Source organism: Tiliqua scincoides, chromosome 2 (genome assembly GCF_035046505.1).
Source record: "Tiliqua scincoides isolate rTilSci1 chromosome 2, rTilSci1.hap2, whole genome shotgun sequence".
Taxonomy (NCBI): domain Eukaryota; kingdom Metazoa; phylum Chordata; class Lepidosauria; order Squamata; family Scincidae; genus Tiliqua; species Tiliqua scincoides.
This window is the reverse complement of record NC_089822.1, coordinates 55,347,219-55,419,307: the sequence shown is the minus strand read 5'-3', so window position 1 is coordinate 55,419,307 and position 72,089 is coordinate 55,347,219. Positions and strand designations below refer to the sequence as shown.

The following is a 72,089-nucleotide window of genomic DNA, read 5'->3' as shown; positions in this document are numbered from 1 at the left end:
AGGCCAGAATGTGTGGGAGAAGGTGGTCACTCAAATAGCATGGACCCAAACTGCGGAGGACTTTAAAGGTCAATACCAGCATATCTGTTAATATGATTTTAATTAACAGATAACTATATGAATGGGTTTTAACAACAACAAAAAATTGAATAAGTCAACAAAAATATGTTTTGCATACCAAACAGCCCAATCCAATGGATGGAATATGCTGGCAAATATCACAATTCACCACTGCATCCTGCAAGCCACTGGAGCAGAGCACAAAGACCAGGAGGCCACATGCAGACAATAGAGGCCTGCAGAACTTCTGCCTCCCCAGGTACGTTTAGGCTCATATTGGGGCAGGGAGCAGTCTGGGATAGAGATGGGGCAGGGGTGAATCTCAGCAACAGAAGCAGCCTCTACCAAATCCAGAACCCTGGCCTGGGCCTGACACACCCACTGGACCTACCAGATATACGCAAGCAAAAGAGCTAGTGAGATCCAAGCAAGCCCACTGGGGACCAGGATTATGCCATTCCTTCCCTCTCCACTGCTGCCTGGTTTTCAGCCGACTCACTGGTTACAGCAGAGGCTAATTTGGCTCCACTGCACCCTGCAGGCTGGCCAAGGATAGAACTGGACCATTAGTCAAGTCGCCTGCACTTCACTTACGATGAAAAAGTCTCCTCTCCCAGCATCACTTTTTGTTCCTTACAGTATTAGAGGCCTCAGAAGAAAATGTGTGGCAAGCAGCTGTATGTGACCTTCTTTAAATGTGTTCTTGGGTGGGGAGCAGTGTTTTCTATTTAATATACTTCAGCGACGTAAAGACGCCTACAGCAAGAAACTCGGTGGCACACTTAATATTTTGACCTCTCAAGATCTTGCCTTTTGGAAAATAAGAATGACCTCTTTAGATCTTGAAACTAAAACTTGGATGAAACAGAGAATACCAGTTTTGATCTTTGTCCATCAAGCCTCAACATTTTAACCTTATCTCCATAGCTGAAATCTCCAAAAGAAAGTGTCTAGAGAGAGCTCCCAGGTGGTAGGTTGCGTTGGCATTTGAGTGCCCTTTCACATCATCTTTCACGGTACATCTTGTTTCTGAATCTGGTTACCAAGCAGACCTTTAGTGTGGCTTCCTACATCTGTTCCATCAATTCCTCCTGGCAGAACTACAAGCTCGGCTTTATTATTTTCTCAGTATCATCCACCTTGGAAAGAAGAGGCATCTTTTTTTGGCAGGAGAAAGCTTTTGGCTGATGCTCTCTAGAATCCTGTGCTTCTTATCTCTGTCATTTCAAATTCTGATTTGAGTTTAATACATTATTGGAAACAAAGCTACTGCTTCAAGCACTGTTTAGCCTTTTTAGCAGGTCAGTAGTGTATTCATCCCCCCGCCCCCGATTTCATGTTCAGGGTTATACCAGATTGTTTGAGACTGCAGCATTCAAGGCTATGCTATGTTTGTATGAAATGCTCATTCTACAAAACAGTCCCGCTGCAGAGGTTCAAGAACAGCAAAAGAGCAAGAATTGTTTAAATCTGAAGTGCACTCCAACCAGGTTGCTCACAAACGAGGTAAAATTATGCAACTCCTATCAAAGAAATGTATACATATGTAAACATATCGAGACCAATAAAACCCTGGAAGCAATGGAAAGTATTTGCAAGTCCATTATACCCCAGTTTGTACTGAGCACCAAAACCTTGATGAACGTTTGTATCTGTGCAGAGGTGTCCCAAAGCTGCGTGTCACTCGGTGGAACACTTACCTGCATGAGCTCCATGTTCTGGAAGTTCAGGGATGATGTAATCACCCCCGGCCTTCTAGGCCAGTGTTTCTCATACTGTGGGTTGGGATCCACTAGGTGGGTTGCGAGCCAATTTTAGGTGGATCCCCATTTATTTCAATATTTTATTTTTAATATATTAGACTTGATGCTACCATGGGATGTGACTGCATTTGGTCAGAACCATACAGATCTTATGATCCATACTCCTAACAGGCTACTATGTATATGCTTTTAACAATGATAGTCAATGGAACTTACTTCTGGGTAAGTGTGGGGAGGACTGAAGCCTAGGATTGTTAAAAATTTTCCTTCTTGATGATGTCACATCCAGTCATGATGTCCATCCAGTCACATCCAGTCATGATGTCACATCCAGTCACATCTCATTCTAAACTTTGGGTCCCAGAACTAAAAGTTTGAGAACCACTGCTTTAGATAGAACAAAGGGTGAAAGAGGATGGGATGTATTGTGCTAAATGTATGACTAATGTGTACTATTTAGAAGTCAGTTTACACAGGCTCTCCATGGACAGACTAGTGTATCACAAGTGTTGTTCCTAATTAGTGCTGGGATATAAATCTTTCAAAATAAATAGATAATGCAATAAAGGTATTGCCATACTGTGGAGTTTGGATAGTAGCACATAAATGTAGCAAGTATAATATAATAGTCAATATACAAAAGAACTAGTCATTTTCTTACAAAACCCATTTAATTCAGAAGAAAGATGAAGTGGAATAAATCAAATGAAATGACTTGCATTCAGAGAGCTGAGTGCAGTAGGGCCTAACATGGAATGGGGCTTTCCTGGACCTCCTCCAACCTCCATCCCCCATCCCACTGAAATGCCAATTATGGGAGGTAGGAGACCCCCCCCCCAGAAATTGCACCCTCCCCCACATGAATGGAAGTGCCATTCCACTCCCACAGATGCTCAGTGTGATCCAATCCAGTATATTAAAATTGTGCAGGATTTCAGTGGTACTTATGGTGATGACTTTCTCTTCATTCTTGCTGTAGAATTTGCCTTTTAGATGACATTTTTTAAAATGATAACTGCAGGATTGTGTGCATACACATAATAAGTAAGATCACTGTTGGAGCTTAGTACTAAAGGGCATGAGAAAAAATACAGGGAATTCTGAAGACCTTACATCCTTAAATCAAGGAGTGATGTCTGCTGAATGTCTGCTAAAAAATAAACATTTTTTTTCTGGATTAGTTTTGGGCAGTAATAGGAAAATGCTAATATCACAAACATGACTTCACAAAGTATGCAGGACAACCTTTGTTTTACCATTCAAGCAAAATTGATCAAATAAAGAAAGAAGGCAATGGAGAGGAAAAAGTTACACAAACTACACTTAAGGCAGCCTAAAGGTCAAAATTGTAATATTAAATAAATCTTACATGGTTTTATAAACCTTAATTTATTGTCTATGTGCAACTGACATTTTAGCTCTTGGTTTAATACCAAACATTTCAAAGTAGTCTTGTAGGAGAATAGTTGATAACCCCCTTACGCGGTATAATTGGAATTCTGTATGTTAGAACATTTGGTTTCGGAAAGATTTTTGTAAATGTTAATAGCTGTCTTTTAAAATGGTGCAACTGTGAAATGCTATGAAAAGCAAAGGTTTAAATGTCAGTGTGTCTATAATTTCTATACTGTAAAGACTAAATAAATTTTGTATAAAAGGAGAGAGGGCCTAAGATCCTGCTTCAGATTTGAAGATGTGCAATCCATTGTATAATATTACTGCTTTAAAAAGAAAAAAAAAATTAACCTACAAGTGGTATGAAATGGTTTGGAGTGGTTTGAACGATACTTTCCACCATATGCATCCATGCCAAACAGTGTGCTATTCTGCTTCCATGTCATCATATGGGAGAGCCATTTTTGAACCATGGCTAATTGTATGGTTGCAGTATGACTTTGAAGTATTGTACCCTAGGGTTGTTTAGGCAGTCCCCTCCTCCTTATCAGTCATAAGGAGCTGGGCCAGATAGGTGTACATACACTCCTCCAGTATTGTCCAAACTATCCAACTCTAATAAGGGTGGACTGGGTAAATACAGTTTGCCATCACAATATATTCCTGATAGGTCTCCAAGGTCTTCTTCATTGTTCTACCTGTCCTGCTGACACTCAAGATAACATAATATTTGCTTCCATTCACTAAGGTCCATCCGTGACAGTGCTTTCCATGCTCCCAGTTCAGTGCCTTGTCACACAACTGCAATTGCGAAGGGGAGGCAGTTCCAGTTTTCAAAGCTACTACACTGAGCTGGAGGCTGGATTTTGTGATATTTTCCCCAAAAGTGGGCATGTTTAGTCAAGCCAACTCCATGTTTTCCCCTGTCTGCTTTGTGGACTCTGGGCTTGATGGATCAGCACAGAGTGAGCACAACTGCTATAAGGCTTAAAGGAATTTGATCCATAAAATAAGATATCCAAAACTTAAGAAGAATCCCAACTATCCCAATAAAGCCTAATAATTAGATGGTAAGGATAAATTTTTTTCTGCTCATTCAAGCTCAGGATTGCAATAGATTTTTCATGGAGAAATGAAATTGTGGATTCAAGATCAGTCAGGTTTCATAGCAACAGTTTTGGGCATGATTGCCAATAAACACACACATTAAAATAATATGTGAAATGAACATTTCAAACTACTTACGATATCGCTGGAACAAGTCCAAATGGATCCGAGTCAGGGAAATGAGACCAGGAAGGGGGTTTGGATTTGGCGGCCGATGCTGCCACCAAACCAAGCCCTTTCTGGTCCCAATTCATGCTGTTCCTCACCCCATTGAAACATGCCGAAATACCCCACGGGATACAACATTGGTGTTGCTGCATCACAGTGTAGGGAGTTATGGTGGATTGGGCTAGAGATTCTTTAATACAGAAGGTCCAATAAGCTATTGCAAAGAGTGCCCCCTGCAAACCCTGGCAATCCATTCTTTTCTTGGAACATTATGCCCCAGAAACCTCCTTTTCCTAGCCACTGAGGGAACAAAACAGATCTCCATAACCCTAAAAAGAACCCACTAGGCATCCTGGTCCTTCCATTATTGGAGAAATTGACCAAAGCTTGTGTGACATTGTTGACCGATTTTGACAAGAGGCAAGGATTTTTACATGTGGCAAAAATGGCTTTGTTCCACTATCAATTTTACTACTGTACCCCAAATTAGGTATGTGAACATACTCCCACCACTTGACTAGTACCTCGGTTTTTGATATTTCATTCAGCAGAGATAAGCAAAACTAAAATGGCTCTCTGTATTCAGGTAGGACCTAAGAAGACCCCTGTTGAATCAGGCCAAAGGCCCATGTAAACCAGCATCCTCTTTCTTTACCATGCATTCCCCAAATAAATACAGCTGACAACAGGTATAGAATTAAAATTGGGCCACTTTATTGAATACAACACATTGCAACAGGGCAGTAAAAGGGGTAAGCAAAATCCATCCCAAGTGCAGGGTTCTACGTGGGGGAAACAGTCCTAGCCGTCTTCATCCCCCAATCTCATACGGCACCCACCCGACTCCAGGCATAACTCAATTGTTATTAAGCCTGCCTTTCAACGTCGCCCAAAGAGGGTGAGTCAGCTGATTTACTCAGGTAGCTGACTCAAGTGAATGAAACTTGAAATGGCCAGGTAGCTGCTGGACCCTGCTCAGTAGCAGTTCAGGCCAGGCTGAGAGAGCCGTAAAGGCATACACTCAAGACCTTTTGTGGGCCTCTGGAGCTAGTCACTAAAAATGTTCCTCTTAAAAGCGAGCGTTGGTATTGCTATTATGAATTTCCAGAACAAGCCGGGTTGAAACCTTTAAGACTATAGCCAGGTACAAGGAGCAACACGGCTTGGACCAGATTCCTAACTTGGGGCGGCCCGAAAGTCCGATGATTAATAACATGTACCATTGCCTAGTTGCTGCACCTGTGTGCACATGTAACACATAACAACTGTCACCCCATGGGAGGGGCAATGCAGGAGCATTGTCAACCCGCAAACTGGGGAATTATGGGAAACCGAGATTCCCGGTATTTCCTGAGGGAGGAAATTACTCCTAAGCGCTCATTAACCCACCCGATCCAAATCTGTAGGGGCAGGAGGGGATGATACCGGCGATGCCTGGACAACTAAGAAAGGCTCTCGAAGCCCTGAGGCTGCCAATATCCCACCCTTTACTGGGAGCAGGCCTCATAGACCAAAACGGAGCCTACTTCCAAGAATACCTGCACAGGATTGGGCTCTTAAGTTCATTCTCCCCAGCAGCTGAGGAAATGGGGGATGAAGGGGGGGGGAGACCAGTACAAAGAGTTTCCCTGCCTTTTTAGGGCACATCTGGACAGTGACCCTGGCATATATGATGAAACCGTTGAGCCAGTTAGTCCAATTCTTGTCAGCTTTTCTTTGCCTAATGGTTTCAACATCTCACGCGGGATCGCCCACTTTGGGGGTAGGCTCTGGCTCAATGCGTAAAAGGCTAAACGTGTCTATGAAGTCACCTCACCATATCTTCTCCTTAACTGCCAAGGCAAGGTGCGAACCCAAGGGGATGGCTATAGTGCCATATGAAATCTTAGGCTTTTACAAGGCCCAGAGAATCAACCCCCCAATCCCCATCCTGTTGCTCAAAATCAGGCTCATGCACAGCTGGGTACTTATATAAGCAAATAAGGCGGAGGGACCCCCCTGCTTTGGATCTAGCCTTGGTGTATGGATATGCCCAGCCTAATGCCCAAGGGTACTGTGGATAGCTAGGACCATGCCGGAAAGTAGGGGGCCCCAAGGGGACCAGGGTTGCTCTGGGACAGCCCAGCCAGAAGGCCAGCTTTGGCCCTCCTGCTCATCCCAAACCGGTTCCAGGTTGTGGTCAAAGTCAAAACACTGGCTCATCTTGCTCGCCGCTGCCTCTATAGGCCTGCGGTCTTGGTTTCTTAATTGGGCTGCCTGTCTCAAACTCAGGGGAGCTGTTCCCTTGTGGGTCACCCTCCTTGGTAGTGACCAGCGCACCAGCTGAGGCGGCGACCTGCTTAGGGGAGAGAGAGGCACCCATCAATGCGCCTTTAGTTTTTGTGGCGGACCTGCGAGGACCAGGGGCCAGGAGACTCGAGCCCCCATCGCCCCGACCAGCTTTCCTGAGTGCTTTTTCTTTTTGTCTGGCTTCATAACGGGCCATAAAGGCACGGAACTCCGCCATCTGGTCCTCCTTGTCTGATGAAGAAGGGGGCGGCCGCACCGGGGTAGGTCTTATGGTGGCCTTACCACCTGACTTCTGTGTCTTTCTCCCCATGTCTTCACCCCCCAAGGTAGTATATGAGACTGGGGCCCACCACCCCCGTGTTCTCATTTTTAACCAGTAGGTACATTAGCCCCCAGAAGAGGGCACGATAGCCTTGACGAAAGGCTGTCACCGGTGTTCTGGATTGCCCTGCTGTCGCCGAAGATGCCCAGGAAATATCTTCCCAAAACAGTGGGGATGAGGCAGCCAGCAGGAGCTGAAGTCCTTCAATAAAAAACCTGCAAACGGCCTGATCAGGCTTTGCCTGCCAATGGGGGGCGGGCAACCAAGCCCAGTGTGCAGTGGGGGGAGGTGAACTATATCCCCCACAATTAAGCCCCCCACAGCAGCTCTTGACAGAAATCAATAATGAGGCTGCAGATCAAATACTGGGGGGGCAGAGCGCGATGCAGGGAAAAATGGTGCTGGGCTCTTTCAGCCTCTAGCACCACGCGGCCACCCAAAATGGCCATTATGCACGGCCGGCCGGCGAGGCCGGAAAGAGGCCTCTGCCGCCACCCCACAAGGGCTGTGGTCACCATCCCGTGTCACAGGGAGGCCGCTCCCCAGCGCCTAGCCGCCCGGCATGGACAGAAGGAGGCACCTGCAGCCACCGCCCGTAAGGCATACGAAGCCCACAGCCCCAGCCGCAGCCCTGAGAACACGGCATGCTGGGCCTGCAGCCCCAGCTGCGAGAGGCTCCCGCCACCCACTACCCCCTACAGGGCAGCCTCAGCCCAAGTACGGGGCCTGGGGCAGAGACGCGAGCTTGCAAGCACAGCTCTCGGTGCTCCAAGCCCCGTCCTAGGGCAGCCTCTCCCCGCTCCTGGTTAAGCATCCGCTCAGGTCACTTGCCAGGAACGGACTGAGCTCCCTCCGCGCATACATGCTGGAGGGGATCTCCCGTTCTACCCCCCTTTCAGCCAGCCAGCCAATCAGCTGGCAGCAACTCACTGTTGCCAGGAGGCATGCTAGCAGCCTTTCAGTAACCAACCAGATGCCTCTTAGAAGCCTGCAAGCAGGTCATGTTGCATACTCTTTTCTTGCCATTGCTTCCCTGTAACTGGCATATTGTTCTGAACCTGAAGGCAGCATTTGGACATAATGACTAGGAGCCTTGTCTATCTGATAAACATCAATAGAACATGTGTGAAAATTTTGTCCGGTTTTATAAGCAAGAGAACACAAAATCTGTTCATGATGGCAGTGGCACAGCTAAGGGATCTGGCACCTGGTGGCACAAAATTTTTAACACCCCCCCCCCGGGTGTTAACATCCACTGGGGGCCAGTTACCCAGAGTATCAGCAAGTGGTCTGAGGCATGGGAAGGCTGTATGCTTCCTGAGCCTCGGAAGGCCTCCTGGAAGCCTTAGAAAGGCACTTTGGGTTTTTGAGAAACTGGAAGTGCCTCCCTAGGCCTCAAGGAAACCTTCTGAGACCTTCTGAGGCATGGGGAGGCCTCCCATATGCCTTAGGACCCACTGCTGGGGGTTCCATATTGTCAAAAAAAAAAAAGCACTCTCTCAAGGTATGATACCTGGAGCAATGTGCCCCCTGTCCTCCTTAGCTATGCCACTGTTTGATGGATATGGGTCTTCAGGAGCAGATATTTGGGGTTCACAAGTCTGCAGAAGACAGAAAAAATGGGCATAAATAATACCTTCCACCTCCCTTGTTTAAGCTTTAGCTTAGGTTAGGGGTGTCAAAGAAGGCATTTTATCCACCCCCTGTTATAATTGGGCTCTCTCATATCTTGAAATTATGAACAAGATTTGCACATTTTCTCTTCTGCAGCCAATGAGTTTCTATGTGAGACCAAAGTGCTTATTTCTGGCCATCAGCTGCTTATGATGTCACTTCCTGTGTGATGACATCACTTCTGGTTGTGAGCAGGTTCCATGAGTGCTATCCAGCCCATGATAAGAAATGAGTTTGACACCTGTTGTTTTCTGACAAAATCCTTTGTATTTCCTGTGCAATCCATGCCATATGACATGCTTTGGTACCCATCTATCCCTTCCCAGTTGTGCTTTCATGATATCTGTCTATGTCATCTGCATCCTGACATGGCCTCCATTGGAATATAATGTCGAAGGGCAGGTGCCATATTGATAGTATGGAAGCTGCACTGCAGCAGCTGAAAAAAGTTGTCAGATCGACTTGGCAGATAAATATTAGCAAAGCATTTTATGCCTTACTAGAAAAGCACATTGATATGTTTTATACACTGGTGTATGTTTTGGCGGCAATGTTTCTTGATTCTCATTTTTTCCCCCCTTCTTCTTTCGTTCCTTTTATTTTTTTGTCAGCGCAGATCAAGTGACCTTGAAATCAGCACTGGCATTTTGCTGGCAGAAAAAGAAGCTCTCTCTTTTCTCATTTGCAAAAATGAATAACAATTTGATCATTCTTAAACTTCTGAAAGGTTAATTATGCTCTCTCCATGAGCGCAGAATAAAAGCCGCTTTATCTCTGCCCAAATGAACCCCACAGGGCTTCTGTTCCTCCTAACTCTGCCTGGAAACCAAAGCATGTGAGCTGTCAATTAACTCCTATCAGCTCATAGATCTGTGTGAGCTGCACTTGATTTTCTCATCCAAAAACTGACGGCTCTCAATTGCCAGAGCTGTCTGTCGTCTTTAAAATTTTCTCAGCAGGAAAAAGTGTTATCTAACTGTGGGCTTCGGGGTTGAAAATGAAGAAGAAGAAAAAAAGAAAAGGCAAAAAGAAGTCCCAGGGTAGGGAGTTCATCATGACCGTGAAGATTTGGGTTCACTGTTTGAACTTCAGCTGGAGGCATCAGAAATACCACAAACAACAGAGAGCTAAATGCAATGCAAGACAGGTGACAAATGGAGACTCCTGAAGAGTTACTCCGGAATAGTGGTCAGTCCCTGCGATGTAAAACAAGTTGCACAGTCAGAAAGCAGAAATGTCAGCAATCAGATGTATGGGGCTGTTGTTTCTCTACTTCTTTATCACAGAGTCAGAAGCTATCATTAAAGAAAAAGGAGAGGAAATGACATAGAAACATGTAATATTTCATTTTTTAGACAAGCATGAAGAGCAGGAATAGAAAGCTGTAATCATAAAATAATAAAACAGAGTCGTAAAAATAAACGAAAAAAATTCATTACAGTGTGATGAATGGCCACATGTACTTTTGTGTCGCTTGTTTTTTGACAATGTAGAGAGTGGTCTTGAAAATATTTGGCTCCTGGTGGTGGAAACAGAGGCACCACTAGGAGTACACTGTGGCCATTGGGAAGCCAGTAAAAACCCCTCCCCCCAAAATGCAGATTTTTTTTTGAGAAATTCTGTCCAATGGACAGAGTCAGGAGCTGTATACCTTGGCAAGAAGACATAAAGGTCATTTGTTCACCATTGACCATCTGAGATGGATACTGGGATGAATCTCTGATAAACAAGAAAATTTCTCACACAGGTATTTCTGCATATGGTAGGGATGTGTACGAGTTCAAGACCCTTGTTAGTTCATTGCAATGGTAAGTAGATTGGGAATATACTCACTTGACATAGTGTTGTGTGTTTCCATTTCTGCTTTTTGCATAATGTGGATACAAAATGTTCTCTGAGAAGTGATTTAGCAGATTCAGAGCCCAATCCTGAGCTTGGCACACTGGCTTACTGCCATAAAGCACGTTTGTGAGGGTTAGCGCCGGCCAAATGCTGAAGCTGGCCCAGTGCGAGCCCCTGTGGGCCAACGCCGGTGGGAGGCTGGTGTTCCGCTGTCTAGCACTTGTCAGGACCGCTGGGTGGCATAGAGGTGAGTGGGGCCATAGGGGACACAGGGAGAAGGCATTCTGGGGCGGGGGGAGGTCAGCAGAAGATGGGAAGGAAGTGTGGCGGAGGAGAGAGGGGGTGGTCAACTCCACCAGACCCTGAGCCCCGCATCGGGCCGCACACAGGACTCTTTTGATTCTGTGGTGGCTCCTAAGGAGCGACTAGTGGCTGCCCAGAGCATGCTGGATATTGTGGCAGACATTTTTAGCACCACAGCTGCCCCACACTCTGGGCAGCTCAGGATTGGACCATCAGTAAGAGACAGGAAAGGGGCACCCCTAGTTTCAGTCCCCGTGTGATGAGTCATCAGGAGCGCCTAAATCTGTGTGGCGCTCTACACCACACAGATTAGTGTGGCGCTCTACCCCACACTAATTAGAACCAATTAGTTCTACACACAAAGTGACTATTGTTATAAGTAATGGGCCACCCCAACCTACTGGACTGCTTCTCTGGTGGAAGTAGTGTTCTGCCAGTGCTATCTTCTGTGAAGTTTGCTCAGGCAACTTGTGCTGTCGGGAAGGCTGGAGCCTTCCTGTGTATGTTGTTCCAGTACTGGCCATCCGCCACAGCAGGTAAGCCAGTGCAGGAGATGAGAGGGGTAGGGGAAGGAGGTGGGGAAGTGTCAAAGCTGAGAGGCAAGGGAGACGAACAGGGCAGGGAGTGTGAAGGAGCAGTCGATCGAGCAACGATGGTGTTCGGCAGATCCTATCCTTTTCTGCAGGCTCCCTGTCCCCTTGGCCAGTGCGTCTGGGGCTAGCGCTATCACAAAGAACTTTATGGCACTTATGTGGCAGAGTGTGGCGGTGGAATGCACGTTCCCCCAGTGCACACCCTCACTAGGACTGGCCCGCTGGAAATAAAGTTTAATTTAGCGTTCTTTAATATGCAACTGTCACGCCCCAGTCTGCTGGAGGTGAGTGAACCTCTGGAGGGCTTGGCATGTATGGGGTGGGGTTCCTTTGTGGGTCCCCTCCTGGGGCTGGTCAAGCCGAGTTGGGCCTCAGATTGCCACTGGGGGAGGGGGTTCACATCACCCTGTTGTTCCTCAGTGTTGGGGTAGAACTTCCAGCTCTCAGGTGATGCCTCTCTTCTGCTAGCACCCCCTCTCCCCTGTCATCACAGGCCCTCTCCCTTTGGAGGAAGGCTGACTGCCCCACCCTGCTCCACCCCGTCCTCCCTGACAGGCTCAAGGGGGGGTGGGGCCCTCAGCCCATCCTCCTATTCCCTTGGAACTCTAGAGGCCTTGTGCCTGCTGTCAGGGCCTTCTGGGGGCCCCAGCCCTGTCTGGAAGCCTGCTGAGGCATCCCCTGGGACAACCTGCTGCACCCTATACCCCCTTGGGCCCATCTGTAGTGGCAAGTCGGGGGTTGGGGACAGGTGGCTGGGCCCAACCCCGACAGCAACATAATAATATATATACAATGCTTATCAAATATCAATCATTGTTTCCCCCCCCCCAAGGCCCATGAGAGGGGGTAATGAGGGTAATTTGTACCTGGGCCCAGGGTCAAGGAGGAGGGGCCCAGAATTTTCCTTGCATCTTGCATTTCTCAATCTCACCTGGACTCACTGCCCACGTGGGGTGCTGGGGACATTACCATGGGCATGCAGCAGCTGTTGCTGCCCCAAGCCATTTGCACCAGGCTGAGGAATACATACATGACACTCCTTAACACAGTGTCAAATCTGGGAGGAAACTGGCCTGCTACAGCAGCTCTTTGGCTTGTGGATGGATCTGCTTACCATGAAGGAGTGTATAGGACCTTGGGGACAAAACTGTGGGACAACAGCTGCTGCAGAAGCAAGTTTTGGTACACACTTTCCATTCTAGGGTAAGCCTCAATACGATGATGCTAATTTTTTGCAATGGTTTTCTGTACTTAAAAGATTTTAGAAAGACTTAACAGTGTGTTTGGTTTTCTGTATTACTGTAGCTTTCTGATAATGCCACTTGGGAAGGTAGAACTGGGCTCCACATTGGGAAGCCTGGTAGACCTGGACTCCAAAGACTATTCTGGCTGTTGTCATCCGTTCCCACCCCATTCTGCCCAACCCTCTTCCACCTTCCTCCACTGTTTCACCCCTCCCCCTTTGGGATGGGGTCAAAAATACATTTTGAACCCACTGATAACATTCCTCTTAGAGGCCCTGCTACTCTCTTGTTAATTACAGTGCTGTACTACTGAAAAATCATAACCATTTTAGTTAAAACTTTTTAAGCTTGATGAGAAAAAAGGACATTTTCTTAAGGCTAGAGTATATTTAGGACCAAACTTGTCATGTTATACGTTTAAATTATCTAATGTTTCCATTCCAGTGGAAGCCCAAGCCTGATGCATTTCTGCCTACACATGCCCCCCCCCCCCCATGGAGAACATTTGACTACAGGAAAAAAATGATTTCCATATGGAAAAATTCTCCTTATGTTCTTGCGCCTAATCACAAAGAGAAATTCTTTCCATGAGCAACATTTGTCACTGCAACAAACATTTGGCATCAGTAGGGCAGAAGGCATGGCTTTCCTGTGCATTCTTACTACCCCCTCACATGGTCTTTGTAACATCTACAGGGTTAGTACATTACTTGCTTATAACTAACTGAATAGTTAGCCTAAGAGTCAGTACATATTTGGGTGGCTCTGGTCATCAGGTTCCAATTTGCAAAACTGTAAAGACCTCCTTGGCCTTGCAAATGTAGATTCCTGTTCTCAAAATGCAAACTAACTATCTCTTGGAGTTCATCATTCCTGGCAGAACATTTAAGACACCTAAGGGTCACTTTGGTTGAAAAAAAGAGCAACATTGGAATAAGTTGAGGTAATTTTTTCACCTTCCGATGCAGATTTGTCAGTTTCCCTGGGGTCAAAGTTCTATCCCAAGTATATTTTGTTCCAGGAAACAAATAGTGCATGGTATCTGCCTAAGTTCTGGACTATTCACCAAGAGGTTGGTGACAATATCCTAAAACTGAACAGTTGCAGCACCACTGAACTGCATAATGTTTTGCCCCCCAAAAATGGAGTTAAAAATAAAAACGAATCAGAACGCTAGGATTAAGTTACTTTTGTCCTAATAGGTTTAAATCCAATACACTAGATTTACCTGGGTTGTGAGGTGAACAATGTATTCTGACAAATATTAGATATACCAGTCAACAGGGCATTATGTAGATGTAATTGACACAAACAAGGATGCTTCTTGCCTTGCCCATCTGACAAGCCCTTGCACAAATAGAGCACTAGTGTCGACATCAATCACTGGCTTTCTTCTCAGCAATGATTGTTTTTCTTTTGGTGTGATCAAACTTCAGAACCAGCCATGCCGCAATAACTTCTTTTATTCCTTCTGTACTCAGGTGAAAAGAAATACAAGGAAAAAATAACAGAGGTATTGAGTAATACAGCACACAAAAATTTGCCCTCCTTTGCCAGTGGCCCATCGATCATCAGCACTGTTGGCAATGACATTTCATCAGTGAGGTGATTTCGAACTTCATCAGGAAAACAAAACTGGAGAAAATGTAATCAAAGCAGCAGTATTAGCACAAGAGAATATTCAGGCTTTCGGAGCAAATGAGGAGAATGAGTTGGCAGAGGACGGCAGATAATTCATGTGACATCCATCTGCATACCACATCACATCATGATGTAAAGCAGCATTCTTGGATTCTGCCCAGCAGTCAGTAGGCCAGCAAGCAAAAAGACAGAATGTACACTGAGATTAGCATCAATGGAAAATTAGCAAATAGAATCCAGTAATAGTGTGTGTGTGTGTGTGTGTGTGTGTGTGTATATATATATATATATATATATATATATATATATATATATATATATATATATATATATAGTTCACACTTTGGATGGGATTCATTTTACATTTGATTCTGATAATCCCCTCTGGGTTAAAGTCTTCTAGGTCTTGCACAATTCATTTATTACCCTTGTATCCCACTCTTCCTAGAGGGAACTCAGGGTGTCATACTTGGAATTATCCCATTCACAACAACTCTGGAACATAAATTAACCTGGGACATGGAAATCGGTTTGTGATCTCCTTAGTAGCTTTGAAACAGAATAAAGACTTTTTAGTCTGCCAGGCTTTTAATGACTGATTTTACTGTTGATTTGTTCTGTGGTTTTAATCTCTTTTGCTTGCTGTTATAATTGTTGGTTTAAATTGATTTGCTTTTATGGCTATTTTACATTGATTGTTATATGCCTCATGAGGTTTTTAACCCAAAAGACAAGACAAAAATATTTAAAATGAAAAAGGTTGTGGCAGAGTTCTGCAGGTATAGGTGAGTCCAGAGTGCCTTGATTTGAGTCACGAGTTTCCACCCCTGCAACTCAATTTGAAAACAAGTCCTAATGGGCAGACTTTCCAAGTCACCCGGAGCGTTTTGGCAACTCGAAAAGACTCGAATCACAAGCCTTTCCCTTTTCCATGGCTCCATGGAAAAAAATGGAGCTGCTGCCAAGCTGTGTGGGTGTGTATCAAAATTCTCTTTAACCGCTCCCCTGATGTCCCATCCCATCTGTAAACAAGGAGGGGTGGAACAGACTGCATGAGAGCAGGGACAGAAGTGGCAAGAGGGAGGACGGTCACATGCAGCAGCTGGGAGGCTTATTAGTATGACCCAATACTTGCAGCTCTACTCAGAAGTAGTCCAATTTGCGCCAGTTGTTCAATGAGGTTTCTTCCTCCCATGTAACAACAGAGCCCAAAGGAGCCATGCGGTTGGTAAGCATGATTACTACAAACTGCCTCCCCTTGCTTTCCCTGTCTCCTTTTTTCCCCTTCCTGGTTATGCAGCCAATTCTAAGGCAAGAACCCCCCTGGGCTCCTCCTTCTGCTCTCCCTCATCCAAAGAGAAAAATCAGACCACCCATCCTTTGTCCAATGACCATAGGTTCCTTCAGAGATGGAAAAGAGAGTCTGCTCCCACCTCCCCTCCCTGCTTGATGCAAAACCAAAACATTAATTCTTCCCTACCTCCTGGCTGGAATTTCCCTGCTGCACGCCCGGTCTGAATGATGGCCCTATGAGGTCTTTTGCACCAAAAAAAAATTAAGCAAGCACACCCAGACACAGTCAGACTCGAGTCTGCATGTGTGGAGACCGAGTGCTGAGTCACTACCTCAGACTCAAGTCAGTGCCCGAGTCATCAACGCAGGTGACTAAAGTCTGCACAAGTCAGAAAAAACATGTGTTTTTGCAACTTGAACTTGCATCACCTGACTCCAGTTCCCATCCCTAGAGTTCTGTAGTGACTGTCATGTGGTAGTAGTAATAGAAAAAGAGAAAAATGCCTTGTACTGCTCATACTTTCGTCGAGGTAGCTCAGTACTCTGACCAGTAATATCTGAAAAGAGATGCTGGAACAGAGACCATGCTAAGCTCATGACCATGGGCTCATGGAACAGAGACCATACTAAGACCATGAAGAGAGGCAGTTGCTCTCACCCTGCCAAATAGGACAGTAAAAGGTGTATCTCTGCCAGTTAGCAGGAGTAGGGTTGTTCCTGCATTCAAAGCATGTGCTTTACCACTGTACTACAGCCTTTCCCCCCAAACTTATTTTTTGGTCCAAATCCTAACCAAATTTCCAGTGCCTTTCCAGCACCTTCCAGTTCCCTCACCTCGGAACTGCATTGCCCTTGTGCTGGAAAGGGCATTGTTGGTGCTGGAAAGTGGCTTAGGATTGTGCCCTTTATTTTTATTTTTTTGGCCATACAGGAGATCAGCAGTTCATTTGCTCTTTCCTAATCCTTCTGTCCTAGAGAGCCTTGTAAAAATTGACACTTACTTCAGTAGGTATTGAATCAGGCCCTTTGGTCTCCATATCTCCCTTTCCCATTTGTTTTCAGCAAACACTGAGCACTGCTATTCATGGCCATTGTTTTCCAGACACCAGCAATTGTTCATTGACCCAGATATGAACTTTTACATCCCTCACCCCCTCTCTGTTTCCAGACACTCTTTTTCTGCTCTGTGTATCTGTCCAAATCACACAGACCTGTTAACTCTTGCTTGCAAAACTGTGTATAACTCAGGAAACTAGGATACATTCCAAAGGCCAAACAGGAAGGATGTACTCATGGAAATAATGGTTGGGTCCCTCTTTCAGCAGTTTTTGCTATTATCAGCTATAACAAACAAAGATTATTGCTCACGAAGAAGAAGAAGATGAAGAACAAGACAAAGTTTTTTAAAACAAAGGGTTGAAATTGAAATAAATTACCTTTGTCATGTAACAAGATGGAAAGGCTCAAAGCACTCAAGTGCTCTGTCTCAATCCTTAGGGGCTGGTATTTTGAGTCATGTTCCTTATTCGATCCCTCAGTTCTCTGGACCCTATTTCCCCTGACTTAGGAAATACAAGTTCCTTCTCAGGCTAACAAAGGGTGTGGACAAGTGAGAAAAGAAGCTGGGAATACAATTTCACCCTTCTTTGGATGAACATGCTCAAATAAAGTCAGTCAGTTCATGCACCAGATAACCACCAAATAGAGTTGCCATATTCTAGCCCACGGCTGCTTGAACCCCAGCCTGAAGGCCGGATTCAGAGTTTGGATGGATCTGTCTGTCCAGTGAGCAGTCCTTACCGCTCTGCCTGGGTGCCACATATAATCCTCCTCAATTGGGGAACAGGGACACTCAGGGACACTCTGTGTCTGCCCGAATGTCCTGTCACATGGCCTTCTGGGACACCAGACAGCAGACATAACTGCCCAGAGTGTCCCTGTCCCCCGATCAAGGAGGACTACATTTGGGAACCGCATTTCCATTGCACAGCGTGGCGAGATTGGCCACTGCTGTTCTAGCCTATTGTGCTTATTATACAAATATTATGCAAATCACGCCGAACTCACTTGCATAGAATGCAGAATCCTTCCTGTTTGTCCTCTTCTTACAGCATAATCCTATCTGTGTGCACTGTCACGAACCCAGGTATCCAAATCCATACATGGTTTTGTGACAGCGTGTGCAGCATGTTGCTGGTGGACCATCCCAAGCCACTGCCGCAAAGTAGCGGCAGCATCAGAAGAGCACTACCATGGCTGACTGACTGCGCCAGAGCAGGTAAGCGGCATGGGGAGGTACATTTTGTGAGCCAGGAAAAGGAGGACTAACTGAAAGGTGGGCAGGGGTGGCTAGGAGGCTAAGAGTGGGCTGGAAGGGGGTGGGTCTCAGTGGACACCAGATCCTACTCCCCTCCCCCAAGTTCAGTTCTCACTGCCTCCTTACTCTCCACAGATTTACAACAGCTACAAAGCTGGTGTAGGTTTGAAGAGATCCATAAACCATCATGGGTCTACATGCAGGTAAGGGAACAAAGGTGCCCTTTTCTCATGGAGACCTCCTGATTTCCGCCTATCATGGCATGCAGTGCGTGCCTTCATGGTATGGTTGCATCAGCGCTTGTAGCAGAGGATAGGATTGGGCTGGTCATTATATGCATATTCCTCATTGTATACAGTTTGGTCCTCTCTGGGCTTGCTTTACCATAAAAGGCAAAAATGAAACAGAAGTTGACCATGGATAACACCATGAACACGTGTAATAGCATGTGTGAACTGCAGGGTGATTTAATGTTCGTGTCTGTACATTTCATTCAATTTATATCCCATCTTTCTCCCTGAAGAGCTTGTAATAGTATTAAAGCACATATAATAAAATTATCAAATGCATTTTATACCCACAAACACATGCACATTAATGTGTATTTGAGATAGAATGCAATAATTTCCCACTGACCTGGAGCTGGGAGTCCTATAGAATGACCAAAAAAAAAATTAACAAGGCAAATTCAAAAGGCAAAGATATGAAAAAATGCACCATACTCTGCAGGCTTGATGCTGGAAAAACAATATCAAAAGGTGCTTCTCGTGGTGCAGATCCCTCCACATCCTGTATCAATTGGAAAAATGAAGAGTATTTGAAAATACGGGTGCAGTCAAAGAAGATACCAGCATGCAAAAGAGTCAAGAAGCTTCTTTCAGTTCAGGAAAACTTTCCATTTTCTGAAACATATGACACACAAAGTTAAAGTTCAGAATTAAAAACTGCAGAGATAAATTATGTACTGAAATGGAGCAGGATATGAATAGAAACACATACATTTTTTGGATAGTTCATTATAGCTACTTTTGAGTACCAACCTGCAACATGGGACACACCTTGAAGAGCCCAGCTACCTACAGCAGAGCCATGCAATGAAGGGGCAGAACCCATAATAAAGGCTAATTTCAGATGTGCAGCTATTCCACAGGCTTCCTTTGAACATGAATCAGTCATCATGGGCACCAGACACCAGTCATGTCACAAATGCAAAGGAAGAACTACCACTCAACTACAGCAGTTCAATGCAGCTATGCTTTACATATTGAGGATTTTTGTTTTTATTTAAAAGAATTTACACCCCGACTACTTCTCCAAAGAGACTCAGAATGTCTAACAATAGTACAATATTACAATGAATTAAAAACATAAACGGTTCCCTGTCTCCCCCCCCCCCCCCAGGCTCACAGTTTAAAGAAAGATGCAGAAGAGACACCAGCAATAGCCTCTGGAAAAGATGCCAGGCTGGGGTGCAAAGGGACAGTTGTAATGGCAACCCTACCTCTGCATAATGCTGTGTGATTAGAATTCCATTGGTTTTATCAGGTCACCTAAATATACAATAGTTTCAAAGTCACAGTTCTAGAGGGTACATCAAAACAAAGGAAGCTCTGGGTCTAATTTGCATCTCACTGGCCAAAATAGCCAAAAATATTCCTATTGGTTTTAATGAACTGTGTGGCTCAATCCAATGGCTGTTTTCTTGGAAGTCAGCTCCAGGGAACTTGATGGAAGAATTGACTTCCAAGTTAGTTCTGTATGATTGCACTTAAGCGTCACTTTTGATTGCCAAAACCTGATGAGGAATTACTTCTGCCTAAGGTCCCACTGAAATTAATAGACATGCAGAAACGTGGATGTTAGGATTTTGCCTGTGGCAAACTTCTATTGACATTTTAAAGGGCCAAAATATCACTCATTGACTTTTGAAGCTACAGAATTCCCGTCTCCATTGCCTCACATTTCCTGTGTCTCAGATTTTATGGCAGAAATGAATAAGCATATATTATAAGGAGACATTTAAAAATAAATGTCCAGCCAAATTATAATCATTTTTCACTTCAATTAGAATTACATGACTTTGTTTTTCCAGCTGAAATGTCAGAAAATGTCCTCTTTATTAAGTATTCACAACCTGATCGATTACCCTCACTGCTGATTCACAGATAGTGATGAATTAATGACTAGCTGATGCAGTCTTCTCTGGAGGTAAATTGATTATACATATTCAACTTTTTTTTTCTACTCTCTGTCATACAGATTTACCATCTGGAAAACAGCATCAAAAGACTGACATTTAGCTCTCTGCACTTTGAGCCTTCCTTAAGAACAACCCTGTCTTCATTTGTCAGTCAAAACCCAGACATATGAGAGGCAATTGGTATAGGTTCATCTGTTGTGTTTTAAAACAAAGAGAAAGTTGGAGGGAGTCTCTAATAATTGAATTGCCATGAATTAGACCTAGTTAAAAGTTGTAGGCTAGATAGGATGACTATAACTTAGAATATAATAATTAGCAGCCCAATCCTATCCCCTGCCATCTCATAGCAAGCATTAATTATTAATTATGCACAGCATGCTATGATGGGGAGGGGTGACTGGATGACCCAGAAGCAGTAAGTAAAAATTTGCCTGGTTGTCAATGGATTTACTTGGACCTATGCCAGTTATATAGCTGATATAAGTCCAAGGAGTCTCAGGGCATGTGTTGAGCCAGGAAAAGGCAGGTAGGAGCTTGGCATGCACTAGTATACACTGCTGCTGCCATGATCTGCCCTTTCCTGTCCCCAAACCACCCTCTTCTCCCTGTTCTGCCCACCATTCTCCCCACAACTACCTCTGCCACCTGCTCTTGCAGAGCATCCAGGTGCCACTATCACATGTGTGGGGTCTCTGGCCATTTGCACCAGTGGCCCCAAAGTGCATGACAGCAGAGCATTTTTCTTATTGCTAGACTTGGACTTGAGATCTAGCAAGTCTAGCAAGATCCAACAGATTGCGAGATCCACCTCCATAAGCCCACAATAGGATTGGGATTGCTGTTGCCAAAGCTGGTTGGCAATAATGGTAATGCAAAAAAGCGACTGTACATGAAAAAGATCCATCAGAGTAGTGATTTTCAATCTTTTCAAGCTCACAGCACACTGACAAGGCACTAAAATTGTCAAGGCACACCAACAGGTTTTTGACAATCGACAAGGCACACCATCCAGTGGGGGAAACCAATGGGCAGCTCACATCCCCTATTGGCCATACTAATTCCTGCAAACTCCTGTGGCACACCTGTGGATCACTCGTGACACACTAATGTATCATTAGTATTTGATTGATTTAGTATAATGTATTTGTGCTAATTTATGTTTTTTAAATCTGTTTTTACATGTTGTTAGCCGCCCTGGGTCCCTTTTAGGGAGAAGGGCGGGATGCAAATAAAGTTTATTATTATTATTATTATTATTATTAGTAGTAGTAGTAGTAGTAGTAGTAGTAGTAGTATCATCATGGCACAGTGGTTGAAAATAGCTGGATTAGAGTCTCAAAATGGGTTCAGTAGTGAACAGGCTGCAACTTTTCAGATATACCAAGCTAGTCTAGTCATAAATGCTTCACTCCAGCTACAGCTGGTATTCTAAACAGTTTCTGGCAGTTCCTCCATTGTTCTTACCAAAGAATCTGTTTTTAAACCAAATAGCCATAAAAAAATTTCCAGTGAACAATCACACTGACTCCATAGTAAGGAAAATGCTAATCAATCAGTCAGGCTAATTATTGCAACGAATCCAATCTCAACTCCACATTTCAAATGTTAACATATGACCTCTTAGGAAAGACCACGCTTGTCAATCTAGAAGAGGCCTCTGCTTTTTTAGCATGGCATGTGAGGGTGACTTTGGTTGCAGGTATCATCTGTCTAATGGCAAGTGGATCAAATGTAATCAATTAGTGGTGCCTGTAGCTGTTGGGAGAATGCACACTACCCAGCTTGGAGGAACAAATTCAATATACACATTGCAGCAATGAGATCAAGACTATAACCAGCAATACATCCTAATACAAGAATCTAATAGAGAGCTATGGTCCGAACAATAGAAGAAGGGGGGAGAGTCATGTAGGAAATGAAAGAAATCTTTAGTTCCATTCCCTCCACTCTTGTTTGGCTTTCATCCCTGTGCGCATGCGTGCGAGCACGTCTGTGAGCATGAATGCACATACACTAAATATGCTATTGATACTTAGCATTCAGGAGTTGGCCAGCACTAAGTGGGACCTCCACAAGGCATGAGATTTTCAGCCAGCGCAACTGAACCAAAACCTGTACACACATTTTCATTTTTGATCTTATTTATTTTTATCTTGGTTAGCTATACAGTACAGTATTTACTGTACTTACCACGCTTGTCAATCTAGAAGAGGCCTCTGCTTTTTTAGCATGGCATGTGAGGGTGACATGCCATGTATTCTTAAATTTTTTAAGAATAGAATCATTGGTTTCTTCTGCTTTATTGTTTTCTTGCTTTGATGCCCCCCATCTATGTTTTGCTATCCTTGTCCCTCCTTTTATACTTCCTATTATTTTATTTTCTTTGAATCCCATTGGCATTTTTATTTGCCACTAATATCTAGTTTTGGCCATTAATTCTTGGAAATACTCAGAGATTGACAGTTTCATGTGCTTTTTCCCCATGTCAATCAATTCTTGAATAGTGTTTAGGTAACAATATGTTCTGTTCTTGTTGGGGGAAGACAGGAGTCGTCATTTGCTATTCCAGAACTGTTGGCCTTAGCAGTATAATGTGAGTTCTCCGGGGATGAAACCACTGTGGAATCTTACAGCATTAATAAATCAGTCATCATCATACAGACCTACAGCTGGGGATGTGTGAACCCTCTTATGGCAAGGGCACATCCCATGGCAGTTACTGTGTTAAATCCATGGTGAAGTGCTAATATGAAAGCACCCTTAATTTAGCAGCTTTCCCAGAGGGAAAGAGATTACCAAAGACAGTACAAGATAAAAACATTTCTCCTTTCATGCAACACTTTTCACTACTGCTAGAGGTGATGAAAAAGATCACCAGGAGAGAGAAGGCCCTGGAGTCTCAAAAACTTTCAGAGGTGCCATTTAGCCTGAATCAAAACCAAGGACAAACTCTGATGCACTTTAAACTGAATCTTGTTTAGAGTCTCTGATTCAGGTCCTTCCTTTTCCTAGGTTTATATTGGCTCATTTTATTTTATTTATTAAGATAGTACAGCCAAGGACCTTGTATGTCTCCCTCCCTCTCCCTCCCCCTTTAAACACATTCAAAATTTTGTTTATCTAAGATGCTATATAAGCACCCCACTGCATTTTAATTCTTCTCTTTTCCCTTGAAGCTCAGGGCAATGTACAAGATTCTCACACTTCCACCCACACACAGATTTTACCCACACACCAACCCTGTGAGGTAGGTCAGGTAATGAGATAGAAATTGGTGAACATCATCAAGGGTGAATGGAGATTTTTATTTATTTCCACTGCTAGCCTGCTGCTCATCTCATGTGGTCCAAAGGCAGCATAATACAAACACTAAAGGTGCAATTCTAACCCCTTATGTCAGTACTTTCCAGCACTGACATAGCGGTGCCAATGGGACATGTGCTGCATCCTGCAGTTGGGCGTCACTCACAGACGCCTTCTCAAAGTAAGGCAATGTTTGTTTCCTTACCTCAGAGCTGCATTGCCCTTATGTCAGTGCTAGAAAGCACTGACACAAGGGGTTAGGATTGTGCCCTATAGCATCAAACATCAAAATAGAGAACATGAAACAATATGCAGTGGCTCTCAAACTTCTAGCACTGTGACCCACTTTTTAAAATGAGAGTCTGTCAGGACCCACCGGAAGCGATGTCATAACTGGAAGTGACATCATCAAGCAGGAAAAATTTTTACAATTCTAAGCTGCAATCCTACCCACACTTATCCAGGAGTAAGTCTAATTTACTATCATTATTAAAAGCATATACACAGTAACCTGTTAAAAGTACAGATGTGTAACATTTCCCCAAATGCAGTCACATACGATGGTAGCAGCAAGTCTAATATATTAAAAATAAAATATTGAAATGAATGGGGACCCACCTGAAATTGGCTCACGACCCACTTAGTGGGTCCCAACCTACAGTCTGAGAAACACTGCACAGTATTCCAGTTGCAGAATACATCAGCCATTAATCCTCAGACTACAAACGCCAGATGAAACAAATGGGTCTCCGGTATTCTCTTCAAGGCAGAGAAAGAGATGTGCATCTCCTGTGGCAGGAAATTCCCTATCTGGGAAGACCCACCTGGTCCTGTGCACACAGCCTCAATCTGTGACAATATGCAGAGCAAGACATTCCTGGACGATGCCAATGATTGGGCAGTTTCACATGACAGGAGACAGTCCTTAAGATATGGAGGGCCCAAACTTAAAAGGGTTTTCAAGGTAAGATCAAGTCGCCTTGGCTGTGGCGCAAACTCTAAACATTATACTACGCAAACTGTCAGTGTTGACAATTACCTTGATGTTCAACAGAATGATGGAAGCACAAATCTTTGGGGCTGGAAATATTCTGGAAATATATACCACAGAGCCAACCTTCTAAGCTCATGGCCAGTTACAGGTCAGTTCCCCAATAGTAATGTTTCATTGGAATCAGACCCTGACCATGAATACAAAAACAAACAACATTCTCCTGAGCCTTTAGTACAAAGCCAGACCATCTAATATCCAGTCTCAAATTGGCATTGGATCTTGATACTTCAGAAGAAGCCTGTTAAAACCCCAGGGTTTTAGAGGAAGGAATCTTATCTTTTTTCTCTGTTCAAGATACCATTCTGCTACAGATACAATTTATATCCTCTCTGGAATGTGGATAAACTAGAATTGCGGTGGCTGGATCAGTCCAAAGGTCCACCTAAGCCAGCCAATCTTGTTTTTATGGATTATATTCCTTTAATATATTTCTATCCTGCTTTTAAAAAAAAAAAAAATCCTTTTTCCCAAGGTGACAAATACACACACACACACAGCCACCCATCCATCCACCCACACACACAAAATCCATAAAAATACAACCATCTAACATAAAAAAAAATTATTTAACATATAATAGCTCTCCCCTGTTCTTTGTTCTCAGCATCTGGCACTCAGAGATACACATTCTTGTAGTGTTTTTGAACATGGAAGCAACTTAAATAGGCATGAATAAATTTGTAGTAGCAAGATGGAAAGCAAAGTCAAAATGGGTTCCCAGTCTCTCTTCTTGGCTCCCCCCTTTTAACCGTTCCCTGTCAGATTATTTTTAGCACCAATACAGGTCAGTCTTAATATAAGCTTTGTAGGAAGCTCTGCGCAACAGTTTACAGAGAGGATGTCAAAGGACAGTGATAGCATTTTGTTTTGACTTTTCATTTTTGATAGAAAGCATTATTTTCATGGGTGGAGGGATACCAAGTGTATTTATGTTATTCTTTTCTCTGACGGCGTTCTTTTATTGGGTAAAGCAACTAATTGCACACTCTTATTCTTCGTGTACACTGGCGCAGCAACCATTGTGCCAGCGTAGAGTGTAGCAAGCATGACGTAAAGCACCCTGCAACACTTGGAGAGTAAGCAGCACTGTGTCATCATGCTGGCACTGGATTCCAAAGGAGCACCCAATGGAACAAGCAAGCTCTCACTGGGTGGTGCAAGGGTGAGGGAGGGGAGGGAGGGGTGTAAAGGGTGGGCAGCAGGGAGGGGTAGATCAGGCCCAGGAGGGTGTGGGATTGGCAGTACTGGTGCATGGTAAATCCTATTCCCCTTCCCAGATTTGGAAGCCTGACATAGCACCGCTCGAATGTGTGCCAGCAATTTTGCTGGTGCAGATCCGAGTAGCCCATTGCAAAGATTGGGGCTTTACTTGGGGTAAGGGGATGAATGTCCCCTTACCTCAAAGAAACATTCAGCCTACTCCTGGATATGCTCCTGGATACACATGCTCCTGGATACAGCACGTATTGAAAGGTCCACTGTGCCAGCACAGGTTAGAAGAGGAGGAAGGCTGCTTAATAAGGCTTTTCTTTCCACTCCTTTGTCCACCCAAAAACACTCTCACCAGAAACTGCCTATTTTTTTTTCTTTCCTGAAATTAAAGGAGCAGTATCTTTTATCACTCAGGGAGAAAAGCAGCTAAGGAGGAAGAGCAATTTTGGGCAAATAACTTAGAAAGAGTTAAATAATTCTGCCAGTGAGTCTTTCCTGCCCATCCAAAGTCTGATGCTTCCCACAGTTACTTTACTTGATCTAAAGGAAACATCGTAGGGTCACAGAATCATAGAATTATATATAAAGTGTTTATACACTATTTATAAAGTGTAGTTTGCTCCTTCGATGCAATGCTGGTCTTATTAGATTGCTTTGTAGATGAATGGTCAAAGCTATAGCTCACGCCTGTGTCTTACAGGAGATGGTGTGATTACTACAAGGTACCTTCCAGACCATCCTTGGGACAGTGGTTCCTTGGTTCAGATTATGACCTACCAATCAAGTTCTCACCAACAACACCGTGCCCAAGAGTCCAAGACATTTTTCCATCTGCTTCCCAGAAACCCATGAATTTAACATGAATGTTTGAAAATAACACTACTGCATGCCATCATGGGATAATATGTGTACCCCTATTTTTTTGTCAACTGTATGACCCACTTATCTAGTATTTGTATCTACATCCTGCTTCTGACAGCACTTAATTTTCATTCACAATTATCCCAGGGTTTGAGCTTCAAGGAATGTACAGTATATTGAATAAAATCACTGTTGTTCTATCAGCCTTTTCCTCTCCAAGTCTTAATTCTTTATGTGTGGGTGGCTGCACAGCATGTACACTAACCTGTCTGTAGCCCGTTCCCAGTAATTCTACAAGATATCAGTAATGGAACTGCCAGTCAACATAAGGCGGACTAAGAAGATTCAATGTCACTTAATTCTTAGATGAGTAATAGCAACAGCCATGCTGCTGAAATACCTTACTTGGAAGCTTGCCAGAAAGTCCACCAACTGCCAATGCTAGACCCAAATATTTATATTTGGCGGGGGGGGGGGAGAGAGAGAGAGAGAGAGAGAGAGAGAGAGAGAGAGAGAGAAGTTATCAAATAGCCACAATCTTTCAATATGAAATCAAAAATCTAACTTCAAATTAATTGGTAATGTCTAACAACCTTTTAAAGACCTGGTTCTAAGCTTGCTATAGTTGTTATCTAGGAAACTTTCTGACATGCACCACTGAATATAGCAACATGACAAGCCAGGACATTGTGCTTGCAAGGAACATAATGCTACTGTTGCAGTGAAAATAGTTAGGACAAAGTAAAAAAATGTATAAAGCAAGCACAACATTGTTTTCACTGAATTTCATCAAACTAGTGACATGAACAGAACAGATTTAGTAGCAGTACAGCTCGCAAAATGCACAACGTTAGGGACATGTGCATTCAACATTTTCCTTAGGTTAAACATTGAACAGAAGTTAGGCCCTAATCCTATCCTTTTCTCTCCCCACCAATGCAGCCATTCTGCGACAGCGTGTACTGCATCCTGTAGGGGCCTGTCCCAGAGGTCTGTTGCAGATAAGGGAACATTTATCCCAAGGGTAAGCCTCCAATGCCAGAATGGGTCTACTCAGACCTGAGTCAGTGATGTTGCTGATACAAGTCAAAGTGGACCCAAGAAGGTGGATTGAGGTTCAGAAGAGAGGTAGGATATTGCAGGTGATGCTGATGCTGATCCTTCCAACCCTTCTTCTGCCTCCTGTTATCCAACCTCCCCTCCCTCCTGCTCCCCATGCTGACTTACTGATGCCAGGGGATGCAATGGATTTCCTGGTGGGCTGCTGCCATTCACTGTGTCACCCTGGCTGCTCCCGATGGTAGATTGTGTTTGCAATCACTATAAAGCATCTTAGACCACTGGAACACTAGTAAGGGCACCATAGGTTTGGACTCGGTGGCAGACCTCCCATTGAGGCGCCCCAGGTCAAAGGTTCATGAGGCTACCGCCCCACTCATCTGGAGCAAAACAGAGCCTTGTATGGCTCTAGGACCGACTGGAGAAGCTGTCTGAGGCTTCCCCGCAGTCTCCAACCTGGAAGCACTGTTTCCAACTGTGTCAGGAGCCTCATTAAAGCTTCCCATGCTGTCCTTGAGGCACACCGTTTCTGTGCCTGGAGCGTTTGCCCATTCAGTTAATGGGAGGTCTGTCACTGATTGGGCTGTTAAAGGCTATCATAGGTTCAAGATTCTCTCTTTCTGTATGTGTTGTATGTATGGGTGTGTGTACACAAAAGTTTAAAAGAACTCTCATATATCATCTTAAAATTAAAATTATATGCAGATTGGAATATTTGTAAATATGTGGACAATGGTTTCTGGTATGGAGATATTTCTACACATAACATAACAGATGTTCCTACCAGATGCAGATTAGAGACCATGGAAGTCTTTTGTCAAACCATATTATTGAGTCCCATATGACTCACTAACCCTATAAACCATATTTTCTCTGCTATAATCATTCAACCTACATGAAGCTAAACTCTTCCATCCAGCATTTCTTCTGCTCTATATAACATCCTGTTTCTTTGCTAAGATCTTCTCCATTACAGACAGTATTTTATTCCTTATCCTGGCCAGGTTTTCCATATCTTAACATTCAACAATTTCATGTCTTGATGAAGTTCTTGCCTTTCACCCCAGTCAGAGAGAGATTGAGATATCCAATATGGCCATCATGCATGAATCATCCTCCAGAACACATGTTCCTTGTATGAAACAGGATGCCATGGGGATTTTAAAAGCTGCTTTGAGTGCCCATGCTGCATTTGTGGAAAAGATCCATGATGCATCCAGTTCATGATTGCATCTAACAAACAGATGGTTGGCACAGTCAGGTTTGCAGAACAAATCACCCATTAGGGGGAATCCAAGCATCCCTTCCTAATACTTGCCCAACAAATAAACAGCACTGCCAAAGAAGATCAGGTCAACCATCCATTGAGCACACACAGATCCTTCTATGCACCAGTGAATGCACACCTTTCTGCTGCATGCAAAGATCTGTGGATCAGGGCCCCTATGTTCTCAGCAATGCATACTTTAAAAACAGATTCTGGAAGATAGGGGAAAGAATGGGTATGGGACAGGAAGCATGCCAGAGAACTGTAGCATAGCAAAGTCCTCAGTTTATCAGTAGATTAATATTGATAGATTACTTAACAAACAAGTAATCAATACATTACTTAAGAAAATGATAAACCCAGCCCTTGCTTGTCTTAGCTTTGTCTTTGTGTGTGTGTGTGTGTGTGTGTGTGTGTGTGTGTGTGTAATGTAATAATTGGGATGTGGAAATTAGAAGATCACCATAGCTTTGCATGTAAACAGTGCAAGTACATGTTGCACAAAGATAGGCTTTAAATAGACAATGTATTTTTAATTTTAATATTGGTGAGCAAAGTGCAATATCTATTCACAGACATTGACACTGTGAGCATTGCTTTTTATTGCTAAGTATTCTGAATTTCATAACTCCTTATTTCATCACTTTCCAGAGTTAATCTCTCTTATTTGATGAATGCCTTAAAGAATGCCTCCATAACTGAGTACAAATACCATGTGAGTAATAAGCATTTTCTCAAAGAAAGCCCATTAAGTAATCCGGTGTATGGATTTGACAGGTTTTTTGTCGCATATGACAGACCCTTGAAAAGGTTTAAAGGAACAAGATCAGACTAAAGCTTTCAAAAATTCATCACTGAATATTTGTTAACCTTGCTGCCTGTGATAGCTGTAGAACCAAGATAATAACCTTCAGATGGAGATAAATTGCTGTCTTTCTAAAGATTATCCTCCATCTTAATCAAGTTTGGTCCTACAGCTGAACAGTCAGTGACCTTGCTACTTGCATAGCAAACATAACAACTACTTTATGTTTATAGTAGTAGGTTTAGCCTAAGTTAACCAATTTACAGTGCAATCCTAACTTGCGCTGGAACAGGCAGGCTGGCAGGGAACAAGGCAAGTTTGCGGCTGATTGCCAGCCAGCCTGGGGCAAGGGGAAATAATTCTCCTTAACTGGGTAATACTACTGCAGCCCCAATGGGGCTACTTGGATACGCACCCCCTATAGAAGTGGCGCAAATCTGAGCAGCCCAGAACTGCCCTGAGCTGCCTGGGAACAAGGTATAAGTGCTGGATCCTGGTCCCACTTTCTGCTCCCCACCTGCCCACCCACAGGCCTGCCTGCCTGCCACCCGCCATCCCCCCACTCTGAAACACCTTTTCCAATCCACCCCCAGACTTGGTCCACAAACCATCAGCTGCTGGTCCATGGCAACCCTCCACGAAAGAGGGAAGCAATAGTAATAAAATGGGACAGATATGGTACTGGTCCCTGGAGCATTGGGGGGGGGCAACTTCCAGTCTGCCCCATCAAATAGCTTGAGAAGCACTTTCCTAGACATCAATGATATGATAAGCAATGAAATAGCATCCTATGGGAACCAGAAGGCTTATTACACATTCATTATTTAATAACTGACTCAATGGGCAGCCCAATCCTAACACCCCATGAAGCGATGGGACAGGCCTTGTATGCTCGCAGCAAAGTCCAACAGACTTTGCTCGCAGCAAAGTCCAACAGACTGCCAGGAGATGTGCTAACGACTACTGGCTCCAGCTCTGTTCCGAGATACAGATAGCAGCTGACATGGGCAACATCAAGGGGATGTATGATGGTATCAAGCAGGCCCTAGGTCCAACACAGAGGAAAATTGCCCCTCTGAAGTCTGCCACAGGCGAGGTCATCCAGGATCGGGCGCAGCAGATGGAACGCTGGGTGCAGCACTACTCTGAGCTATATTCCAGAGAAAATGTAGTCACCGAAGAAGCACTGAACAACATTGAGTGCCTGCCTGTGCTGGAAGAGCTTGACAGTGAACCAACCCTAGAAGAACTTCACGTGGCCCTGGACTCCCTTGCCTTTGGCAAGGCACCTGGAAAAGACAGCATCCCTGCTGAAGTCCTAAAATGCTGCAAAGAGATCATCATCACTGAGCTGCATGAAATCCTCTGTCTCTGCTGGAGAGAAGGTGGAGTACCTCAAGACATGAGGGATGCAAACATCATCACGCTGTACAAGAACAAAGGTGACAGGGGTGACTGCAACAACTACCGCGGCATCTCTCTCCTTAGCGTTGTAGGAAAGCTGTTTGCCCGAGTTGTACTAAAGAGGCTCCAGGTACTTGCAGAGAGCGTCTATCCAGAATCGCAGTGTGGATTCCGAGCCAACAGGTCCACCACTGATATGGTATTCTCCCTTAGACAACTGCAGGAGAAATGCAGGGAACAACGACAGCCACTCTTTATAGCCTTTATAGATCTCACAAAGGCTTTCGACCTGGTCAGCAGAGATGGCCTTTTCAAGATTCTCCCCAAGATTGGATGTCCACCCAGGCTCCTCAGCATCATCAGATCTTTCCACAAGGACATGAAGGGCACTGTTGTCTTCGATGGCTCCACATCAGACCCTTTTGCCATCCGAAGCGGAGTGAAGCAGGGCTGTGTTCTTGCACCAACCTTGTTTGGGATTTTCTTCGCTGTCCTGCTGAAGCAGGCCTTTGGAACTGCAACAGAAGGCATCTATCTCCGGACCAGATCAGACGGAAAGCTCTTCAACCTCTCCAGACTGAGAGCAAAATCCAAAGTCCAGCTGAAATGTCTGCATGACTTCCTCTTTGCCGACGATGCAGCTGTCACTACCCACTCTGCCAAAGATCTCCAGCAGCTCCAAGATTTTGGACTGACAATCAGCCTGAAGAAAACACAGGTCATGGTTCAGGATGTGGACTCACCTCCCTGCATTACAATCTCTGAGCATGAACTGGAGGTTGTCCATGACTTTGTGTACCTTGGCTCAACGATCTCCGACACTCTTTCTCTCGATACCGAGCTAAACAAGCGCATCGGTAAAGCAGCTACCACGTTTTCCAGACTCACAAAGAGAGTCTGGTCCAACAAGAAGCTGACAGAACATACCAAGATCCAGGTCTACAGAGCTTGCGTCCTGAGTACACTTCTGTACTGCAGCGAGTCATGGACTCTTCGCTCACAACAGGAGAGGAAACTGAGTGCTTTCCACATGCGCTGCCTCCGACGCATCCTCGGCATCACCTGGCAGGACAAAGTTCCAAACAACACAGTCCTGGAACGTGCTGGAATCCCTAGCATGTATTCACTGCTGAAACAGAGACGCCTGCATTGGCTTGGTCATGTCGTGAGAATGGATGATGGCCGGATCCCAAAGGATCTCCTCTATGGAGAACTCGTGCAAGGAAAGCGCCCTACAGGTAGACCACAGCTGCGATACAAGGACATCTGCAAGAGGGATCTGAAGGCCTTAGGGATGGACCTCAACAAGTGGGAAACCCTGGCCTCTGAGCGGCCCGCTTGGAGGCAGGCTGTGCAGCATGGCCTTTCCCAGTTTGAAGAGACACTTTGCCAACAGTCTGAGGCTAAGAGGCAAAGAAGGAAGGCCCATAGCCAGGGAGACAGACCAGGGACAGACTGCACTTGCTCCCGGTGTGGAAGGGATTGTCACTCCCGGATTGGCCTTTTCAGCCACACTAGACGCTGTGCCAGAACCACCTTTCAGAGCGCGATACCATAGTCTTTCGAGACTGAAGGTTGCCAATATAAAAAATAAAATGAAGCGATGCAGTGGCGCCAATGTGGACTCAGAAAAGTTTTGCCCATGTTGAGATTGCCCTGTGGTAAGGAAACCATTGTTCCTTTTCCCACAACAGCAGCCATTGGTCAACTTGGACCTGTGACAGCTTAATAGCTGGTACAAATTTGGTGAATCAGGCCTGGAAAGGGGGTTAGGGAGCAGAGGGTAGTGCTATTCCTGCTGAATTCACCACCTTCCCAGGCCCAATCTGCTCTCCTCCCTACCCCATATTCTCCTCATTCTCCTATATAGCTGGCAGAGGTCTAAACAGATCCATTGGGGCAGTGAAGGGGTAGAGAGGACTTTTCCTGAGGCAAGGGTATAAATGTTACCTGGAGAAAACTTCTGGGGTTGCCCCCATAGACTGTAGCACATGCTCCGGTGACACAACTAGATAAGCAGGAAGGATGCAGGCAAAACAGGGCTGTCTGTTGGTGAACATTCACTAGCCAAGAGTTGGTGATTTAACTGGCATTTAACTGATACTGATCCATTGGCGTTCTTTATTTTTATTATTTTATCGTTTTGTTTATTATTTATTATTTTCAGATAATTGTATACCACCTTATGTGCCCTCACTAGGAGAAAGGCAGGGTAAAAATCCATTAAATAAATAAAATAAAATTAACTGTAGCTTTATGTATTTGATTTATGTCAGCTGAAAGTTCCCTTTCAGACAGTGAACTGAGTCGTAAGAGATGGAAGGCCACATTAAACATTTTGAACAAATGCCAACTTAGAGCCCAATCCTATTCAATTTTCCAGTGCCAATGCAGCTGTGCCAAGCTGTGCACTGCATCCTGTGGTGGGGAGGCAGTCACAGAGCCCTCCTTAAGGTATAGGAACATTTGTTCCCTTACCTTGGGGCTGCATTGTGGCAGCACCGATGCCGCAAAGTTGGATAGGATTGGGCCTTTAGCCTGCATGCATAAATTCAGCAGTGGATCTTCTGTGACCATTTTTGATGGGCTCAACGAGACTGCACCATGCTACTCACACAAACTGATGGAAAGCACCGACTGGCCAGACTTCAGACCCCCCTCCCCCCCCCCACAAGACTTTCCTTGCATTCAGAGTTTGTCTGAAATACTGGTCTCAGGGAGAAGTTATCCATGTATCTGGAACTCTCCCTCTGCAGACAAATGCTAAATATGAGTAGAATAGGAGGGGAGCTAATTGGCACATCCTCAGCGAGGATGTCTTTAATACACACAATTTCCTGTTGCTGTCCTGCATTTGCTTTCCACAGAGAACATAAAGCATGAACTGTGTGGAACTCATGAAGTAGGGGGAGAAAGGAAGTTGAAGAAATCTCCCTTACTTTGGGGGGGGGGGAGGATGACGACTATTCTTCCTCTCACAAAATCTCCACAAGTTCCCACAGCATGGACTTTTTTAAAAAAGAAAAAAGTAAGAAAACTTGCATTATAAATTCATTGCATTAAAACAATACAGCGTCAGTACAGTACATTCACTGCATCAAAAACAAGATTAAGTATTTTCTAATCCACCAACAGCCACATAATGTGGACTGCTCTGTGGAGAAAGAGAGAGAGAGAGAGAGAGAGAGAGAGAGAGAGAGAGAGAGAGAGAGAGAGAGATTTTCTATTGCTGAATGCATTTGGGGAATACTAAAAGCGGGGGTGGGGGGAGCCCTGGCATGCTGATGTCATCGTTGCCTTGGCTTAGAGGTCTGGCATATTAACTGATAGTGCCACGGCACTCATCCTCCGTAAGAACGATGACGAGAGCGGGAATGAGAGTGGCATTAATTATTAAATGCTGACATTTCATCCCACTGCTGTCTGTGCTCTGCCAAATGTAAGCATATGAGCCGCTAGAAAGTGTGCACTGTCTGGACTCCCTGTGCCGGGAATGTCCAGACAGCCTTGGATGAAACCTCCCAATATATGACATACAGCTATTCAAGCTAAGCAGTTATTCTTCCTCCCCCCACCACCACCACTAACAAAATGACCTTTTCTGAGTTGAGTTGAGTGTTTCTTGATGTCAGACAATGGCACGGCATGGCAAGAGATCAAGCCAACATAATGGAATGGTCTTTTGGTTCCTTCGCCGCCTCTGCTCCTTGTGGGCTGTGCTCTTTGAACAGAGCTCAAAATTGGCTGCAACTTGAAAGAGCAGCCAGTGCTAATCTGGGGTGATCTCTACAGTGCTGAAGCACAACCTTAGACTGTATCCACAAGGGCAAAGTTGTCCCTATTTGGCAATGTAGAACACTTCAGGATTCATTTCGCCAGCAGTGGAAAAGGGTATTGAGAACAATATGCTTGTTTTTTCTTCTTCGGTCAAGGCGTTTGGGCCTTAGAGCCCAGCTGTACGTTTGCAGAGTGAGGTGAGGAGCTGAGGCACTAGAATTCCAGACTTTTCCACCTTGGGCCACAATGATCACGTTATAATACTCCTGAGTACATTTTGCATGTAGTAAACTACCAAATCAGAGGGAGGACTATGCTGACCCCCTCTCCCAGTGTGCTAATTTGACTACTTGTGGGTTTTTTCCATGGGGAAACCTGTGGCAAAAATCCTTGCTTTTCCCCCTCTTTTTGGTCTATTTTCCCCTATTTTTAGACATGTGTGCTGCCTCTGTTCATAACATGTGAGGCTCATTGAGACTGGTGCACTGTTTCAGGTGGTGGGAGGGATGGGAGCTTGGGCCAAGCCTGTAAACAATTTCTCGCAGCACATGCCAGTTTTCTTTAGTGTCCATGAGGCAGTTCCACTCTACATACAGCAAATGCAGTCACTGTGTTTACTGCATGAGTGTGGGATAAAATTCCCAGATGTGAGTTAAGATGAGACTATGTCAGTGGTCTTCAACCTTTTTTGGTGCCATGACCAAATAAATAAATACTCCCTGCCAATCCCACCCACCCTTCCGGAACCCAATCCACCCAGTTTTGATAAGGCAGTTTTGAGTCACAAAGCCTCAGTTGGGGTGTCATTGTAACCTTTCAAAGCCTGTGCAAAGGAGGACTTGGATCCAATCCAGTAATGGTGCTGCCTTACTGGATTGTATCCAAGCCCTCTTTTGCACAGGCTTTGAAAGGTTACGATGACACCCCAACTGAGGCTTTGTGACCCTATTTGGGTCCCAACCCACAGGTTGAAGAACATTGGGCTACGCCAGCCATATTTGATGAAGCTGCTGTGGAAACATAGGCATTCACATCATGTATGTCATATCAAGGGCAAAGTAGTCTTCTTTTTAGAAATTTGACCTGGAAATTCTGGGACAGCAGCTTAGAAGCCACAAAAGCAGCATTTTCCAGGCTCTGTATCTGCGTATGATATTATATGTCAGTCTGAACCGGAGGTTTTTCAAATCAAGAGGATTTTTGTTACTGTCTTCAAAGAGAGTATGTTCAGGCCCTATTTAAGCAATGCATTTAATTGTGATCTCACACAAGCCCTGACTGATGGCTGCAAAGGATGGCTGCGATTTCACCTCATTTGATTATTTTGGTAGCAAGACCACCAAGGCTTAGCTGAAAGTTCACGTCAGGAAAATAAAACAGTGATGCATTCTAGTAATCAGGGAGAGCTCTGTGCTCAATTTTAAGGGGGGGGGGGAAGAGGTTAGAATCATGCCAGCCCGGCACTAAAACCTGGAAAATAAGAACTTATATAATGCAAAGAGTTAAGCTCAGTGACCAAACAAACTCTATCAACCCAATCCTAAGCAACTCCCTGCACATCAATGCAGCAGCAACAATGCAGTAGGCTCTGTATCCTGTGGGAGAGTTCTGGCATGCTAAGGCCCCTCAGGGTAAAGGAACATTTGTTCCCTTGCCCCGCAATAAGCCCCAGCAGCCAGCATGGGTCAACTCAGACTTGTGCCAGCTCTATAGTTGAGCATCTATATATTCATAGCATTTTTTTCAGGGATGCTGTAATGGAAGATCAGAAGATCATCAGGTGGATGATGTGTTGTTTACAGCGATTCCCTGTTTTGACAGCTGTTTGACAGCTCTGGGAAGGGCAGGGCTGGCTCCACAGCTGTAATCAATCAAGGCCAATGGAGACCTGGATGGACACCTGAGCTTCATTTGACCTTGATGGGACTTTGAATGGACATGGACTGAAGGGATGGCTCACCTGAGCCTAATTTGGAGCTAATAGGTAGCTCACAGCTGAGCTGCATTTGGATCATGAGACATCCAAGGATAAAAGGCAGCTTTGGAAGGAGACAGAGCTACCCTGACCCAGTACCAAGAGTGGGACCCAGAGCCAGAGCGCTGACCCAGAGGAAAACCCGGACGGACCCACACTGGGAGAAGGGGACTGCCAGAACTCTGCTGGAGGACACAGAAGAGAGGACTGCCAGGACCCTGCTGGAGGAGACACTCTGCTGGAAAGAACACTACTGGAGAGGAGGAACTCTACTGCAGAAGATTGGACTGGGAATACTGGACTGGGAAGACTGGACTGTGCTTTGGAGACTGGATTGGACTTCAACTGGAGGCTTCAGACCTTTATCCACTAAGTTAAGTGGAGTTTTGGGGAGGGAAAGCCTCTGGACAACAGGACTTGCAGGGAGTGTATGTGTTTGTAGCAATAAATTCTTGTTAATTGCTATAGATAAGAAGTCTTGTGTTTATTCCTTTGCACACCACAGCTGTTGTTCTTGGGAAAGGGGGTTGTTAATTAGCCAAAAAGCAGGCATTAGAAGGGAGTTGGGATATTTGGCAGAACAGATGCTACGTAGCTTTTTCTCACCCAGATCTCTCTTTAGCCTATGCCTTGTATGGAAAAATAGCAACAAATGAAAGTATAATTAAGGTACAGTGATGTAAAAAAGATGTTAAAAAGATTGGGAACAGACACAGAAGTAGCCCAGCATTATACAAGGTTTCTCAGATTTGCAGTAGCTCAGTATTTCTCAAACTGTGGGTCACTAGGTGGGTTGCAAGCCAATTTCAGGTGGGTCCCCAATCATTTCAATGTGTATTTTATTTTTAATATATTAGACTTGATGCTATGATGGTATGTGACTGCATTTGAGGAAATGTTATGGATTTGTACTTTTAACAGGCTATATACTTTTAACAATTTTAGCCAATGGGGCTTACTCGCAGGTAAGTGTGGATAGGATTGCAGCCTTTGGGATGTTTGAGGAATTTTTTTTTAAACACATCTGCAATTGCTTGGGAGGGTTAGGAGTGTTCTTTATTGTAAATAAATTTTTAAACTTATGATTATTGTAAACTTTTCAATGTACTTAATTAATTAATTAGACTTGATTTTGTCATATGGGGAGGGTGCTAAAATTTTTCCTGCCTGATGATGTCACGTCCGGCCATGACATATCTTCCAGGGTAATGACATCACTTCCGGTGGGTCCAAACAGATCTTCATTCTTAAAAGTGGCCCCAGTGCTAAAAAGTTTGAGAACCACTGAGCTAGCTAAACAGCTGGTAGAAATGTAATTCTTGAACTGTAAGGAAAAACACCTCCTGAAATGAATTTTCAAATGACGGTTCTTTGGAGGGCAGGGCATGAGATTCCATGTAAATAGTTCAACCATTTCATTTCACTTACTCTGTAGGCTCTCTGCACACCTAATTTAAATCAAGTGTACCTATTTGCACTGATCAAATGCATACTCTCAGTAACATAGAATTGCTTCCTAATGCAATGCCTAATCCACAGCCTGGCCTCAAGTGCGCTGCCGAACTAGAGGAAAATATCACTGACTGCACTTGACAGCATAGACAAGAAGCAAAATTCATCATTTATTTACCTTGCTGGATAATACACAACTGACATGATAACACTGATGATAATCAGGTGCTTTGCCAGAGATTGCTGGTGGAGGGTGAAAACTAGGGGAAGAGAATGAGCTGTGACTCAGGACTTCCCTGGTTCGAACCTTGCCTGCTATGAATTCACTAGGTGGTTTTGTGCAAGTCAGTCCCTCTCAGCTCAGCTGCATTGTAAGGATAATCATACATAAGTTTCCCTCCATTGTTGTTTTGAAGATAGCATGTGAAGAGTTCTGAGTACTCATAAGAACATAAGAACAGCCCCACTGGATCAGGCCATAGGCCCATCTAGTCCAGCTTCCTGTATCTCACAGCGGCCCACCAAATGCCCCAGGGAGCACACCAGATAACAAGAGACCTCATCCTGGTGCCCTCCCCTACATCTGGCATTCTGACTTAACCCATTTCTAAAATCAGGAGGTTGTGCATACACATCATGGCTTGTACCCCATAATGGATTTTTCCTCCAGAAACTCGTCCAATCCCCTTTTAAAGGCGTCTAGGCTAGACGCCAGCACCACATCCTGTGGCAAGGAGTTCCACAGACCAACCACGCGCTGAGTAAAGAAATATTTTCTTTTGTCTGTCCTAACCCGCCCAACACTCAATTTTAGTGGATGTCCCCTGGTTCTGGTATTATGTGAGAGTGTAAAGAGCATCTCCCTATCCACTCTGTCCATTCCCTGCATAATTTTGTATGTCTCAATCATGTCCCCCCTCAAGTGTCTCTTTTCTAGGCTGAAGAGGCCCAAACGCTGTAGCCTTTCCTCATAAGGAAGGTGCCCCAGCCCCGTAATCATCTTAGTCGCTCTCTTTTGCACCTTTTCCATTTCCACTATGTCTTTTTTGAGATGCGGCGACCAGAACTGGACACAGTACTCCAGGTGTGGCCTTACCATCGATTTGTACAACGGCATTATAATACTAGCCGTTTTGTTCTCAATACCCTTCCTAATGATACTCAAAGGTTTTCGACACTGCTGTTCCATTTGTTTCTTACCTTTCCTGCAAGAAGTAGTGGTTCAGTGTACACTTAGTTACTCCAATTTTTTTCATCACAACCATCACCTTGCATGAACCTGCCTGGACATTAAGATCATCATCTGAAGCCCTTACCTGATCTAACCAGTATATACTCTTTGTGTTTCTTGGAAGTCAATCTCATTGAACTCCATGAAATTTACTTCCAAGCACTATCACAGGATCAGGTTAATAGTGAATGTTGACTTCAGTATATACCTGAAGGCAATGTTTCTCAAACTGTGGGTCAGGACCCACTAGGTGCATTGTGACTTCTTCAGAGTTGGGCAAACCAGATTTTTCTAGGCTTTGTGGTTGCTTCTGAATCAGTCATAAACTGGATATTTTTCATGCAATCCACACCCTAATTCCACAAGGGTGTTCTGCAAAAGCATAAGATTAGGACTTCAATGGGACTCCAAGTAAACGTGGATAGGATTGCCTTAGGCTGCAATCCTATACACCAATGTTTCTCAAACTGTGGGTTGGGACCCACTAGGTGGGTCACGAGCCCATTTCAGGTGGGTCCCCTGTTTCAATATTTTATTTTTAATCAATTAGACTTGATGCTACCATGATATGTGACTGCATTTGGTGAACGGTTACAGACCTGTACTTTTAACCAACTACTATGTACGTATATTCTTTTAACAATGATAGTCAATGGGACTTACTCCTGGTTAAGTGTGGGTAGGATTGCAGCCTAGGATAAATAAAAATTTCCTGCTTGATGATGTCACATCCGGTCATGACATCACTTCCAGTGGGTCCTGACAGATTCTCATTCTAAAAAGTGGGTCCTAGTGCTAAATGTGTGAGAATCACTGCAATAAGGTATTGTTGTCAAAAGATTGTCAAAAGACTGTACTGCAGCATCTGTCTAAATAATTCTAAATAATCAGCTTCAAAGAAAGTCTCAAGGCACGTTATGATTTAAATTAGGTGACCAGAATATCTATAGCATGTTAGAGAGCAAATGAAATGGTTGAACTGTACCCAGGTACAGCTGTATGATCACACAAAGGACCGAACCTGGCTTAATTTTTTTTTTTTACAGATCAGGGTACTCTAATGAACATAGGTTGTACATGCATTGAATGGTAAGAGTAAATGACTGTGCCCAGCTACAGATCAACAATGATCACATCCTGGTACACAGATGTACCCAGGCATAGTTAAACAGGTAAGCAACCTTCCTTTAATTTAAGTGCAATGTATGGGTTGCTATAACCTTGTGCAGATGTTGCCATGGCATGTAGAAGAATGTGTAGAAAGCCCCCTGGATCCTTATCTCTTACCAGTGACATATGTGCTTAACTCAAGTCCCCTTTGCTTGTAACAGAAAAAGGGAAATAAAGGCAAGGGATACTGAATCCTTATCCCCAAACACCACTTACTTCTCTATCCTTGCTAACTGGGCAAAGAGGCACTTTTCCAAGTGGTGCTCCTCTTATATTTAGAGGGAAAGAGTAACTGTCCCTTTTCACCCCAGCACAGTGTATTTCCCAGGGGCTGTTGGTGTTCTTAGGCATCTTTTGGGATTGTAAGCCCTTTTGGGACTGGGAGCCATTTAATATACTCCATTTCTCCAGGAGCTTTTCTCCTGGAGTACATGGAGCACATGGTTAGCACTGATTCTCAGCTGAGGAGAATGTTGCTAGGAGGTCGGACTGTGGTGAGGTTAGCTGCTAGGATAAGGAAGAAAGTTCAGTACACCACACAATTTGCCCCTTTGGCTGCCACTGCTAAATATATGAAAGGCACCTTTATTTGTGGCTGATGTAACCAGCGGTTTATAAAACACATGCAATAAATGCATGGCAAGTTACCATGCTAAAGACAGCAAAATGGCATGCATTCCTTATGTTATAGTTCTTGCAACATTCCTCTTGAACACAATACTTTCCTTTTATCTCAGTAGTGACATCTGATGTGCTTAGTAATAATATTAGTACAAAGAAAATATTTTGTGGCTTTTTTTCTTTCATCACTGGTTTTTTTAGAGCAAATATCTATGTCTTTTTGAAGCAGAAACCTGTCAAAGAGTTCATATTTCTGTCTCATTTCTTGTATACAGAAATTTGCCATGGTATTTAACTGCCTATATAACTCACTGATCCCCTACCCTAGTCCTGTCAAAGTAAATGGGTGTGGGTTACTCTGTACATATGTATTCTTTTTGTTTTTGGCATGAAGGAAGGATTCTGCTTATGTGAGGATTCTCCCTTTGCATACACCCAATAGCCACCTACTCAGGAAAGGGAATGAAGACGACACTGTATGTTTTGTGTATCATGGGTACATCAGAACACTGTATCACAGCTAGCATCAGGTTAGCCTTTTGTTATACTTTTGTAGATGATGCTTTTTAACATCTACATCATACTACAGAGTGAGATTATGTAAGGCAGCAATTTTCAACCTTTGTGCCATGGCACGTTGGTGTGTCACAATGGTGCTACAGGAGTTTGGGGAGGGTCATTTATTAGTAGGGCCATTGGGGGATGTGAGCCCCCCACCAGCAGTGTGGTGTGCCTTGTCAATTGTCAAAAAACAGAAAGTATACTGCAACTATTTTAGTGCCTTATCAGTGTGCAATGAGATAAAAAGAATTGAAAATCACTAACCTGGGAATTTGAGGTAAGATGTCAACAGTATGCTCTTATATTTCCTTCTTCATCAGAATCAGGTGAGGCTGAACCAGTGTCTGAAATCAGTAATGGATGGGATGAAAACCAATAAACCAAAATTCAGTTCTAACACATTGAAGTGTTGTTGGTAGGTGGTGTCACTGTCTATGGGGGGGGGGGAGGTGTTCAAGCCTTTTTACATGATGTTGCCCTCCTCCTGGTGCTACTGATAGATCTTGCCCTGTTGGAGTCCCTGTCCTGCTGCAGAACTGGTGTTTCAGCTGTAACTCCACCAGTCCATAGTGCTCCATGCTTGAGTGGTCTCCAGATCAGACGGTTACAATGTATTATATATGGGGCTGTTCTTAAAGACTGTCTGGAAACATCAGTTCATGGAAAACACAGCTGCTAGCTGTAGACTGGTGATATTAACAAATCTCACGGGTGCTGAAGCACCTGCACTGGTCCATTCTGAACACAATTCGAACAGGGCTGGTTCGTACTTTTAAAGTCCTATAGGTTTAAATGGTGCCTTTCACATGAACCGGCCCACACACAAAGTTCATGCTTGGAAGCCAAATTTGGAGCCCTACCCTCCAAACTGAGGCAGAGGGTGATGAAAGAGAGGGATTTTTTCATCATGGCACCCACTGTTGGAATGCCCTCCCAAAAGAGGCTCACCTAATGTATGTTCATATATCTTCTACGTGCCAGACAATGCAAATTCCTTTTCAGTTTTTTTGTATCTGGTGTGCTCCCTGGGGCATTTGGTGGGCCGCTGTGAGATACAAGAAGCTGGACTAGATGGGCCTATGGCCTGATCCAGTGGGTCTGTTCTTATGTTCTTATGAGTCACTTTGCTGCTGAAGTTTAGTTTAAATTCTGCTGTTTTGTGTATTTTTTCCAACAATGTGTTCTTATGATTTTATGATTAATATGCTTACTAGTTTGTTAGCCATCTAGGGAATAGCAATACGTACTAAGTCTAAATAAACAGCCCAATCCTTTCCTCCCCTATCCCTGCTGGTGCAGCCGCAGCAAAAACAGGTGTAGCAAGGGAGTGGATTCGGAGACTTCAGAGGGTTAATGGGATTTAAATCACCCTCCTGATGCACTCATGAGTTTCCTTGGACCTGAGGCAGTGATTTTGCAAGTCCAAGGAAAGAGGGCAAGGAGACTGTGAAAAAGGAGGCTAGGATCCGGTGCATGCCACCGCTGCAGGTCCACCCTCCTACAGTCTCCCTGCCCCATGACTCCCCCACACCTTCCCCTGTTTCACCTCTCCCTGCCCCTGCTGCTGCCTTATCTGCTCTGGCAGGTCCAGGAAGGTCTGCTGTCAGACGAGGAGCGCCACTGCCTCTTGCAGCAGCGTTCCCAAAATGGCTGCACACGGAGTGCTATATGCTCTCACGGCAGCCATTTTCATAAATGGCTGCACATTTATGTGCTATTCCATGGCTCGAATGGGGGAAGTAATGCTTTAAATTCATGCGCTTGTGAGGTGGCTACCTGTTTTCATTGGCACATTGTTGCTGGGAACATTTTATAGCAACTTCATGACCAGGGAGTGTTTTCAGGGTTGCTATCTATCTTACTTAGATCATCGGGTTTTGCTGCCTATCTGGCAAGCATACTGCTGAGCTGTTCCTAATTTTCTGCATTTTTAAAAGGAAAATTGAGGTTAAGAAAAGATGGGCAAGGAAATACATTTGGTTTCAATTATTTCAGTGATAATCATATTTTGGAGCAAGAAGTAAATACTTCTGGCTGTTCTGTGGGATGAAGACATTTGGGATCACATCTTGTGTCAGTAAACTGTGGAAGAAAGCCATGTTTGCTTTGTGTAACTGAAGACAAAGAAGTGGGTTTTGTTTTTGAAAATAGCTGCCTATGGTGCAAAATACGACACAGAGGAGGTGTTGATTATTTTAAAGAATGTCGCCATCAGGTTTACTAGTCTTCTGTTGATAGAGAGCTAACGTTGCTTTTAAAAATATGCTATATATATAGGAAAGAACAGATAGGAAGCTGAATACAATATGACACATTTTCCGCTTAGTTACCCTGCTTTCACTTCCCCTTGATCTGTGTTTTCCCTCCTAAGTATCTAGAGTACAAGCCCCCTAGGGAAAGATCCTGCCCTGATTCTATGTAAAGTGTCATGGATATCAGCGGCTTTATATAAATAACAATTTACATTTGAAAGTGAAAACCTCTGAATAGTATGATGGGCTGACTGATATTTAAGCAGATTCACAAGACCACTGGGCACAAGTGTAACCGAGTGGGAGACACAAAAGGATGTAAACTGGGTTCCTTTCATTTTAATATTTGTATGCCAAAAGGGGAATCTCAGCAGGAAAATTCAGAAATAATTCTCATTTGTAAATAAGTGAACCTTGCCAAATTTCTTTCTTCAACATAACTGTGAAAGAAATCCTATTGTGTCTGTGGCCACTTCAACTTTATATATATATGCCAATTGATATATGAGCATCAGCTCATATGCTGCCACCATGAATAGGGCTATGATCCTATACATGCTTTCCTGGGAGCAAACCCCTTTCAGCACAGCGGGGCATATCTACCTCTAAGTAGAAATGCATAGGATTGGGCTATAAAATGTTTTTTATGCCTTGGTAAACTGCCACAAATTTAGGCCTATGATGGCCTGCCATGGCTGTTTTAATAGCCTATCATTAAATAGTTTAATTCTGTATGCATCAGTAGTTGCAGACAATTAGCTAGCTACAATAGGCAACATTGCAGGAGGCTACCATGTGCCCAATGGTTCTGTGAATGAGTGTGCAGGCTTTGCAAAGACACCCTCTCTTCTTTTTAAGCATGCACAGGAATTACAAGAGGTTGCCATGTGCAAACCTAGTATACACGTTCACTTCAAGATAAATCCTACTATGTTCAAGGGGCTTACTCCCAGGAAAGTGTGCATGGGATTGCAGCCTTTGTCTTTGTGTGGATAATCTGAATTTTAACCCATTTCTGCCCAGCCCACAGGTGTACACTTTTGATCCCTGTTGCGTATATGCAACGCGGGGCTTAAGCAAAACCTTTAAAACATGCCTCTCCCAAAATACATGGAAGCTGTGTACAGAAGCAAGCCTTCTTCCTGTGCAGTAATATAAATTTCAACTTTACAGCATCAGACTGGTCAGTTAATACCATTAAGGTAATTAAGGCTGGCAGTTTGTAAGGTCAAATAAAGGTAGCTGTGTAACAACAATATGCCAGCAGAAAATTACTGACATTTCTGAGTAAATTATATTCTCCAAATTGTTGTCTTAGTGCTAAAGAAGTAGCGTTATGCTAATGCGGGGACTGATTACAGGCTGAAAATTAGCGCAATTGCTTGTTCTACAGTCTGCTAGGGTTAACATTTTTTAACATAATTAATAGCTTTAGCTCAGGGTATCTGGTTATAACATCGTGTATCTCATTTACATTCCTTTGTAATATGCTGACAGTGCTAAATGTCTCAGGGAAAAGAAGGAGGGAGGGCGGAGTGGGAGAAAGAGATTTCACAAACTGGAACAAAATGGTTTCCCCGGCTTTCTGGCTTCAAAAAGAAATGGCTGTGGCGGTAACGTTGCCCCCATATTAAAAATGGCCAAGAAAAGAGTGGGAGCGAAGAAGTGGAGCTCTGTGCAGTTTTTTTCTTTTCCGTGTTGTGTTCCAAGCCTTTCCTGGAGTCAATGTGAAATGTAATTGCTCTTTTGACCTCCATCTTCTCTCTCCCCAGGTCTGAGGAAGAGCTACACTGGTTGATTATTGCAGGAATGAAAGGCACTCTGACCTTGTCGGCCGAATGCCTTGCCGCGTTCAATGTTGCCCATTATGCTGAAGGCAGGCAACTCCTGGAGAGAGACTGGAATCTGTAGGAGAGCTGCTATCTGGGCAACCTGCCAGCAAAGGCTTCATCTTCTGCAAGTCAGTCAAGGCCAAGCAGCCCGGGCAGCTCAGGAAATGGGGAGGGAAAGGATCTCAAGTCAGTGTCAGCACCAAGGCAAACGTGTTTTCAGACACTGATCACAATTCCCTGCCTCATTAATATGATCTGGTGTCAAACACCCCTGAACCAGGGGAAAAAGAAGCAGAACAAGAAAGAAGGGGAATGAGAACCCATTTTTGTAATAATAGAAACATAAGAATGGAAGACCTTGCTTTCCTTAACAGCAACAGGCCATACACTGAGTGGCTGAGATTGTTCTAAATGGGGAACTACTTACCATGACACAAACTGATAGAGTATTTCTATGACTCTGAGAGGTTGGAAAATGCTTTCGAGGAAACACATGGGCAGAGCAATCATAACTTGCATTGGAACAGGCAGGCCGGCGGTTCTGCGCTGTATCCAGTGCTAGTTTTCGGCTGTCGGAGGGGAAACTTTTCCCTTTACCCCGGGGAGAGCTGTAGCAGCCCCAAAGGCTTCAAATTCATGGTGCAAAATCAGTGGTGCAAATCCAAACAGCCCGGGACTGCTCCAGGCCACCCAGGAACTGGTCTTGGATCCGGCATTAATGCCAAATACTGGCCCTGCCTCCCACTCCCTGTCTGAAGAACACCCGCCTTCCACCCACCTTCCCACCACCATCAAACACTTCCCTCCTGCCTCCTCCCCACCCTTTCCACACCTCTCCAGACCTCTGTGTCAGCTGAGCTTGGTTGATGCAAACTCACCTGTCCTCAGGGCCTGTGTCATAAGAACAGCCCTGCTGGATCAGGCCAAAGGCCCATCTAGTCCAGCTTCCTGTTTCTCACAGCGGCCCACCAAATGCCCAGGGAGCACACAAGACAGCAAGAGCCCTGCATCCTGGCACCCTCCCTTGCATCTGGCATTCTGACATAACCCATTTCTAAAATCAGGAGGTTGCGCATACACATCATGGCTTGTAACCCGTGATGGATTTTTTCTCCAGAAATTTGTCCAATCCCCCTTTAAAGTCATCTAGGCCCAATGCCATCACCACATCCTGTAGCAAGGAGTTCCACAGACCAACTGTGGCGCACATCTGCAGCACTTTTGTGACATTCTTCAGCCGGAGCATGGGACTTGCGCTGACCGATAGGGTGCTTTGGATTCAGTCCTTACTTTCTTTATCAAATTGTTAAAAGCTTCTATGTTCTCAGACCTACTAAGGCTGCACTTGAAGCAATATAACATTGCTTGCTGTGAACATCATTTTCCATTTTCTTATACCACCCAGATGATACTCCAGCTAAGCTTTTGCTTTGACCTGAGAGCAAATCTGAGAATTGTGAAGAATTTCTTGGTGAAAACAAGCCATGAGAGGTGCCTCCAGTCCTCAAAATGAAAGATTAAGACACTGATTCCATGTGGAGACAGGCTCCCACAAATGCCCATCAGCATGTCCAGCACGGTTTTCTATCACTTTGAAATTTGACATGGACAAAGATCCACTCACAAAATGCAAACATATAAATGCATCAACACAGATCAATGTTTGTCACTTCCTCCATGCAGACCCTGAAACAACACTTAAGCTAATCTATTCTGCTACTCTAGCAGACAGGAACTTAGTGAGATTGCCTTCCTTGCTTTAAATGACATGTTTGTGTTTCTGAAAGTTACACCCACCTATCTGAAAACTGGTATACAATTTATAGCACAATCCTAACTTCTTTTAGAGCTGGCAGAGCCATCCCTGCATGAAAGCCTACGCTGGCCTGGCCACCCTGCATCCCATCCCAGCACCAGCTGGCACAGATAAGGGTGGTGCAGGGACTGAAAGAGAGTGTTGGGAGGAAGTTTTTGGAGGCAGGGAAAGGGACATTCCTGCATGGGGGAGGGCAAAACAGGGGGAGGATTAGGCTCAGGAAAGGGCAGGATCTGCTGTGGCAGTGCATGCCTCATCCAAACCCCCTTCCCAGGCTGGACAGCTCTACATGGGGCTTCCTGGATTTGCGCCAGCAATGTAGCTTGTGCAGATAAGAAAAACCACATGGGGTGACTGGGACTTTATCCAGGGTGAGGAGAAATATAACCCCTTACCCTGAAGATACCCTCATCTGCTCCATGCAGCCAGGCTGCACCAATGCAGTTTAGGATTCCACTGTAATTCCGCTGTAATTCCAGCTGTAATCAGATACAAGAACCATAAATGGCAGAACAGCTACAAATATAATTTCTGATCAGATTAATGAGCTCCATATTCCAATATTGAACATTAATGTGTTTTCAACATGTGCTTCCAACATGTTGAAGATTGTGCCCTTGACGGTAAGACTCAGATGTCATGAGCTAAGTCGTAAGACTTCTCTCATGTTGCCCTTCAGTCAATAAGCTGAGAACCTTCAGTCAATGAGTCGAGAATTGGGATTGTGCCTGCTGGCCTCATTCCCAACTTGCACATGCCTACCACCTTTATTTTCTAACTTCTACAAGTTGGGTAGATTGCAAAAACGGAGCTCATACATGCACAACTGTACATGATCAGGCCCATTCTCATTTTTGCCAACTTGCAAAGGTTGGGGTGGGTCACATGAGTTGACTTGGAAGAGGAGCTTACTTTATAATACATAAATTATATTCATAATTATAAATGCTTTATAATGCAATAGTCATACTATTAATACATATAAATTCATAATATTTATACTTTATAATTCATACTTTATAATTTATAATCTGCCAGGTTGTTGTAAATCAGACATTGGCAAATGTACTGATCTTTATTTAAAATCTAAAGTATCCTGGCACCTTTCTGTAAACTCAAGCCTTAACTATTTTGCAAAGTACAGTGCGAGATTATTTTCCGTCACACTGATGATAAAGTTACTATATCATGATTCAGCCAGTGATCTAAGTGAACCCTGGAATGGAGTGTTAGCTAGTATTCATAACAATGAGAAAAAGCTATTATCCTGTATATGCATTTTTAGATTTTTAAACTCTGTTTTAGGTTTATTCTCTCCCGTTTTTTTTCAGTTTTGATTAGCTTTCCCCACCACAATCTATGTGTTAGATTCCTGGGTGCTAATTTCTTCTGTACTTTTTCTACCAATATATGACCTCTACAGCATGAATTTTTATAGTTGTGGGCGGAAAACAACTTCTTATGCTCCCTGTGAACCTGGGAGCTTCGTAGTTAAGAATATGGAACATAAGAATTGTTCTGCAAGGGTAGATACTTTCCACACAATTTTTGTTGATTTATATAAGAGATTTAGGGCCCAATCCTATCCAACTTTCCAGCCCCAGTGTAGCCACAATGCAGCCCCATGGTAAGGGAAAACACGTTCTCATATCTTGAGAAGGCCCTCGTGGCTGCCCCTCCACTACAGAATGCAGAACACACGCCTCTGGCACAACAGCACCAGCACTGGAAAATTGGATAGGATAGGGCGCTTAATATACCCCACACATTTTGCAGCTTCCAGATAGTCTCCTATCTCAATGATAATTAACTTGAAACCTGCTTAGCTTTAACAATATAGCCTTGTTTCCCTTAAAATCCTTCAGTGGAATAATGGTCCTGATAACTATGACTGCTGCTGTCATGCTGGCGCCACTTCCTGCCCTTGAACCATCCCCTGATTCAGCCCATTCTCTGCCGCAATCCTCTCCCAAATCACCCATGAACTACCCCGCCCTCTGCCACCTCACCTGCACCTACAGAGCATCCAGAGCGTTTGAGTGCATGCATGGAGCCTTGAGCTGTTTCCATTGGTGGCTCCATAGCATGAGATGATGGTATACCATTTATGCCATTGCAAGGTGACTTATGGCAGTGGGTTGCTAGATCTTGCTGCCATATGTCCCCCATTGTATTGAGGAATTAATCTATCATCAGTAATAATGCATTACTGCATTATTCAATGCAGTGGAACAGTTGAAAAATAGTATATTTATATTTTAATGGTAATAACTTATTTTATTAATAATGTATTAATAATTATTTTATTGGATAATGAATAATTTAATAATTAATTAATTAACATTATTATTGCTGTTATTAAAATTGAAAGGCTGTGGCAGAACACCAAAGTGATCCCATTGGTGATTGGAGCCCTCGGTGCCATTCCAAAACACCTAGAAGAGCACCTGACCAGCATTGGGGGCCACAGAAATTACCATCCACCCACTACAAAAAGCAGTTTTACTTGGAACAGCTTACATCTTGCAATGATATTTATAACAGCAGAATAGGACAAAAACCAGGCATCCCAGGTCCTTGGGAGGAACCGATGTCTGGATTAAACAAACCAGTCAATAACATCTACCTGACTGTGCAAAAATCTCATAATAATAATCTTAATAATATTGTTTGGCGGACACTTCCAGCTGGCTCTGGGGACAGCATGAATGAAACAGAAAGGGATGTCAACCATGTCACTGCCTGCATTATGGGCACAATCCCAACCCCCCCATTTGGCCAACGCAGTCCCTTGCACCAGCAGAAGAGTGTCATGAAAGTGCCATAAAGCACTTTTGTACCACTCTGAGGGGAGACAGGCCAGTGCACAGACATGCACCAGCCTCCCTGTACCAATACGGGCCCTGAGAAGAGGTGAGTTTGTGCTGGCCGAACTTGGCCGGCACGGAGGTTTGGGGGGCATGGGGAGAGTGGGGAGAAGGTGGAAGGGAGGCGTTTCAGGGTGGGGAGAGTGGGCGCTTCCAGTGGCAGGTGGGTGGGGAGTGGGAGGCGGGGCCAGGATCTGGCAGTTATGCCAGATCCTGACCCCATTCCTGGGTGGCCCAGGGCAATCCTGAGCTACTTGGATTTGTGCCACCTCCTTAGGTGGCACATATCTGAGTAGACCCATTGGGGCTGCTGTGGCTATCCTCGGAGTAAGGGAAAAGTTTCCCCTTGCTTCAGGCCAAGCCTGAGACAGCCCTAAACTTGCGTTCGATACAGTGCAGGCCCAATGGCCTGTTTGTTCCAGCGCAAGTTAGGATTACTCTGCCTATTAGCAAATGAAGAACTCCATGTGGGTTTTGGAGAGTGAAGTGGAGGATTGTGCTGGACAGCTGAGTGGGCACAGTGTGACTGTCACTCTTTTCAGTGATGTGAACATTATGAAGACTTTTCTTACTGATGGTTTCATGGTCTGTGTATCAGAATTTCATTCTAGCACCAAACCATAATTTTTGAAAATCTTTATTGGAGTGAGCTGGGATGGGTGGGTGGAGAGAGAGGGACTGAATCATTCCCTCCCCCATGCCTACAGAAATTTGCAATCGCATACTTCCAAGCATCTTGTTTGCAGTTAGTATTAGCAATCTCTGCTCCATCTGCAGAGATTTTTAGTGGCAGGAGGTTTTTAGTTAAATTCATTTGCAAGTGAGTTAATATGTCCCAGTATAATCAGATAAGAATGGAATGGAATTACTAATGATAAGGGGAGGAGGAGAAGATACAAGGGCAAGACAGCCAGGCACACTTCCCCCCTCAACTTATCCAAATATATCTTCATTTCAATCAAAACATATTCTTTTTTAAAGTGGCAGTTGTAGGTGGTTTCTAAGAGTGTGTGTGTGTGTGTGTATTTGTCTGTCATTCTAACACATTCTAAATCAGATCCCCAGAAGGGGGAGGGGAGAATGCCTTCCAGCATTCCAGAAAAAGAATCTACTTTGACTGCAGTGAAAAGCCAGTGCAGAAGGCTCATTGATGGGTTTATCTGTCTGAGCCCACATGTGCCAATGCTTTTGGTCCATAATGAGTTCCTTGCCTGCCCATAGCTGCTCTTCCAAGGCCAAGCAGTCTTCTGGCAATAGCTCCCAACCAGTGGTGTTCCTGGATGGGGAGGCAAAACATTAAATTTTGTTGGGTGCCTGGCTACTGGTGTAAAGCGGCCCCTCCTTCTTGCTTTCAGAGCCAGTTGTGACTACAAATGCTTTTGCTTTTGCAGTGGAGACTGACTCTGAAGGTGAGGAGGCCACTTTACCCCAGCGGTCAGGAACCTGATGAAACTTAGTGCTTTGTTGTCCATCCGTCCCCCATCCAGGAATGCTAGTGCTCCTAACACATACTTGCTTCAAAGATGTGCATCCGGAGCAACTCTCATCTGATTGTGAACATACCAAATCAAGAGCTATGCTGGCATTTCACATCAGCCAAAATAGATTCTTATTCCTCTCCATGAATGCTGGAAGGGGTTCTCCCCCACCTCTTTTTTGGGGGATCTGAGGAATAGAATGAATCTGGGGGTGCTGAGGTCACACACTGTCAGGATCCCTGGCAAAAGGTGCCAAGCATATTCTGATGCTGCATAGTACAGCCAAGGTGAGAGGCTATATGAGAGAATTCTCAGTATTCATGCTCCTCTCTCAAGTTTCATACTTCTGCAAATCCTACTCACTATCAAGGTTAGAAGCAAAGTCAACAGTCCTAACAGGTTGAGTTGTGAAGGTTAATTCATCATACTTGTGGCCGTTCTTTCCCTTCGATCTTCCCTTCCAGTTTCCCTTCTGCAGCATAATGGCAAATGTCCAGGGTGTGCTGAGCATAATGGAAACCTGGCTCAGTAAGAATTTATCGCTCAGTTGATCACTGAGAACGCTTACAAGCATGCCTCTTAGTAAACATTTTGTTTATATAGTTCACATATTTTGCACTCATTGCAAAAATATTTAGAGCCACTTGCCTCTTTGAACTTTCCCACGTCTTTAGGCACAGTCCTTATCTTCAAGTACCTACGAGGGTGGTAGGAATGCACACAGAACGCCAGCTTCAAGTTATGAGTGTATAAGAAGAAAGCACTCTCTCCCCATTATGCAAATGGCTGGATTGGAATCCTGCCTATGTTATAAATAGCCACTAAGGTGTGAAAATCACCAAGCGCTGCTTCTGTGTGATTGCGATTCATCTTCCTCTCAGTTATGGGGTTAGAACGCAGTTGAGTAGAATGCACCATGGTTTTCAGTTTGGGGAAAAAATACAAAGAAAATATAGTTACAATTTTTTTTGCAGAGGTCTTTAACAAGCTAACTATGAAAGAAGCATTATTTTCTATCAAAAGGAGTTTACTTAATTTTATATTAACCACTGATGATCTCAATCCATTGTCCACATAACTTTCTATTAACCTGCTGTCATTTAGGCATTTTAAGTAATTAATATGTTTATACACAAGAGAACACTTGGGATGATCACAAGGGATCATTCCGTGATTTCAAGTTCTTATAGAAACGAACAAAATAACATCTGGCTTTATACGTAGTTTCACAGTTTTCAACAAAAGTCAAGGGCTAACATTAAAGAACCTTTGCCCATAAACTTACAAAGCTTGAACACTGACCACACAAATGTAGAACCTCATTTTACATTCTGGGCTAGAGAAGACCTTCTCCAGTGAAATGATGCTTGATTCATAATAGCTCTGAAGGATATAATGTCACTGAACAATGCAAGCCAAGCAAATTCCTATTTCAAACCAAAGAATTTCAGGCTTCAGTGGCATCATTAGCTAGATGTGGTGATGGTCAATAGTTTGGATGGCTTTCAAAAAGGATTGGACAAATTCATGGAGGGTAGGTGTATCAATGGCTACTAGTCATGAAGACTTGGGCTACCACCAGGTTCAGTAGCAGACTGTCTCTGAATACCAATTTCAATGAAGTAACAGGGAGAGATGTATTCATTCATTCATTTAAAGAATTATACCTTACCTTTCCCATGCCAAAGCAAATGCCCAAGGCATCTTCCCATGCTGAAGCAAATGCCCAAGTACGCCTTTTCCTCCTGCTTGTAAGATCCCCAGAAGAAACTGGTGGGCCACTATGGGAAACAGGATGTTGGACCATAATGGGCAATTGGCTGGATCCTTTTTCTGATGTTCTCTTAATGTAGCAGTATCGCTTCTGAATACGCATTTCACAAAATCAGGGTAGGTGCATAGCCAGTAATATCTGCACATCCACATTCAGTTATAGAGGTGATGTTACACCTTGTACTTGTCTTGATAAATGCACTCATTTCATAATGTACATTTCAATGAGTACTGTATGGCTGTCTGCCCACTGAAACCTATTTACTTTTTTATGCCAAAGGCAAAGCAATTTCACAGTGACATTTGACCGACTTCTTCAGAGTTGGGCAAACCAGATTTTTCTAGGCTTTGTGGTTGCTTCTGAATCAGTCATAAACTGAATATTTTTCATGCAATCCACACCCTAATTTCACAAGGGTGTTCTGCAAGTGCGAGAACACTGCTACATGCTACTCGATCCCAAGGGACCTATCTTTCTATCCTTGCTCTGCTCAAAAAGAGTGTGTGTGTTTGTATGAGTAGGATGATCAGGAGATTTGAACCCTGGGTGCAGGAGCTCCTAGCAGTTCTTTGCTTTCGCCCCTTTGCTGCTGATGCCACTGGAGGTGGGGGTGCTGTGGCATCCTTCTATTGTGTGTGTGTGTGGCATCCTTGGGACATCTCACCATGGTTGGGGGTACTTCCTCTTGCTGTGTTGCTCATTTCTCATGGCGGGTGGGAGGCTCCCCTTGGCATTGACCACTCATTGGTTCTGCATTTGCCCCCACCCTCTGAACAGTTCACCCTAGCACCCTGGGAGTGTCTCTGACAACCAGTATTGGGGCTGATTGGAGGCGATGACTGGCTCCTTGGACAATGATGGCATACAAATCTCACATCAACAATGCACTGATATCAGGGTAATGATGTGCCAATACCACAGTGATGACACGTTGATGTCAGAATGCTGCTCCATGGATAATGGGCAGTATTGGTGTTTCCCTGGACACTGGGGGTGTTACTGGAAAGGGATGTGCCATCATTGTTTTGCCAGGACAGGCTTGGCATGAGCTCTTCTTGCACTGTTATCAGTGCACTGTCAGCATGATGTTGCCAAGAAGGTCTTAGGACTTTACACCAGCAACCATGTGCCTTCAGTACAGCATCTGAATAGGACTGGGCCATTACCAAGTCCCCTTTGCAGTATTTTACCTCTTTCTCAACTGCAAAGAAGGCACATTATTGGATCTTTTTCACAAATCTTTTAGCTTCCTGTTATAGTTCAATCTACTGTATTTTTTTTTTAAGCAGTGAAAAATGCATATTCATTACTGCTGGAAACCTTGTAGATATAAATTTGTTGCAGTATTTTTGAGGCTCCAAAACTGAACAGCATTTTCATTTACTTTATTAACAGCAGAGTATGAAAATGGCTCCTTAAACTAGTGTTGATATGCCTGTCCTCTCTTGGAAATATTTAAACATTATTATATCCTAGCTGAACATTCCAGGTTTTTTTTTCCCTCCTGTGAAATTAATGCTTTTAGGCTGAATTTATGTCTGTCAACAAATAATGATCATAGATGTGAGCTGGCTCATAATCCAGAGGTACTAGGTTACAATGTGTTGCCATGGAAACAGTGTTTTATTGCATTTTCTCTACTTGATTTAAGCCATTTGACAATCATAGCAACTGTTTGCCTGTCTTCCCACATCATAAAAAATTCAAAAACACAAACAGCCTCTAGTAAAAAATATACAAGTTTTGGACCCCTCTGTAGCATACACACAAATGACAAACTTATATTTAACATGGACCTTTTCTGCATGGTTTATCTCCTAGCATGTCCAGGAGTGTTAGAAAATTCAATCAGTGGTTCCGTCATCAAATGGCTCTGTCTTGCCTGTGGTTCATTTTGTTTATTGCATCATATATCTTTTATGTTCACTGGGACTTTAGCTTGAAACAGCATTTTCTTTAACAAGAGCCATGTTTCCTTGAACACTGTTTATTGCATCTGAAACATTATTCTTTGAAACCATGGTCCATTTTCAATTGAGCAAAGGTCTGTAACAGAATACTACATGTCTGTGTTTATTCAGGACTAGGGTAAGAAATATCCCCCGTTCGTGTAACATTAATCACTTTCCCAGTGTTCAGCTGAGGTCATTGCCACATTCCAACCAGTATTAAGCCGAGTCAAGATTAATCACGTACATTAAACCCTGCAAGAAAAGAACGTGAAAAGGATCTAAAATTAGACATTTGGTAAAAGAGAGAGAAGACTAGAAGAAAATATTTTGTGCCACCGTTTCAAACATATAGTTCCAGTTGGAATTTTTTCTTCTCTGTTGGCATCCTTTACCCACCTCCATTTTTTTAAAATTAGAAAATGGACCATAAAGAAACAAAACTAATTTTGTTTAATTCTGTTTTAGAAGTAATGCCCTGAAGCATCAATGTTCCTATTGTTTCAGTTGTATACAGCATTGAACCATACAATACATTGCATTTATTGTACCTTCCTGTGGTAAGAGAGGTAGAACTACTGACAGTAGAACTACTGACTGCAAAGAGGCTATGCTACCACACCAAACCTTTGCAAGAGAATCGGTGAACCTGGAAAGAGATCTTTTGGGGCCACAATGGTTCAATGGGACTTACTCTCAGGAAAAGTGTTACAGGATTTTAGCTAAGTCTACTAATATTATAACACCCTTATTCTGCTACGGTGCAGTCACATTTGGAATGCTGTGTACAGTTCTGGTTGCCACATCTCAAGGAGGATATTGTAGAGCTGGCAAAAGTGCCAAAACCGCTTTGGGCTTCCTCAGGGGTATTTATGCATCAAAGAGTATAATCCCACCTAACTCCCCGCATGGTGATGCATCAGTGCAGGCACAGCATCCACTGCATCCCAAGGGGGAAATTTTGCCTGCTGGAGATTTCCTCAGGGTAAAGGGACATTGCCACTTGCCCCAGGGTGGCCCCAGCAGCCAGTATGGGTCAACTTGTACCTGTGTCAGCTCAATCGCTGGCGCAAGTCCAAGTTGATCTATGAAGGCAGATCAGGCATGGGAAGGGGGTCAAGATCCGGCATGCAATGATGCTGCCACTCCCCCTTCTCCCAGGCCTAGGAAAAGTCCTCCTCCCTGCCCCGTCACCATCCCATTCTGCCCACCCCGCCCCATTCCACTCATCTCTGTTCCATTCTGCCTTCACCCTTCCTTCCACCAACCTCCTGCACCAGCTCACCCCCTCCAGCAGGCATGTGGCATCCATTGGCACATGGAGTTGGCTACTTGCACTGGCCTAGTCACAGCTGTAAGGGCATGATATGTAAGGGCATGATAGAGCCTTCTTTCAATTGTAAAAATCCCTCCAGGGATTTAAATTAGCCTGCCTATGTAAACTACCTTGAATAAAGTCTTGAATAAAGACCAAGAAAGGTGGTATATAAATACCTGTACTATTATTATTATTATTATTATTATTATTATTATTATTATTATTATTATTATTATTATATGCCATCGGAACATGTGTTCTGCCAGGTCAATGAATCAATAAATAGCTATATCCCGTACATACATAAATGCATACATCTCGTACATTCCCTTTCCACAGATTAATTTTAGGGTGTGAAATTTTCATTGCAATACTCTTCACCAATCTGGAAAGTGATTGGGGAATAGGAGGAAGGTAAGGTTCTTGATTCTTTTACTGGCTAGTTCGTATAGTCCAAAATTAAACATTTTAAAATATTTTATAGTACAATCCTATGCATGTCTACTCAGAAGGAAGTACCAGTGTATTTAATGGGGCTTACTCCCAGGAAAGTGTGTATAGGATTTCAGCCTCAAAAGGATATCTATTGTTATTGAAAACAAAAATTGTAATTTGACACTGCTTGTACTTTCCTGAATGTTTTCCTGGCAACCTTCATAAGCTCCAGTGTAGACAGAAAACTGGGGAACACGCCAATTTAACTTCAGGGAGCAAAAAGATCTTTTGTAAGAGATTAATCACACTGCACTTTTAATTAAGCTGTGATCGCTGTCAATATTCATGCTCTACAGTTCTGTCAGCAAAATCCATAAAAAATGATTGGCATTCCTGATATTTTGAAAGGGGGAAAAGTCAGTTAAGGAACAGAGCTTTACATAAAAAGATAATTTGTAGCATATATCTTTCAATTATTGATTTACAAAACTCCAGGATGTTTTAATGAAGTTTTTTTTTTTTAACATTAAAACTTGTTCAGTTTGATAATAGGAACAGCCCAACTTTCACAGAATTCATCCGTGAAACATAGTAGAGGTCACAGATGTGAATGGCGTATTCATTTGATTGAAAGTGTGCTATACAGCAGACCAATAGTTCAGATTATTGAATTATTACCTTCATTATTGGTGGGTATAACTCCCCTTTATGATATATGTAGCTGCAATTCTAAACAGACACTGAAACCGTGATTCAAAAGGCATTGATATGAAACTATATGCCATGCTCCAGATCCTTTCCCCACATTACTTGGTGCTTCGAAGCTGTTCCCTTTACTTACAGGAGTATGGCATGTAGGCTCTGCTTCAGTATAATATGAATGAAATCCAGACTGCACCACTTCCTTTCATACCCAACTGAAGCTGTGTGCAGCAGAGAAGGTTGCATGCTGAACTCCTGGTAAGTAAAGATGGTCAGGGGTGTGCCTGCTCATTTGCCCATGTGCCCGGTTTACTCCCACATCCATCGGGCTGTATGTACATGCATGTGCAAAGTCAGGATTTGGGGAGATTGAGGTGGTGCAGGGCCATGCTATCTTGGGCACAGAGAGGTCTCTGGCCAGCCCTGTTGGCAACAGTGTATCACCAATATGAATAAAACTTTTCTAATAATCTGACACCTCAGTCCTTAACATACTAAGATCTTCCTCCGAACCGCTCCTGCTGCCAACCTTCTTGTTTCAACAGGGCATCTCCAAGTGACTCTTGTGCATGTGGGGCCTCCAGCTATTTCTGCTGGTAGCCCTGGAATGCAAGAGAGTGACATGGATTTTACACCTTGGTTCTGAGATTTATGGTGGCAGATGGTGAAATCCACCACTGTAAGCTTTGATAAGACTGGGCTGTCATTTTCTTAGGTATTTAGGTGAATGGTGATCTACCTGCAAAGGTAAATAAGGTAAGAGATTTTGTTATCAAGGGGTGCAAATTCATGGAGGTTGTCCTAAGAAACATTTTACATATGATGATGTTTCAAAAAAAAAAGACATATAGGACAAATTTCTACATAAGAAATTATATGAATGACGCCTGGATTGTTACATGTGATGAAAGCACATTCATCTATTTTGCTGCATGTCCATATAGTAAAATAGATATTGTGTGATTGTCAAATGTGATGAACTACACATAGGAGTCAAGCTATTTTCTAGACAGTAAAATATCGTCTGTCATGAAATACATGAATTGTGAAAACGCAAGTTTCATTAATTTCCATGGTTCTTAAGCATGTCTAACATTATCTGGATTGCACCCTAAAAGATCTATATCAATAACACATGAACACTCACCAAAATCAATGATGAAAGGAATGTATTTCTGTAGCAGGGTCATGTGACAAGCTGCTCTTCAATTAATACTCTGGTTGTCCTATTAACCAATACAAACGGTGAATCCAAATTTCATCTTGCTGAAATGCAACAATGACAGGATTTCACTTCTGAAGAAGTTACTTCTTTCCCCCCTCCTGTGTGCTGTTCCTCAACTGCAGTGAAGGGCACTTCATCCTTTACTACTGCGTTCCATTCTTAGTACTGAAAATATACTCTGGGGCTAAATATTGATGAGCCTAGTTCAAATGAAGCTCCGATGAGTGGTATCTATGCAATAGGTTTGAAACAGGGAACTGCTGTCTGTGTCAGAGAAAAAGGACTAGGCATGACACAACATGGCAAGACTCAAACAATCTGGCCCTGCCAAGTCTCTATAAAGCAGTACTTCCCAAACTTTTTTGGCTGGTGGCTCCCTTGACATACTGAGCCATTGGCTGCAGCTGCCCATAGTGCTATAAATCCTATATATTACATAGGGCAGTGGGTTTTCACGAGGATCCCACAGTCTCCTGGCTGGTTTCTGTGGCTCCCCAGAGGCTAGGACTCACAGTTTGGAAATCACTGCTATAAAATGATCAGAGGAGGCAATTTAAAGCACATGGATGTAATGGGGGGGGGGGGGAAGAGTTTTCCCATCACAAACAAATTTATTAAGTTTTCCATATTTTTCAACATGAGGTCCCACTGGGAGAAAAATGGCTAAACTGTTTCTCTACACCTAAGGAAACTTGCCCAAATTCACCCCTTTGTGAGGAGGGGCAGGAATGTGAGGCTTCACATTCAGGCTACTGAGCCTCATAGGGCACTCGCTCATATAGAATGTACTGCAAATGGGAAAGGGTTTTTTTTTTTTTTTGCTGGAATTAGATAGCTATATTGATTAAGCCATTAAAAATGTCATTTTGTTTCAATGATTTGTATCTATAAGAGGATGCGTATTAGTAACAGTCTATTAAACTTTGTAATTTAAGATATTCCCAGAAATACCTGTATTTTTAAAGAAAGTTATTACATTTTCTAAAATGCATTGTGTTTTTTTTTAATACTGCCTCTTTTTAAAATGACTAAAGCTGCGCTCCTGTCCTGAAGAGATGTTCCACTCTACAAAATGGGACTTTCTTTAGGGTAAGCATAAAGTATGTAAGTCAGAATTAGGCTACCCCACGCATAGGTATAGAGAGAGAAGTCAAACAACAGGTTTTGACCACTGTCAATTTACAGATTTATTAGGGGTAAAAAAATCTCAGTTTTCAATTTTTGGAACCATGCTCATTTGTGGGACTCCCATTCTCATATTGGCTCATTCAGGACCATCCCTGTTCCTACCAGGGCCTATTCAGTGGTCCCAATTCAATTTTGGCTTATCCAGTTTCATTATAGTGGTTTTTAAATTCTCTTACTTTCAACTGATTCTTTAACTATGTTGGTGTCACCAGTGGGTAGAGGTCCAATGCATAGCTGCCTCCAAGTGGTAGCCAGTTTTGACCAACACTTCTGCTTTGTCCATTCAGTTGAGTCCAACTCTTGGCAACTGTATAGCTTCTTTCAATTGTTGGATGTTCATTTTTGTATCTGTTGTGATGGTATACAGCCAATGTGTTCTTTGTCTGCCCCTTCTTCTTGTTCCAACACTTCCTAGCATCTTTGCCTTCTCTAGTGAATCTGCATGTATGACATGGCCAAAGTAAGTCAGCTGTAATCTCAGAATATGGACTTCTAATGATGTAACTGGTTTTGCACAATCCAACACTTCTCTGTTGGCTACTCTGGCTGCCCATGGCATATGTAACAATTTTTGCCAGCACCACAATTCTGTGGTGTCAGTTCTTCTTCGGTCAGTCATTCTTATTGTCCAACTCTCACACCCATACAATAGGGAAGACTATTGTTCTAACTAGTCTGCCTTTTATATTTAGAGCGATATCGTTGCTTTTCCGGATCTTATTCATGTTGACCATTGCAGTAAGGCTTACAGTTATCCTGTGTGTGATTTCAGGTGTAGAATTGCATCAAGAACCATTTTTGATCCAAGGAAGATAAAATCTACCCTGAGACAATGCTGTATCTTGGGATATACTGGTTAAAAACCAATAGTGGCTGCCAGGAGGTTGCATGAGAGTTCCTGCTACTGCCAACAAAGCAGTGGAGAAGAAGCAGTTAAAGATAAGAGCATTTCAATTAATTAAAAAAAATACAATTAAAAAAAAAGGATAAATAGGAGTTCTAAAAACAGACCCCTGTTTATCCCTATTTGTCCCATTCATTACCTGACTTATTTATCCTGAAAACAACATGTATTGTATACCCTACTACAACATGCAAAAATGCAAGCACAAACATATACGAAGTCCTAGCATTGAATGTTTAGCATATACTTTCTAAGGAATAACAGCAATCAAGATTTGCTACTGTGGGCGAAACTATTCCATTCCTATCCTAGGCCAAATCTGAAGTCGGACTGTCTTGAGGACCACTGTTCAAAGCTATGTGAGACTTCAAATGGCTGACTCTTCTAGAGATGTAGATCAACACACATCCCCCCAAAAGAAGAAATTTAAAAGGGAGGGGAAAAAATCCCAAGGACGCTATTTTTCCTGATTCTGAATAGGAGGTATAATGTCTTTATAATGCAATAATTAAAAGAAAAAACAATTATGGTAGTCTTATCTGGACTTTGCAGCTGTACTTCCTTCTTTTGTATCACCATTGTGTGTTGGAAGGTTATGACAAACCATGAAAATTGCATCTTAAGAGGAGTTTTATTCCTTTTCCTATGATTTGATTGAAGTAGACAGCTACATTTTTTGTATATATAATTAGGCAGTAAAATAGGCTTTGAAGGCAGTTTTCCATTTAGTATGTGAGTCACACACACACAACAGGCTTTCATTCAACAGCCACAAATGGATCTTTTTAATGCCTCAACTCGCTCAACGTGTTTTCTGAATGCTATATCCTGCGGAAGAAAGAGGGGGAAATAAGAGGAAAAATAGATGACAATAAGCTAGGAGGCCAAATTTTGTGCTCCCAAGCCAAAAACGAAAAACAAAAACACAACACAAAAACCCAAACCTGCTAAAGCCAATTGGGCAAATCTGTGGTGATTTAATCGTACAACAAACTCCCCCCCGCACTCCCCCCTCACGGTGCTGCCCTGAATGCGGTGCCAGTTTGAGGCTTATCTAATCCCCTCATAAAAGACTATTGTAGCAGTAAAACTGAGACCAATGGTTTTTTCATTCACCAGCTCTCAGCACTCCAAACTAATAGCACTGGGTATTTCTCTTCAGTTTTGTCCGTCCCGTCCCGTCCCCCCCCCCGCTTTAAATAATGAAAAAATAAAGAGAAATAAAAAAGAGGGAGATGAGTCACATTTTGTTCGTTAAGTTGCTGCAGTGTTCAATATGACTGGCTGCAAACCTCATGGCTACCACAAAATGTGTGACTTGCTTCTTTATTCCTCCCAGCAAAGTATTTGCTTACAGTGAGGGACATTAAAAATCATACTGAATAGTGTTTCAGTGTTTGTCCTTTTGCTTCCCCAAACCTCATTCATTCATTCCCATTTTGTTTCTTGCTCTCAAAGTTGATGGAATTGGTGATACTTGGTGCTACGTATGTTTGAGTCATCCAAGCACAGTGGCTTGCATTGTGGTTGCTTTAACAAGCAACCCAGTGAAAGAAGTCCTATCTTGGCTGTATCCACTGGTCCTATAAATAAATACTCCAGTTTTTAACCACACTACTGCACATCCAAGTTTTGCGATGCTGTCACAAACACTGGTGGATCTACAGTGGACACAGTGGCGGAACTCCCCAGCCCAGTGCCCCAGACCAAAGGTCCACAATGGTGCCCCCTGTGGGATGCCACCACCCCCTCACGTGCAAATCCACACCCCCAATACTTATCGCAACATTCCGAAGCCTTGCACAACTCTGAAGCCTTGAACGACCCCTCACATGATGCGCCAGGGAAGTCTCCTGAAGCTTCCCTGCACTCTTAAATTGTGCTTCTGGCAAACTGGAAGCACAGTTCCTGACCACTTCGGGAGCCTCTGTTACGCTTCCACGCGGTCCTAGAGGTGTGCGAGGCTCTGCATCCAGGGCATGTGCCCCTTTCACTTAATGGCAGGTCCACCACTGAGTGGACAAAACCAGCAGGAAGCTTTTCCAAACAGTTATTGGATAGGGGAGAAGCTTACAGTTCAGTTCTACCTGACTCCCCCACATGGTGATGAAGCTGTACCAACATGGTGCACACTGAATCTGAAGGGGAGTTTCGGATTCTAGAGGCCTCCTTGAAGTAAGGGAACACTTGTTCCCTTGCTTGGAGTGAGCCTGTGCCAGCATGTTGAGTCTAGTTGAACCTACACCAGTTCTATAGCTGGCACAAGTGCAAGTGGACCCAAGTTGAGCGATAGAGACCAGGAAAGGGGATAGGATATCAGCACTGCTGACATCCCCTTCCCAGCCCTGATTCACATTTCTCTCGGTCTCCATCTTCACCCTGTTCCTCCCCCTCCCTCCAACAACCTGTGTTGACGTACCAACTCTGGTGGGTATCTCCAATCCATTAGCGCGTGGAATTGGCTGCTTGCCACTTGCGGTGGTGACCAGGCTGTACTCATTGCCTTTTGTGATAGCCATAAAGGGCTTTATGCCACCTGTTCGAGCCAATCTGTTATTTAGGTGTATTTGGTGTAAGATTATCAAAACATGAGAATGCCTTTTATTCATGATGGAAACCAGCATTAATCTAAAATTACCACTTTGTAGAAATTATTTCAAATAACTGAGCTGTAAAATACACTTACTTAAAATGGAATATATAGCTAGAAATATATTTCTAACCATACAGACAGCATGTGCAGTTGATGCAAGTAAATTGCTAATGCATTACTTGTTCAAAAACATCTCATTTAAACACTGGAATACAAGAACACAACAAGCTGTATTAGATTATAGGCTTTTATTTTGACCTTGAGTAAGATACCAAGAGGGAATAAAGGGCTTTGGAGAGGCTAGAATAAGCTGGCTCAAATTAGACTGGTTCACATTAAGAAAAAAAAAAAAATCACCAGTTAAAACATATTTCCTGCAGGATTACATTGCTTAAAGCTGTTCCAAAAATGAACATACCAAGCCACAGTGTAGTTGAAGCGTTCTGTAAGTATTGGTACTTTAAATATGGCACACTCTTCTAAAAGCTGTGCGGTTTTCCTATATGTTGAAGTTGAAATACACTTTTTTCTGAACATGACTTTTTTTCTTGTTTTAATATAGGAAGCATTGTTTCCAATGTTTATCACTACTAACAAAAATATGTTACCCTTAGAAATCACAAGAGTAAAAAGAAATAACCTACCATCTGTTATTATAATTAGTTCTGAGGTTCTGGTGTGTTTTGAGACAAATCTCCAATTCCCCCCTCAGTTCCCATGGCATTCCATCCCCCTCCACTTAACCCAGGGGTGTCCAAACCCCAGCCAGGAGGCCAAATCCGGCTCTAAGGAAAATTTTATCCGGACCCCAAGGCTCCCCAGCCTCTGAGGGAAACATTTTGGACAATATATCTGCTCTCCTGAGTAAGCCTCTTTGTTCCGAAAAAAAGGAAATCGTGGATGCCACCCACTAAACCTGAAACCAGTGTTTCTCAAACTATGGGTTGTGAGCCAATTTCAGGTGGGTTCCCATTCATTTCAATATTTTATTTTTAATATATTAGACTTGATGCTACCATGGGATGTAACTGCATTTGGGGAAATGTTACACATCTCTACTTTTAACAGGCTACTATGTATATGCTTTTAAAAATGATAGTAAATGTGACTTACTGCTGGGTAAGTCTGGGTAGAATTGCAGCTTAGAATTGTTAAAAATGTTCCTGCCTGATGATGTCACTTCCGGTCATGACATCGCTTCCGGTGGGTGCTGACAGTTTCTCATTCTAAAAAGTGGGTCCTGGTGCTAAAAGTTTGAGAACCCCTGCCTTAAACCATTTTTCCATTCCATGGTAATTGTGCAATGTGGACGAAAAATACATTTATCAATCCTTGGAAATGACTGATAATAATAACTAGTTATTAGAGCAAATGTTGTCATGATCAACTGATCTTAATTACCATCATTTTTATTTGAGAGGTGGTAATTAACTCCAGTTGGTGCAGCAGAGTTATTCCTCGTTACAACAGCTACTCGAAAGCATGGCAAGTAAGAGAGCCCAACGGCCCAATGACTAAGAGTGTTCTTCTCTGCCTGGTGGCTGGTTCTAACTTTCCTTCCCCCATAACATAAAGGAGTGGACTGAGAGGAGACAGTCGCCTCTGCTTTATTAACAACACGTTGCTGCGAAATATGCGGCAACCACATGTCCCTGCTAATATGCTCCGGGTAATTGCGCCTTTTAGAAAACAGCATGGCTCAAAATCCACAGCCATTAAAGTCAACTTATTTTTTTCCCCCAAAACACCTCCCCATTTCCATTAAATATTTTCTGAATTATCAGGGCAGGGCGGGGTGGAGTGATGCTATTTCACCCCTGTCAATTTCAGTTACAAAAATATTTGTTCAGAGGACTATTCTTCTGTAACACTAGGATTGTATAATACAGATAAAGCAGAAGCATGTTTGCAATCTCACCCAGTGACCATTCCTTGGCGAGCTAACAGACTAACTATTCAGAAGCAATTTTCTTCAGGCTGAATTTATGTGCTGACCGTAGCAGATCGCTTCCCATAATAACCCTTCCCCCACCCAGTGCTAAATACAATCTGTCTCCCACTCACTGTAATAATAATGTGCAAATGACTGTAATTTTGCAGACATGAAACAGCCTAAAGTGAAACGTGTCTAAACAGAGGCTGATTTTGAAAAATCAGGGCTATTAACCAAATAAGTAAAATATATATTGTTCAGTGGGCAAAAGGAAAAAAAAGAAGCAAAATCCAGCAGTGGCTTACGTTAAACCCATTTCTGCCCAGCCCACAGGTGTACACATTTGATCACATTTGATAGCGTATGTACAACGTTGGGAAGAAATGGCTTAAGTATAATAATTTCTTTTTCTCTAAAAAGAAAGTTGATTTTGTTTTTTTCTGGTATACATTTATGGAAGAGGGAAGTCCTTCTGGACAAAGAGAGGCAGAGGACAGACTCTGGAGGTGCATTCAAAAGCATAATGAGAAAAGCAAAAACATAGGAAGAAAAGTCTTGACATGGATTCATCCACGGCAGGTTGTTGCTGAATGATCAGTGGTAGACCTTGTCAATCTAGGACTGCTTTGTTTTAGTCGTCACTTAAAATGCAGTTTGATTGCTGTTTCAGAAAACATCCATGAGACAATGAATAGTCAATGCCTAGTCTCAATTATTATGAAATTAAAAAAATATGTATAATCATATGAGAGCCCCATCTTATGCATCTCCCCCCACCAATGCCAAACTTGCTAATGCTGCATCCATAGTGAAGTGGGCGGACAAGGAGGCTTCATTGAGGAAAGGGGACTGTAAAATCCCCTTACCCCTGCGTAAGCTTCCCAACCTGCAAAAGACTCCTTGGAAGTCCCCTGAAGAGAGAAAAGGGACGGGAAGGCTGTTGCCAGAAAGGATAAGATCCATCGCGGGCCGCCCGCAATGGATCCTCCCCACTACGACCTCCCACCCCTGTTATGCCCCGGTTCCACTCTCTCCCCGCCTCAATCCCACCTCCCTCTCTGACCTCCCCCATCATCCTACCTCCTCTGGCCAACAGCAGTTCCCACTAGCGCTCCCTACAGCGTGCTGACTCACATGATATCAGAGCGCCTTGTACAACAGGCACTGGCTGCAGTAATTGTTGTTGGGAGAGACTTGCCACCACTGAGCGGCAAGGGAAGGACTGGGCTGTGAATTTATTTATAATCATATGAATAATACAAATAATATGAAATAAACTATAATAATATGGACACTATGAATCTATAACAATAATATGAATTTAAATACTGTCCCAGTAATTCTAACAAAAGTTAGGTTTGTATTATTATCCCATATTGTGTGGCTCCCAAGTCACACTCTTATAGCCCAATCCTATCTAATGTCCTGCCCGGTGATGCAGTGGCACCAATGTAGTGTGGTTTCCCTCCCCCAGGGTAAGCCCCTGCTGCCACCATGGGTCAACGCAGACCTGTACCAGCAATATCACTGACCGGTGAAGGTGGCTCAGGACCAGGAAAGGGTTAGAATTTGGTAGGTGCTGCCACCACTGAACAGACCCAATTCCCGGACCCAATCGACGCTCCTCCCCACCCCATTGCCCCCCTCATTCCACCCCCTGCTCCTCTACTTCTCCCTGCCTCCTTCCAGACCGCTGTGCATGCTGACATTTGGCGGCAGGCATCCCTGCCCATCGTCGCACAGACTCAGGTGCTCGCTGTTTGCGGCAGTGGCCAGGTTGAGCTTGCTGGCTCTGTCACATTTGCAAAGCTGTTTATACCACCAGAATGCTCATTCCAGCAGTGTGAATGACCTACAGTATTGGGCTGTTAGTCACTACACTACACCACAAAGGTTGCAGTCCTATCTATGCTTACTTGGGTCCAGTTGAAATTGGCAGTCTGCTGCTGAGTAAACAAATGCAGGATCTGGTTACAAATTTCACAAACGCACTGATAGGCGACTTCAATTTCACAAGTAAGTCAGAAAGCCATTTTTGAAAGTCATTCCAAAATAATTTGGAACACAGAAAAGCAGTTGTTGGGTTGCTAGAAGCCCTGGGGCAAAGCCAAGCACTGGTTCCAACCATGGCATCCTTCTTCACGCTACCTGATGATGCACTGAGCACTGCCACTGGTGCTGAGAGTCCAGGGGTTGTCCCAACCAGGTGGACCCTCTGATGGGAATGGCTCCAGCTCTCCATCTAACTCAGGGGGTCTCCAAACTTTTTGGCCAGAGGGACGCATCAAATATCTGGCGTGGTGTTGAGAGCTGGAAAAAAAATTTAAATACAAAATTTAAATAAATCAGAAATAGAACTTAGATGAGTGAATAAATAAATGAATGGGCTCATTCATTCAACCTCTCCAGCCCTCAGAACACCCTCCAAGCAAGACCACTGCCAGCTCTGGTTGTGTTCAGTTGAGTGGGCCAGAGGCTTTCAGAGGACAAGAGGCTGGCCACAGGCCGGAGAGAGGCTCACCGTGGGTCGCATCTGGCCCCTGGACTGGGGTTTGGAGACCCCTGATCTAACCCACCTCTCGTGCCACTTTGCACTGAAATCTAGTTCTGATTATGGTTGAAAATGTTAAGGTGATTTGCATTTCTCTTATCAGTAGCCTTTACTGGTTTGGAAATAGTCACTTTGCAAGCACTTACTGTTACTAGCATAATACTGTGTATTCTGAGACTACTGGAGTGAGAAAGCTGACACAACAGACCTTGTTTACATTGCAAGTGCACTGCTATCAACATAACAACTCTCAAGAATTTCACTATCAGGAAGCATTCCAGTTTTGGAGAACAGCAGCACTATGGCTCTGTAAATTGCCTAAAGCAGCGTTTCTCAATGTTTGTCCCCCACTGCATGGTCCACCTACTGGAAGTACCACTGGAAGTAACTGTGATTACATCATCGGAAATTACTTCTGGGTTGGGAGGCCAGAAGCAATGCAACAAACACCAATAAGAGGCTCAGAGTGGACAGGAGGGCTTTTTCCAGGGTAGAAAAGCATACTTTGGAGATGTACCCACTGAACCAAGCCTCCTACCACTGTTTGTCCAGTCACACTGCTGCTCTCGCAGCCAGCAACAAGTGTCCAGGGGTCCAATGTATATCAACAGACACCACCTCAAGTACCATTGATGGTACCTGTACCACTGGTTGAGAAACATTAGCCTAAAGTCATGGTCCTCCAACTCCTGAACTTGCTTCTGAGATTATCCGCTCCTTCTTTCTGTCAAAAACCATCAGCTCTGCAAGCAAATGCACAAAGATCCTTTTGTTGTGAAGATGTATGTTTATAGTCCAATGATGTACCTGTGGATTGGTACACTAATTCAATAATGGCATTAGAAACTTAGAAGTGAACATCTCACAAAACCACACACATGAGCCCATCTCACACCTTCCTCCACACATATTGAATTGTAACCACTTAAAAAGTGGGATTATATCCACTGCCAGCTCCTGCCTTGAGCTCCATATGAACAGCAAAAATTGTGAAAGGTGCCTCAAAGTATGTATAACTACTAGATGGTATTCCATGCAGTTAGAATTCTATGCATGAGCATGTAGGATTTCATGTGAGCGGGAACACAGGATTCCCGACAACGTGGTTGGCCCTAATATGCACAGAGGCCCATTTCCAACTTTGTGTTGAGTGCTCAATGGTTGGAAGTAGGACCAGTTATTGCAATCCATTTAACATATGTATGTGTTGTGTATGATAGAAGAAAAACATGATAGAAGAAAGACATGAAAAGGACTATGGAAATAGTATCAGCTTTCCCCCCCTAGAGTACCTTTATATTATATATGAGTTTAGCAGGGTAGTATGGTGGAATTAGCAACAAATTCCCCATAAATCCATTGGGAGTCAGAGGTAACCCTCCACTTCGTGTTATGTATGTGTGTGTGGGGAAGAGTCGGGAATAATCCTGTTTGCAAGTCAGGCCCAACATCATTTCTGAATTTTGTCCTCTTTCACAATTCCATGATTTTTCTCTATTCGTAGAATGAGGAAGGCATGCCAAGGTAGTCTCTTGCTGGGCTCAGGTGTTTGCCATCAAAGAGAGGATATGGATAGAAGGTAGAACCAAAGACCTCTCTATGTGACCATGTCCTCTCTGCCTCTTAGGGTCGGGCACTGCCAAAAAGCCATTTTTATATCAACTACGTCAGTCAGAGAAGGGAGAGGAGTGAGATAAGCCAGGCCATGGTTAATTTATATCATCCTATTTACATGGTTGACCCATTCGAATTTCCTCTTACCTAGTATTAGGACTTGGATAAGTATAAAATGTTTGTGTTTGTGTGTGTATGTGTGTGTGTTTTCCTGGGGTGGTTTCATGGCTTTTCATCCGATACTCAAAGGGCTTCGTGACTCCCCAAAAGTTAAGAACCATAACATAGGGTGTCAAATAGTCCCCAGGAAATCAGCTACCCCAAGGCGCCTTCAGTTTGCTTCAAGGAAGGGAGCGTAATGCTATGTTCCTAAACACTCTAACAGATTTGTACATTAAAATGGCAGCGAGAGATCTACTGTAATCCTGCTATTCACCATGTTGCCGTTATAATGAACAGTAAGAACCTGTTCTTCCTTGACTTTACATTCTGCTTAAACTGACATGACTGAAGGTTAATTCACATGACCATTCTGCGCATTTTTCCAACTTGGACTACACTGTGCCCATAGAGAGCATGTTGTCTGAATCATTTGTCCGGAGCACCATGTTGCAAACCCTTTTAATGTGAGCTGAAAGGTAGCCTACAAAAAATCACTATTTGTACTTGTAGCAAATTATTCAGACAACCCATATGCCACAGGCACAGTGCGAGCCAAGCTAAAGAGGAATACACATGCAGAATGGCTATGTGAATCAGCTTTGAGTTCCAAGAAGGACTGCCCAGGTGTTTTGGAAGGGGCAAAACCGACAGTTTTAAGCTGACACATGGCAAGCAAGTGAGAAAAATGCACAGATGGAGACGGCATTTATGAGCAGTAATTGCAAAAACCAAATGAGTTTTCATGAGAAACACCATGATTTACATGAGATTTAGCTATGGAGCAACCATTGTTTCAGTGATCAGGGTAAACACCGGAAAGTGCAACAGGGCAACAAATTTAACAGGAGCATTTTAGGGTGAAAGGAGAACTTGTGTTTGAGAGAACAATCTTTGGTCAGCAATCCTGAACTCTCTTGTAAGCCTTTTTCAGTCAATAGGATTTATGGCTATGCATAGTAGCTCAGAGCTGTAGCCTTCCTCAAAAGCATTCTTTAGCCAGGCAAATGCTTTAAGTGTTAGTTCCAGTAACGAAGACACTCATATAATGTTTACTCATCCACAAATTTTACACTAAGCACCCTTCTGATGTCCTGATATAAACACTAATGCACATACTTGGCTCAGTTGGATAAATCCATTATCATTTTGTGCAATACACGGCAAATTTCACGCTATAACTTTTGGATAAAATTATCCATTATTGTTGAAAGGGTTCATTTTTTAAAAAAACAGGCTTGATTCCTACTTTCCTAAGACGCCGTAGCAGTAAAAAAAAAATCTGAATTATAAAAGAGACATACCCTATCTGTCTGATTAAACAATGATTAGTATTAAATAGCAGACACATGCTTCATGTTCAACAAGAGGTGACCTCAGAATCAGCTCTCCCAATAATCAGATAGTTTGATGATGACATGTGCTTTCAAGTCTACTCAGTCCTGGAGGTTGGGCTGTGTCTGGAAGGCTCTGTGTGTGTGTTTCTGGAAACCTTTGTGTGTAAGCCTGTGTGTTTCTTTTGGGAAACCTGTATGT

The 72,089-nt window shown here is 43.5% G+C and overlaps 1 long non-coding RNA gene across 5 annotated transcripts; it reads right to left on the bottom strand.

The window, feature by feature from the left end:
• Window positions 1-14,207: 14,207 nt before the first annotated feature.
• On the bottom strand, window positions 14,208-52,982 carry LOC136641444 (uncharacterized). 5 transcript variants are annotated; one of them, XR_010793876.1, is made up of 6 exons: window positions 52,857-52,982; window positions 48,259-48,342; window positions 42,228-42,307; window positions 27,042-27,082; window positions 18,648-18,913; window positions 14,208-14,395 (listed from the first exon to the last, which is right to left on the bottom strand). It is a non-coding gene; the product is annotated as an uncharacterized lncRNA (long non-coding RNA). The 5 variants fall into 5 exon arrangements; XR_010793873.1 differs by lacking the exon at window positions 48,259-48,342 and having other exon boundaries at window positions 14,208-14,554; XR_010793872.1 differs by lacking the exon at window positions 48,259-48,342.
• Window positions 52,983-72,089: the final 19,107 nt, after the last annotated feature.